This window comes from Tasmannia lanceolata, unplaced genomic scaffold, assembly GCF_043159265.1.
Source record: "Tasmannia lanceolata isolate RefF3 unplaced genomic scaffold, GAP_Taslan_0.1 ptg000002l, whole genome shotgun sequence".
In the NCBI taxonomy this organism is placed as follows: Eukaryota; Viridiplantae; Streptophyta; class Magnoliopsida; order Canellales; family Winteraceae; genus Tasmannia; species Tasmannia lanceolata.
Genome location: NW_027518679.1, coordinates 6,269,367 through 6,341,455, shown reverse-complemented (window position 1 = coordinate 6,341,455; position 72,089 = coordinate 6,269,367). Strand labels below are relative to the sequence as shown.

General features: G+C 39.6%; 1 protein-coding gene across 1 annotated transcript; it reads left to right on the top strand.

The window, feature by feature from the left end:
• The first annotated feature begins 42,696 nt into the window (after positions 1 to 42,696).
• Positions 42,697 to 59,282, top strand: LOC143882306 (acetyltransferase At1g77540-like). The gene is made up of 2 exons (XM_077385830.1): positions 42,697 to 43,222; positions 58,953 to 59,282. The coding sequence occupies exons 1-2, from the start codon at positions 42,971 to 42,973 to the stop codon at positions 59,022 to 59,024; spliced, it is 324 nt and encodes a 107-aa protein (XP_077241945.1). The 5' UTR covers positions 42,697 to 42,970; the 3' UTR covers positions 59,025 to 59,282.
• The last annotated feature ends 12,807 nt before the right edge of the window (positions 59,283 to 72,089 follow it).

The following is a 72,089-nucleotide window of genomic DNA, read 5'->3' as shown; positions in this document are numbered from 1 at the left end:
GTACTGTTAAAATACGGTATCTCATCACATTCAATCACCAGGTGCCACTTCGGCATTTCTGTTGTCAGTGTCCAACTATCTGGAAGTGACTTATTGACCCTCTGAAAGAAGGTTTTCAGTTCTCTATAAAAAGAGTTATCAACAATCTAGAGAGGGTTATCATCACAATAGATGGGGTTTTCAGTACTCTAGAAGGGGTTATTCAACTATCTATAAATGGGTTATCACCAATCTACAGGGAGTTATGAACACTATAGATGGGGGCTTGTCAACTATCAAAAGGGTTATCATTGCTATATTTTGGGGTTACCAACACTAATAATGGGGGTGATCAAGTCTCTCATGGAGGGGTATCAAGTATCACTCAGAGTGTTATCAGAGTGTTCATAACACTGTGAAAGGGGGTTCAAACACAACAATCTAAATGGGGTTATCACAACCATAAACATAACGAAGGGCTTATCAACTACCTAGAGAGGGTTACCATCACTGTAAGTGTGGCTTATCAACTACATAGAGGGAGTTATCATCACTGTAAGTGGGCCTTATCAACTACCTAGAGGGGTTCTCAACACTGGAAATGAGGGATTATCAATCTCCATAGGGGGTTCTCAACACTACGCTCCGTGAAATGTAATGGGTTCTCAATAGTGAAAATGAAACAGTAGATCTCAAAGGTTTCTCATCAAAGCCTTTTTAATAGAAAAAAAATGAAACCCTAGATGTAATGGCTTCTCAACAGTGAAAATGAAACAATAGATCTCAAAGATAACTTAATAGAAGGAAAATAAAAGAAAAAATAAAATAAAAAATGAAACCCTAGCATACCTGAGACAATGGGGAACACGCCAGAGAAAATGACGACCACGCCAGAGAAGGGTCCACGCCGGAGAAGATGGGTTGAGATTCACGCCGGACACCACCCCAGGCCGGAGAAGATGTATTGAGATTCACACCGGACACCGCCCCACGCCGGAGAAGATGGGTTGAGATTCACGTCGAAGAAGATGGGTTGCAGAGGTGGTTAAAAATGAAAAGGGAAAGTGAAAAAGAAAAGTTAAAAAAGAAACAAAGTTAAAATGATGGTCTTTTTGGGTTGAGGGGTATTTAGGTAAAAATCCATGTCAGAAAAAGGTTTTTGACCTCCTTTCACAAGGTTTCAAAAGGGTGTCACCCATCCACAATTCCGTCATTTTCGTGTCACCCATTGACAATTTTCCCCTCAGAATTTATACGAGGAAAACACCAAAGAAGGCAAGTTTATTGTCTGAACTTCCATAGGTGGTGAGTTTTCAACTTTTCGCCCTGACACACTCAAAGTACATGTGTCAGACCAAATTAAGACCATTTTGCCCTTCTCTGCAGGTTCTCGGTACAAGTCAATCATGCTTTCTTTCAGCAACCCATTTATAATATTTTATGTTTTAGAAGGTTTCTTTCGGCTTGCATTTAATAATTATCATGTCGACCATAAATGCAGTTCTACGATCGAGACACTCCAAACTCACACACTATACGTTTTACCCAGTTGTAGTAGATGAAGAATTTATGGTATTAACGTCCCCATTAGAGAAATTAATGTATTAAACTCCGATTAAATGAATTAGCGTACGTCGTAATCAGGAGTTGGTAATTGTGAGAATAATGAAAATAGGCATTTTCACCCCTTTTTTATTGTACACAATTTATTATTCCAAAATATTGAAAAATATAATTACTTCTGTGCCAAAGGTAGGTATTGTTCGTCGAAGTTAACAATTGTACGAGGATTGTAAACCTAGCGGTGCTAAAGATGCGGAAGACGAAGGAAAAGTAAGGGAGAAGATGCAGAAGACGAAAGAACAGCAAGGTGTGGACCCCGATCCGAGAGAGGCGGGGGGACGAGCCCCCACACAAGTCTCAGGATCATCCACGTGAATGGAGAGCTCTACCAAGGAACTCTCGAAAGAAGTGCCCCTCACAGCATGAGTGGCGATACAAAGGGAGATACCTCTCGATTCGGGGACTAGCTGAGATTCGAGGCGTACCTTAAACAAAGAAGAGTCGCCATCCAAGGAAGTAGGCCATGGATCCCATACTATGCTCTGTTGCAACGGATAACCAGAGATATAAAAAGAAGGTTTGTGCCTGGTTACGAATTTAAAAGATCCGAAGAGCACCTCGTCCGCCCAAGTGCAAGCACCTGATCTCTTATGCCATTTATTATTGATTTTTGAAGAGTTTTGAGCGAAAGTCATGTGAAATGGGAATATGTATCTCTAAGAAGACGTCTACCTAATCATGCATGTCTCGGAGACGATTAATGAACACACTTAAAAGAAATAAAATAAGTGTCACCTAAAAATAGCTAGGTTATGAATGTCATACCTAATTGGTGTCTAAGTTCTGATGTGAAAACACATGCATGCTATAGCTAAAGGTATAGGATCTATACATGAAAGTAAGAAAACACAGCCAAACATACAACACAAATCAATTCTATACACGACTCGACAAGACGAATCCTAAAACTCTAATGCAGGACTTCACTCAGACCAAGAAGGCCGTCCATCCCAACTGCTCTACGTATCCCAGCCTCGGGAAGAATCGGAGTCAACGTAGTTCGATGACCTATTCTAAACTACGATGCCTAACCATCTAGAACCGCTATCCTAGACTCGATCCACTAGACTCGACTGATTTTTAAAGTTTTTGCACGATTTACTTAAGTTCAAATGAATTGTAATTTTTAGGAATCTCTATATGCCCTAACTAATGCAAGTTGATTAGCCTTAAGCTAATGCAGGTGGGCCCAATATCCTATGTGTAACTAGGCTGTGCATCCTAAAGAAAAAACCATGGGTTGACTATATGCTTCCTAGTCTAGCCATCAGTTCGACTAAATGTCTAACTGACAAACTCGAGGCCTCCTAACTCTAAGGACACTCACACGACATGACACACCATATCAATACAAATCAGGACAGCCTCCTAACTCTAAAACACCCCAAACAGCTAGGACAGACTCCTAAGTCTAGGGAAAGATCTTTTTGAAAAGGTTTTCAAGATTTTTGTATTTTTGTAAGGTTTGAAATTTTTATTTTTAAAGGTTTGGCTGGACTTGGGATGTGGATCCCAAGCTGCACTATGTACCCCGTGGTAAGGGATCAAGCCAACGTAGTTCGGAACATATTTCCTAGTACGCTCCTAAGACTCGAGACTTTTGAGATTTTTAGTTTTTCAAGATGTTTTTAGTATTTTTATTGTTTTCCAGTGTTTTTGACTCAAGAGGACAAATCCCTATCATCATAAGGGTAGGTAAGGCTCCTGATATCCCGCAAAGGTTTGACAGCATCTTATGCTTTGCGGGAAAAAGAACAGAATCACGACTCTGCAAGGGTTGGACAACATCCTATACCTTGCAAGAGTGGATAAAAATCACATGATTTGATGAGAGGTTGGAAAGAATCTTAACCCCTATGATGATAGGACTGACTCCTGAAATTGAAGGACTGACTCTCTAGCTAAGGAGAGATTCCTATGCTAATGGGCTGGCTCTCAGACTAGTGACCCTAAGAGGGGGTGCTAATGAGACAAGGTATGTCTCCTAGAATAAAAGAAGATAAAGAGGGATGCTGGTGAGACTAGGCAAGTCTCCTAACAGAGAGGACAACTATGACCAATGAGACAAACCCTGTCTCCTATAGGGTTTGATTTTTCTGCTGAGACATAGCTTGTCTCCCTAAAGGGGCGGGTTCTCTAATGAGACACGGCCTGTCTCTCTAAAGGGTGTAGCATTTCTACACGAGACATAGCTTGTCTCCTAAAAGGGTTTGATCTTTCTGTTGAGACATAGCTTGTCTTCCTAAAAGGTATTGACTATTTGCTAAGACATAGCTTGTCTTCTTAAAGGGTGGGCTCAAGATATCTCTTTCATTGCCCTTGCAATGATAGAGGGAAAACTAATGTCTATGAGATACACATATAAAAGACTGGTCAAGTCTTTTGAAAAGAAGAGGGAAGTGCTACTTGGACTGACCAAGTCCCCTAATGATGGGCTTGGGCTAGCGCCTTCATCGCCCTTGCAATGAATAAAGGGCGACTGATGTTTATAGATACCTAAAAGGTTAAGAGATCCCTACTTTAAGAAGATGAAGGAAAATGGAATGAGGTACTACTATGACCTAGTGAGTTCCTCTAAAGATGGGCTTGGGCTAACGCCTTCATCGCCCTTTGCAATGATAAAAAGGAATATCCTATAAAATATAATAACTATTTTTGAACCTTAAATCTATTTAATGACAATAAATAGGGTAAGCGTTTAACATACACTAAGATTTCAAATTAAAGTCAATATGACAGTGACCATAAACAAGGTATCCATCACTTATGTCCATCGGATTATGGAATAAAAAGAGAATTATTCTAGGTTTAAAATGCTAATACTGAAATGATTCATAGCTTATACCCACTCTATTTATTCGTCAGAGCTCATTAAAAATAGGGGAGAATACTATATCATAGATATCCAAAATAAGCAAAAAGAAGAAAAATAAACATGCCAACTGCTAACCATTTTAACACATGGATTCATTAAAAATTATCATAAAAAATCCTCTCTATACCAAAAGACTTTAGTAGGCGAATGAGTAAGCCTATCAACAGATTGGGCAAATCTTGAATGATCATTTAACCTAGGAAAACACGTATTCTAAATTTTACTGATATTTGAGCTAAACCAAATAGACGAGAGTTGAGTCCACATATCTGTAAACCATGATATACCTCTTACAGTTTATAAACATGTACAACAAAAATTAAATTCTCTACACCTATAGGAACAAAAAATTAATTCATAAACATATATGATAAAGCCAAAACTTCTGAACCAATTGACATAGGAAAATTAATTCATAAATACAATGAAACCAAAACCTATACAGAAAAATATATTGAGAACACGACAGAATATAAAGAGACAAATACATGAACATTACAATTAACAGAAGCATTTCTAGGATTAATCAATGTTACCTCACAACTTACAGACCATCTAGATATTACTACATTAAAAAAACTGAATGAGGTAACATTGTTCACTAAACTGTTTAACACAAAGATGAACATAGTCCACTGAATTTTTATTTTTTTTTTTAGTTAAGCTAATCCATTCTAGTAGGCAAACATGTCATAATACTAAGAAGGAGGTCTAACATCACATCCCTGTTCAAACCTTAAGCTTTTGACCTTTTGAACAGAACAACATTAAGGCTAAAGGACACATTCATAGCAAGGAAAAATAAAATAAAATAAAATAAAAAACAACAGATTAATCAAAATCTAAAACTGTTCTTCAAACTTGGGAGGAGAGAATAGATGAAGAATACCTGCAAGATATGATCTCCCTCACCTTTTCCCCTTTCTCTTGTTCAATGCTCGGAATGAGTGTCCCTGGATGCCTTGCCACCGGAATTAAGTAGATCTGTCAAATTCCATAGACTCGAAAGTTGTAGATTTCGTCGGAGAAGACAGAGTCACATAGAGTTGCAGAAATTGTAACTTATGAAAAGGATCGTAATCTCCGGAGATAGATCTGGAGGAATTGAGGCGCTAAATGAAATTGAAGCCGGATTGCTAATTGGAGCTTCGCTGGAGGCTAGCCGGTGATCGATCAGAGAAGAAGAAGAAGGGAGTTAGGGTTTCTACACTTGTGCTACGGTTTTGAAACAATAAATCCAAGATCTCTTATTAGAGTATAGCAAAGAAAGCTAATAGAGGAAGAAGAAGAGGATCTGCTAGAATTTACGCTCGCCGGAGGAGGTGAATCGGCTGGAATCTAGTGGATTTCAATCGGAAAAATGACTGAAATTAGGGTTTGGGTTAGAGGCAACAGATCTAGGGTTTTGGTTTAGGGTTTAATGAAGAAAACGGTGGTATAAGGAGAAGGCAAGATCAATAAGGCTTGGAAGGAAGGAGAATAAAAGTGATCATCGGAGAAGAAGGCAGACCGGAGCTTTGGTCGGAGTTCCGGCAAGGATGATCGGAGAAGACAAAGATGAAGTTAGGACTTTAAAAATAGGGTTTGAGAAGAAGAATAATAGCACAGACAAAAATTAAAAAAAATTAAAAATAAAAATGATCGGAACTAAGCCGGAAACCCAGGCAAGTTTGCCGGAGAAGATGACCAGAGGAAACAAATCGATCGGAGTGAGGATTTGGTGATTATCTCTCGGCTTTTCTCTGAAAATTTTCTCCTTTTTTCTCTTTTTTTTTTTTACAAATGAGCTGAAATTCAGTATTTATACAAAAAAATAAAACTGATATTGGCACCTTAAGATTGATTGGCGCGCGGAAATTGATAAACGCGGGCGCAATCCGCGTCTTTTTAGGCCCAGATTCGTCAATTCCAGGATAAATTCGCCCCCCTCTCAGGATAATTTCACACCCCTTTTCTGGTTTACACTAGGGCTTTGCTTGACTCGTTCGCTAGGCAAACGCACTCGGATTTCGACGAAATTTTGCAGGGAGCTAGACGGGACCCTAACCTACCTTGAGATAAAATTTGGAGTTTTAAGACATTGGTTTGGTTAGGTTTTGCTCAAACATGGGAGGTTTAGGGTACGGTCAAAATGGGGTGTCTACAGATGCCCCTCTTTGGCAGAGCGTGCTTGTCACGCGAATGTCAAAGCTGAACAGACAACACATTTTGACTGGCCTAAGAAAGAAACAAATCAAATTTTGATTTTTGTTTTTGAAAATGATATTCACAAAGATAACACGGTGAAATAGCCTTTCACCAGACTCTGACTCTGCAAACGCTGGTGAGATAGCCTCTCTCCAACTCGTAACTCAACAATTGATATATGGGCGAGATAGCCTCTCTTGCAAAACATTAAATGATAGATTTGATTGTAAATGATCTTGAAATTTGGAGAAAAAATGGATTTGAATGGCGCGTAGAAACGGACTTAAATGTCGCGTGGAAACGGACTTTGAATGTCGTGAATGCCGTGTGGAAACGGGCTTTGAATGCCGTGTGAAAACGGACTTAGAATGCATGTGAAAATGGACTTGAAATGCCATGTGAAAATGGACTTGGAATGCCATGTGAAAATGGACTTGAATGCCGTGGGAAAACGGACTTGGAATGCCGTGTGAAAACGGACTCGAATGACTTGAATGCCGTGTGAAAACGAACTTGAATGACTTGAATGCCGTGTGAAAACGGACTTAGAGTGCCATGTGAAAATGGACTTAAATGACTTGAATGCCATGTGAAAACGGACTTAATGCCATGTGAAAATGGACTTGGAATGCCGTGTGAAAACGGACTTGAATGCCGTGTGAAAACGGACTTAAATGACTTGAATGCCGTGTGAAAACGGACTTAGAGTGCCGTGTGAAAATGGACTTGGAATGACTTGAATGTCGTGTAAAAATGGACTTAGAGTGCCATGTGAAAATGGACTTAAATGACTTGAATGCCATGTGAAAACAGACTTAGAATGCCATGTGAAAATGGACTTGGAATGCCGTGTGAAAACGGACTTGGAATGCCGTGTGAAAACGGACTTGAATGCCGTGTAAAAACGGATTTTGAATGCCGTGTGAAAACGGACTTTGAATGACTTGAATGCCGTGTGAAAACGGACTTTGAATGACATGTGAAAATGGACTTGGAATGCCATGTGAAAATGGACTTCGAATGCTGTGTGAAAACGGACTTAGAATGCCATGTGAAAATGGACTTGGAATGCCGTGTGAAAACGGACTTGAATGTCATGAATGCCGTGAAAGGCGAAGTGAGGACGGATGCTGTAGAAAGCAAAGGTTGAATGATTAAAGAAACCGAATTGGATTCAAAATCAGAAAAAGATTTTGACTGACTTAAAAGGGGGATTGATTGATCATCTCTTGCCGAGAGAAATTGGGAGTACGAGTTCCTTGCTGAGGATGAAACACAAATAACTTGACAGGGGTTTTCGAGTTTTGACCCTTTTTTAACAGGTAAAAAGCATTACGCTGAGGTTTGAAGATTGTGGGATCAAATTCTAGACTCCACTGGGGAAATTGATTTTCTTTTAAAATTGACTCTTTTAGAAAGAGTGCTCATTTGAGGAGTTTAGGGATTTGGCTTGAGATGTACTCGCATCTCTCTTATCTCAATTTGTTGTAAACATTGGTACTGATTGCCTTTGTGCGTTCGATATCTTTTACGACGCAAGTCATAAAAGATGCTAGTGTATTGTACTTCCATGACAAGAGTCCTAAGGAAAGTAGAACCAGGATAGGTAAGAAAATTTGGGTTTGCATGGGTTTTTTCTTTGGAATCAAGATAGGATGATGGCTGAGCTAGAAAAATTTCTTATTCCATTGACCATTATTTGAGGTTCACCCTTTCCACCACCTACTGCTTGAAATTTGTCATCTTCATCATGTCAGAACATGATATTTCTTGTCGTTCTCTGGTACCTAAACCAAGGTCTATTATGAGAGTTTGTTTTTTTTTTCACTTTGGAAGGTATACACCCATTCTCCCAGTGCCAGACAACTTTGGACCTTGAAAGGAAAATGGATAAGAATGAGGAACAGACTTTCAAGACTCTATCAAAGAAGATATACATTATTCAAGGGACTTGACTCACTTTTGATTCACCCTTAGACCTGATGTGTATTTTTAAATGGTAAGCCTAGCCGCTCTCAGAATAATTTCGAAAACCATGTCAAGAGGCACTAATTTCCTCCATCAGGATTTTTGTCATGGTTATTACCCCCTTTGGATTGCTCAGTTTCAATGCCCCTAGTTTAGAAAGGTGTCAAAGTAAATCTCACTGACACTACTTGGATTCCAAGATCCTGCCCTATGTAGTGATTGTTTCTCCATCTCTTCGAATTTCCTCTGGTGGGAACTCATGATTATTGCATTCCAGGTTTCTGGTCTAGCAAACCATTTGCCTCAGCTTTTGCCTGGAATTCTCATACTATTTAAACTTTAGAGTTCTCCATAATCGAGGAATTCCTTCCATGTCTTATCAGCTCACTTTTTTGGAAGTCTTCGCCCCTGACTGAATTGCCTCTTCAATTTTTCAATCCAGTAGATCGCTACCCTCATTTTGCATAAGCCATCTCATTTGGTCATCGACTTAGCAAATGCATGACTCTAGGCTGCCCTTTCGGGTTTTCAACCTAGCGGGTCTTCAGACTCTCGTTCTTTTCATTTCTTTCTGTTTTTGTTTTCAATTGCCTTGAACCTTTGCTCGTTTCACCAGAAGAACTTTATAGGTAGGCTCGGGTTCAAAAGGGTTAGATATCAAAAGTTCAAAAGATTTGGACCGAATCTGGTCTTGCTAGACTACCTACGTACCCCAAAAATGGAGGATCAGATCCGCGTAGTTCGCTTTGGGGTTTAACAAAGAATGGTTTAGCTTTTTAGCTTCAAAATTTTGAAAGGGGAATGATTTAGCTTTTATCCCAAAGGTTGACCGAACCTAAATTGATTAGGTTGCCTACGTACTCCCGAAGAGTTGGGGATCAGGTCCGCGTAGTTCGGGTGCATAAAATGCCCCTGGTTTATAATGTAGTTGAAAGAATTGTTTGGTTTTAAAATGTTGGCTCAAAGGGCTCACAAAAGAAATTTTTAAACGCTGAGATTTTGGCTATAAAGGCTCAAACGTCCAAGGATGGCCTCCTGGTGTTTTGATGTACAAGCTCTTGAGGAATACGGTTCAATGGCTTTGAATATTTTTGTCGAAGAGTCTGGCGATATTTGCAAGCAAGACTTCAACCACGGTGCTCCACTTAAACTTATGCGCTTCTCAAATATCTTGAATTTATGCTCAAGGTTATACAACTCTCGATAGTCTCTAAATGTTGAAGACAATTCCATATTCAGTTTATCTCATAGACTCCATCACTTGGGTCTTTGATATTCTTAAGAAGCTGTGTTAGGGACACATTCCCTTCCCCTTTTGTCTTTCTCATGCTCTTGTTTCTTTTAGATGTGCTCTTTCTTTTGGACATAAAAATTGTCCTTACTTTCTGAATACAATGACTTGAAATCCTACTAAGATGTACAAACCGAGTGCTCTTCTTGGGGATCAAGTTCTATGAATTCAACTTTGCATCTGAAAACCTTCTCTCAATGTTCTCATCAGCTTCACTTGATGTCCGATGCTTCACTCTCTTGAATTCTTTGCTTTTTGACTAAATGTCTAAAGCTGATGGAGTCTTGCTTTTCATCACAACAAGGCATTCACCCAGTTTATCCTTATAGGATCCAGCAAGACTACCTCAAACCCCTCTAAATAAGTTTATCAATTCCTCACTCTTCTCGGGAGATAAAGTTTTGCCAATCCATCTTTCCCGAGTTTAAGATTTCAATACCACTATCAACAGCTTTGATTTCTTCTTTGAGTGGCTATGCTCGACGTTCTTTCTCTCGTTTGATCATTTTTCAGATCTCGAGGGAAATTTCGTCTGCATTCTCATCTGAGAAGGGTGTGTTTAATTATTTAAACATTATATCTAAGAGTGAATCACAAGAATACTGATAATGTTAGAATCAAATCTTTATTTCAATAGAAATTTCAAGTACATTATGAATCTTTCTTTTTTTTTTTTTTTACGCACCTCAATAGGTTCTACATTGGATTTGACAAAAGACAGCACATTGACTTTGAATGAACAAGACTGACAAACATGACTCTTTTCTTTTCTTTTTTTTACATCGACACAATAAGACTTACCAACTTTGAGAGAAGAAAGTTGGTGTACACTCAACGAAAGACAAACAACACGTGACACTTCTTCGATGGTAAATGAACTGGCATTGAAAGGTTATGGGTGGCACTCCTTCCTCCATGTTGTCCATAACTAGGGGTTCAACCCTGGTATAGGTCCTGTTGACCTGGCTGGGTGAAATGAAAGGAAACTGGTTCAACAAATGGGTGAAGTCAGTTAGGTCTGACTCCTGTCATGGAAATGACAAACACTAACTTTAGTATGAGGCAATCTCGTTGAATATTATACACTAGTTGAAACAAGAGATAATACAAACACATCTCTCCCTTGGGTAAGAACCAATAGCATAACAATTGGAAGAAGGGTTATGGTAAGATAAACATATGACTCATCAACAATCCCAAAAGATGGCGATCACACTGAAAATGTGTTCGGTAAAATCGACAGCATGACAGCTGTATAAGGAGATCCCCATAATTCAACATAAGGGTAAATGAATTGAAACTCGGTAATATAAGACTCTCAGCAAGGATACTTGCACTCAAATGATGGTGGTAAGATGCAAGATAAGGTAACAATCGATAGAAAGAATATGGTCATCGAAGAGATGTGATCAAATGAAGGACTGACCATGAATGACGACACTTGGCCATGGGTCAGATTTGTGACAAAAAGACCGAAGGATAGATCATGACAATAAGAATGGTGATGAAAAGCCATCGATCTGATCATAATCTAAAAGAATGAATAGATAGGGATAATTGATTAGATTAGGAAGTAAAAACCTAACTAAGAGGTAAACCCTAATCTAACAATGAAAAACACGGATCAATTTTAAGACCAATAAATCAAGGAATAGATTATGGATAAAGAACCAATAATCTAATGATAATCCACAGAATGGATAAATAGAAAGAATTGGTTAGATTACACAGGAGAACCTAACTAAGAGGTAGGCCATAATCTAAATATCAATATATAGGATATAGATCAATGATACAAGATACGAGTCAAATGTATAGTAAAAATGAGTCAAAGGATAGACTATAGCCATAATGATGGCGAGTAAGAGCTATAGACTAGATTTATATCGGAAAGATGAATTGATATAATTTATTGGATTAGATAGGGAATCTCCACTAAATAAGATGCCCTAATCTAATAATCAATAAATATGTATATATACATATATACACCCTAACCAGGGGCACCAGCCCTAATTCTAATCTAGTGGAGTCGAGAGAGTCTCGACTCATGACAGACATGTGAGTGTACTAGGACTGCGTTGTAGCCACATAAGGTGAGCAACAATAATCTATGGATAGGACATGGCTCCTAAATCTAGGCTCCAACATGTGTAAGCAACACATGTTCGTCCCTATATGAATGCAATATATATATGAGCACATGCAGATCCTAATTAGATTTCACTAAGTCAGCAAATATATTCATATACATAATATATGTAAAATGAAAGTAGAGCTCCGGACTAATATATCGGGTACTATGCTTATGATCCATACTTAAAATGTATAACACAAGTACGCCTAGTGTTATACATAGTATGCTTCATTGCTCATCGGCTGCTGTAAACACAAGTACGCCTAGTGTTTACGGCTGCAGCACCGGCGCATAGCTTGGAAATAGACACAACAATCCCATCAGGGTAATGACATCCCTGCTGGCATGTACTGTATCTATCCCATGGAGCCAATAATAATAATAAAATCAATAAAAGAAAATAACGAACAAAATGATGTATGATGTGCAGTGTGTGAATCCTTTGTTTTAAACACCTATTTGGTGCCCCTGGATTCTAATCGATTAAATTTCCGTTTATAATGACTTTAGCCAAAATTTCTTCAAAATTAGTAAAAAATGGCATTTTAACAGAGTTAGGCAATATCTCGAAAGAGTTATCCCCAGCAGAGTCGCCAACCTGTGGACCCCGATCAGAGAGAGGCGGGGGGACGAGCCCCCACACGAGTCTCAGGATCATCCACGTGAATGGAGAGCTCTACCAAGGAACTCTCGAAAGAAGTGCTCCTCACAGCATGAGTGGCGATACAAAGGGAGATACCTCTCGATTCGGGGACTAGCCCAGATTCGAGGCGTACCTTAAACAAAGAAGAGTCGCCATCCAAGGAAGTAGGCCATGGATCTCATACTATGCTCTGTTGCAACGGATAACCAGAGATATAAAAAGAAGGTTCGTGCTTGGTTACGAATTTGGAAGATCCGAAGAGCACCTCGTCCGCCCAAGTGCAAGCACCTGGTCTCTTATGCCATTTATTATTGATTTTTGAAGAGTTTTGAGCGAAAGTCATGTGAAATGGGAATATGTATCTCCAAGAAGACGTCTACCTAATCATGCATGTCTCGGAGACGATTAATGAACACACTTAAAAGAAATAAAATAAGTGTCACCTAAAAATAGCTAGGTTATGAATGTTATACCTAATTGGTGTCTAAGTTCTGGTGTGAAAACACATGCATGTGTAGACCCTGATCCGAGAGGGGCGGGGGACGAGCCCCCACGCGCTAAGTCTCAGGATCATCCACGTGAATGGAGAGCTCTACCAAGGAACACTCGAAAGAAGTGCCCCTCACAGCATGAGTGGCGATAAAAGGTGAGATACCTCTCGATTCAGGGACTAGCCCAGATTCAAGGCGTACCTTAAATAAAGAAGAGTCGCCATCCAAGGAAGTGGGCCAAGGATCCCATACTATGCTCTGTTGCAACGGATAACCAGAGATATAAAAGAAGGTTCGTGCCTGGTTACAAATTTGGAAGGTCCAAAGAGCACCTCGTCCGCCCAAGTACAAGCACTTGGTCTCTTATGCCATTTACTTATTGATTTTGAAGAGTTTTGGGCAAAAGTCATATGAAATGGGAACGAATATCTCCGAGAAGACGTCTATCTAATCATGCATGTCTCGGAGGAATAATAAGCACACATAAAAGAAATAAAATAAGTGTCACCTGAGAATAGCTAGGTTATGAGTGTCATACCTAATTGATGTCTAAATTCTGGTGTGCAAACACATGCATGCTACAGCTAAAGGTATAGGATCTGTACATGAAAGTAAGAAAACACAGCAAAACACACAACACAATTCAATTCTATACATGACTGGACAAAATGAATCCTAAAACTCTAATGCGACTTGACTCGGACCAAGATGGCCGTCCATCCCAACTGCTTTACGTATCCCGGCCTCGGGAAGAATCGGAGTCAACGTAGTTCGATGACCTATTCTAAACTACGATGTTTAACCATCTAGAACCGCTATCCTTCACTCAATCCACTAGACTCGACTGATTTTTAAAGCTTTTTGTATAATATGCTTAAATTCATGTGAATTGTAATTTTTAAGACTCTCTATATGCCCTAACTAATGCAAGTTGCTTAGTCTTAAGCTAATGGAGGTGAGCTCTACATCCTATGTGTAACTAGGCTGTGCATCCTAAAGAAAACCATGGGCTCACTATATGCTTCCTAGTCTAGCCATCGGTTCGACTAAATATCCAACCGATCAACTCGAGGCCTCTTAACTCTAGGGACACTCACACGACAGGACACACCATATCAATACAAATCAGGACCGACTTCTAACTTTAAAACATCCCATATATCTAGGACAGAATCCTAACTCTAGAGGAAGATCTTTTTGAAAAAGGTTTTGAATATTTTTGTATTTTTGGAGTTTTTAAAATGCTTATTTTGAAATGTTTGGCTGGACCTGGGATGTGGATCCCAAGCTGCACTACATACCTCGTGGAAGAGGATCAAGCCAACGTAGTTCGGAAATGATTTTCTTAACTACTCTTAATGACTCAGATTTTGAGAATTTTGGTTTTTGAAATGTTTTTTGTTGTTTTGGCATAAGAGAACAGAATCCTATCATCATAAGGGTAGGATAGACTCCTGATATCCCGCAAAAGTTGGACAGCATCCTATACTTTGCGGGGAAAAAGGACAGAAACACGACTATGCAAGGGTTGGACAACATCCTATACCTTGCAAGGAACTGGATAAAAATCATATGACTTGACGAGAGGTTGCATAGAATCCTAACCCCTATGATGATAGGACAGACCTTTGAAACTGAAGGACTGACTCTCTAACTAAGGACAAATTCTTATGCATATGACTCTGAGAAGGGTTCTAATAAGACATGACATGTCTCCTAAAAAAAGATAAGTAGGGCCAATGAGACAAAGCCTGTCTCCAAAAGGTTTGAATTTTCCTACATGAGACATAGCCTGTCCCCCTGAGGGTAAGCTTTTCTACGAGACAAAGCATGTCTCTCTAAAAGGAAAGGGTGTGACTTTCTATGAGACAAAGCATGTCTCCTAATAAGATAAGACATTTCTACACGAGACATAGCTTGTCTCCTAATAGGGTAAGACATTCATGTTGAGACATAGCTTGTCTCCCTAAAAGGATTTGATCTTTCTGTTGAGACATAGCTTGTCTTTCTACATGGTGGGCTCTAGATGACTCTTTCATTGCCCTTGCAATGATAAGGCTCCTAAGGTTTAAAAAGGTATACATCTAAAAGACTAGGCAAGTCTTTTAAATGAAAGAGGGGAGTGCTACTTGGACTGAGCAAGTCCCCTAATAATGGGATACTAATGTCTTAATTTCATCACTAAAGACTTTGAATGCTCTCTAAAGAGGAAAAGAGGGGGAATGTTATATTAACGAGACTGAACAAATCTCAGAGAAGACAAGAAGAAATAAAGAATATTGATTTTTATATTATTTGTATATACCCTAAAATCAGGAAAGAAATAAATTTATTCCCATTAAGAAATATTATCATAAAGTTACTACATCCAAACAACACTAGTGATAAAAGATGGTCATTCAAGTAATGTTATCCAAGCAACCATTCATTTATAGCTATTCCATATGTGGTCCACCGAATCTTTTGAAATAACATAGGAAGAGTAAACCTTACACATAATGTAAAATGACTACTTGATTTATACAGGTATGAAGACACATATTATGTGAGCAAAATAGTATGAATATATCTAAGTTCTTTAAGGACATGTATAGGAATGTTCAGACCTAATATGAAAAATACCTAAGTTAAATGAGGGTAAGGGATAATAGATGCAGGATAAAATCTAAACAACCAGAGACTTATAATGGATTACCATAGGGCTCAAGATCCCACAACAGCCAATATCTTCATCATTTCCTTTAAGTACGCACCAAGCAGAAAATTAAAATAAACTACCAATAATATCATATATATATATATATATATATAACTCTACTACTTGCTTCTAAATTCAAATATACAAAATTGAGCCTCACAATCATTTTGAGTTTGCTATTTTAACATCATCTCAATTTCACTCAAACATTCTCAACTAAACGTCAAACCAGGGGAGATTGAACCAAAGTCCTCTTCTCTTTCATTTCCAATGGATTAAGAGAGGGGCAGAAATGTGCAGAAAATGAGCCAAATCAGTGCCAAAACAGTGCAGAAAATGAGCCAAACCAGCGCCAAAATAGGGCAGAAAATGAGCCAAACCAGTGCCAAAACTGTGAGAAATGTGCAGAAAATGAGCCAAACCAATGCCAAAACAGTGCAGAAAATTAGTCAAACCAGTGCCAAACCAGTGCCAAAACAGGGTAGAAATGTGCAGAAAATATGCTACACCAATACCAAAACAATGCAGAAAATGAGCCAAATCAGTGCCAAAACAGTGCAGAAAATGAGCCAAATCAGCGTCAATACAAGGCAGAAATGTGCAGAAAATGAGCCAAACATAACCTTCAAATAGATATGAATTGACACCAAAAAAATGCATAAACATGTGGTGACATAAACGACATAATATTTCTTTTTTAGACTCAAACATGATTGATTTAATCTTGAAACAAAGACATGTTTTGACAAAACATAACAAACCATTGTTAACACATTCTTAAATTCTACTTAAAATATTCTATAGTTCAAATGCTAAGATCAAACTAGAGTTAGATGAATGGTAGAACATGTATTTCAATGGAGGCCACACATTCAGAGCATAACTACAGATTTCCAAGATATTACCTCTCATTAAAGATTTATAATAACAAATTAATGTATTCAAGGTTTTGTCTGTTACATTTCTCAGCAAAGCATAAGCAATAAAATTATACTAATGGTATTAAAATCTGAATAATAACCATTACATAATAATATTGATAACCTTATGTGTAAAAATTATTGAGGTTACTACCATGAAAAACTGTTAAGCTTTCAAGCTCTATCACAGATAACTTGTAGGACAATGAAGACCATGAAATAAGAATATTACACTGATTTTCGTGTGATTTAGGATATTATCAATGGAAAAGAAAGCTGTTCAGGGTATAATTAAAATGACATGGGACTCGTAAATAGACAACAGTAATCTATAAAATAGACATGTGAAAGATAAATTTTTTATGGTCTAAAATAATGGCAGATCCATCACAGTTCACACTCAACAGACCTTGTTTCTTGAATTGTATTGACTCTATTCGACTTTTCACATTCAAAAAGTTATCTAATGATATTTGTTATTCTTAAAAGGATTCTTTATAAGCCATACTGAGAAAAATAGAGACATTATTGAGTTCCCAAACTCTTAAAGATAACAAACATGATAAGGTGTACCATTATCAAAGCATGACAAAAAAAAAATTGGTCAATTTCCCCCTGATAGTTTCGCCTCTTTCAAAAGCTTTAATGGGATATTTCATCCCCATTACTTTCAATATAACCCCTCATCTAACACCATTTATGTTTGCTCTTTAAGCTTTAAAGGGGTCTATGCAACATTAGAAGTGAATGAAAACGATTGTATATTCACTTATCTGCTCCTTCCAATGAACAGCCTTTATAATCACATAGATTTTTTTTTTTTAATTTTTTTTACCCCATCAATTCTACTTATATGATTTTAAAACAGAAATTGGTTTAAAAAAACATAACACTAACGAATTAATTCAGATGCATCAATTAATGGGGTCAAAATAACTTATAAATACCAATCACTCCTAATCAATTTATAATTACAAATTAATAAGATAAAAATCATGATTAAGACTAAAATTAGATCAGTGAACCAAACATCATTTTATGGAGACATTTAAACAAACCTTAAACAAGAGAGAGATGAACATCATTAAAATTATCACAATCTCATTCATTCTAAAAATCAAAACAAGATAAGCATGCTGACTATTGAATCAATATAAATCACACGTTCAAGGCTTACTTGAGAGGAAATGATGTTGAGAATCAAACTACTGGATCTGTTAGGAATTAAGATCACTCTCTCTTTCTTCAGTCTTCAAAGCAGATTCAGATATTGCCTAATGATCCTCACAAAAGAAAAATGATCAAAATCCACTGCTAAAATGCTTCGATCTAAACCGGTCGGAGATCTGCCGGAGAAGGTGGAATTGAATCGGAATATGACCGGAACCTTGCCGGATCTACCAGAGAAGATGATCGGGAAAAGAAAACCACGAAGGTTAGGGATTTCAAAACTCAGATCTATTCTCTCTCTCTCTCTCTCTCTCTCTCTCTCTCTCTCTCTCTCTGATGCTCTAATTTTCTTTTTTTCTTTTTTTCTTTTCTTTTTTACAGATCTGAGGCTTTGGATGAGCAGATCTATGGTTTTGATAGACAGATCTAAGTTTTTTGAAGAAACAGATCTAAGGTTTTGTGAAACTAGGGTTTCTAAAGGGAATACACAGAGAAAACACCTGATTCAAAGAGGAATAAGAATAAGAATGATAGAAATTTCTTGATCAGAACCTGGCCGGAGCTAGGCCGGAGGTCGATCGGAGCGCTGAGAGTTAGGGTTCTGATTGACAAAAATAAAAATGAATAAAATCGTGTTTCTTTCGGATCTAGTAAGGAAATGATCGGAGGCTGAAAGAGATGGACAACTTCTGGTAAAGATTCGCCGGAGAAGAACGGATTGATTGGAGAAGATCGGAAGAAATGGGTTTGCGTGAGATCGGCTTTCTCTCTCTATCTCTGCGAATTCTTTTCTTTTCTTTTTTTAAAAAAAGGAGATTAAAACGGCATTTATAAGCATTTTTGAAATTGATATCCGCACTCCATTGATGGGCGCACAAAAACATGATAAGGCGCGCCCGCAATTTTTGTCCCATTCGGCCCAGGTTCGACATCATTCAGGATAATTCGCCCCCCTTTTCTGAACTTGCACTACGACACTTACCTCGGCTCGTTCGCTAGGCAAACACGCTCGGATTTTGATGAAATTTTGCAGGGACCTTGCTGGGACCCTAACCTACCTTGGGGTGAACTTTGAAGTTTTAAAATATTGGTTTGGTTAGGTTTTTGTTCAAACACGGGAGGCTCAGGGTACGGTCAAAATGGTGTCTAGAGATGCTCCTCTTTGGCAGAGCGTGCTTGTCACGCGAATGTCAAAGCTGAACAGACAACACATTTTGACTGGCCCAAGAAAAAAAGCAAATCGAATTTTGATTTTTGTTCTTGAAAATGATATTCACAAAGATAATACGGTGAAATAGCCTTTCACCTGACTCTGACTCTGCAAACGCTGGTGAGATAGCCTCTCTCCAACTCGTAACTCAACAATTGATATATGGGCGAGATAGGCTCTTTTGCAAAACATTAAAAGATAGATTTGATTACGAATGATCTTGAAATTTGAAGACAAAATGAATCTGGATGCCGTGTGAAAGCGGATATGAATGCCGTGTGAAAACGGACTTGAATGCCGTGTAAAAACGGACTTTGAATGCCATGTGAAAATGGACTTTGAATGCCATGTGAAAATGGACTTAAAATATCATGTGAAAATGGACTTAAATGACTTGAATGCCGTGTGAGAACGGACTTTGAATGCCTTGAATGCCGTGTGAGAACGGACTTTGAATGCCATGTGAAAATGAACTTGAATGCCATGTGAAAATGGACTTGAATGCCGTGTGAAAACGGACTTAAAATGCCATGTGAAAATTTACTTGAATGCCATGTGAAAATGGACTTGAATGCCGTGTGAAAACGGACTTGAAATGCCTTGAATGCCGTGTGAGAACGGACTTTGAATGCCATGTGAAAATGGACTTGAATGCCATGTGAAAATGGACTTGAATGCCGTGTGAAAACGGACTTGAATGACTTGAATGCCATGTGAGAATAGACTTAAAATGCCATGTGAAAATGGACTTGAATGCCATGTGAAAATGGACTTGAATGACTTGAATGCCATGTGAGAACGGACTTAAAATGCCATGTGAAAATGGACTTGAATGCCATGTGAAAATGGACTTGAATGCCGTGTGAAAACGGACTTGAATGACTTGAATGCCGTGAAAGGCGAAGTGAGGACGGATGCTGTAGAAAGCAAAGGTTGAATGATTAAAGAAACCGAATTGGATTCAAAATCAGAAAAAGATTTTAACTAACTTAAATGAGGGATTGATTGATCATCTCTTGCCGAGAGAAATAAAGAGTTTTTGTTCTCTGTTGAGAACAAAACTTCAAAGACTTGAAAGGATTTTAGGTAAGCCCTCTTCCATTTTCAAAAATAGAACTGCAAATTAAAGATTATTTTGAAAATTGTTTCGAAGAAAACTAATTTTCGCATGTATTGACTTTACTGAAAAGCATTTGACTAAGAAGCCAGATTTAAAGAATGTTGAAGGTCCTCTTGTCTTTATTTGTTGAGAATAGCCATCTCAATCGCCATTGCTTGCTTGATATCTTTTATGACCTGATTGCTCAGGGCATAAAAGATGCCCCTAGTATGATTTTATTTCCATGACAGATTCATAAGAGAACAAACCACAGGGAAATGGTCAAAAATTTTCATTTCATTGAATACTTGAGTTTACAAAGCTTTCAGGTTTACAAAAAATTGTATCTGCCCGACAACCGCCTTTCATTTCCGATGATCTCTGCCATTTCATATGGGCTTGAAAACCTGCCATATGGACTTGAGAATCTATCATCATTTGAACTTCGCTCTGCTGTGTATTACCTTTGAGGAGACACAACCTTATCATCATTTTTTTTATCACCCCAGCCTTGGGAGGGATACTAACCACACAGGACTCTGGAGTTTGACCTTGACTCGTCATAGAAAAGACTTGGACAACCAGCAAACGAGGACTTCGACGGGCACAATGACTTAAACTCTAAGAGAGACTGAATCTGCTTCTTAGTCTGATAAGTATTTTTAAAATGGTACAGTCTACCACTCTTAAAATCTTTTGAAAACCGTATTTAAAGGTGTTTTATTCCTTTTTCGGTATTTCCATCATGGTTATTATTCCCTTGGATTGCTTAGTCTTAACCCCCTAGCTTAGAGAGTGTCAGAAGAATCTCTGTCGGCGCTTACTCAGACTTTGGAGTAGTGCCGCTGAAGAAATGAAAATCTTGCTGGCTTTCAGAGGGGTTTGTCCTTTATAAAGTCACTGCCATGACCAAATCGCCTTTTCAGGTTTTCGATTTGGCGGACCGCATGCCTTAATTTTTGCCTGGACTGTCTGCCCTTGCAGATTTTCTATCCAGCAGGCTTTGCACCCAAATTTTTGCCTAAGCCGCCCTTTCGGGTTTTCAGCTTAGCGGGTGAATGACCCTAACTTTTGCCTAGACCGCCCTTGCAGGTTTTCAGTCTAGCGGGTCTAAAACTCCATCGTTTTTTTTTCTCTAAAAACCTGGGCCTAAGTACACCAGAAGGACTTTTAGGTAAGCTTGGATTCAAACAGGTTAAACATTGGTGAGTTTTCATGTATTTGACCGAATCTGGCCCTCCAGACTGCCTACGTATCCCCAAAGAAATGGGAATCAGGTCCTCGTAGTTCGCCCTTTTGGGTTTCAAGGATGGTTTGTTTTGTTTCTTTTTTTTTTGAAGATTTGAAAGGTTTGAAGGATTTGACCGAACCTGAATTGATCAGGCTACCTACGTACCCTATAGAGAGGGATCAGGTCATGACGTAGTTCAGGCTCAATATCTTTTATGACGCAAGTCATAAAAGATGTCCCTGGTTGGAGTTTATCAAAGAAAGACTGTTTTTGTTTTTAGGCTCAAAGTGTTTGCAAATGATTTTTGACTTTGAGGTTATTGGCTTTTAAGCTCTAATCGACCAAAGATGACCTCCTGGTGTATCTAAGCATAGTACTTCTTTAGTTGGTCCAGGTTTGTAGGTTCTGTTAATTTTTCTCCCTTTTCATTGAGGAGTCTTACGGCTTTTCCAGGCAGGACTTCATCAACAATGTAAGGACCAGACCAGTTTGGTCTGAACTTTTCTCTGGGATCAAATATTGGTGCCCTGTAGGATTTCAGGACAAGATCTCCTGGTTTCAGGTCTCGGACCTTGACTTTCTTGTTGAATGCCCTTTCGATTCTTCTCTAATACCCTTGAATGTGATACGATGCTCTCAGCCTCTTTTCATCAATCATCTGTAATTCTTGATGTCTGGCTCTTGCCCACTCAGACTCTGGCAAATTTGCTTCCATCATGACTCTTAAAGACGGAATTTTCAGCTCAACAGGGAGGACTGCTTCCATTCCATACACTAGAGAATACGGAGTTACACCTGTAGAGGATCTGATCGATGTCCTGTAAGCCCACAAAGAAAGGAAGTTTGTTCGACCAGTCCTTATAAGTCTCTGTCATTTTGCTGATTATAACTTTGATATTCTTGTTAGCTGTCTCTACAGCCCCGTTGGTCTGCGGTCTGTAAAGAGATGACTTGTGATGCTTGATTTTGAATTCTTCGCACAGGTGCACTACCTCTTTCTTGAAGTGAGATCCATTGTCAGAAATCAGTTCATGAGGTACTCCATATCTGCAAATGATATTCGCACGGATGAACTTCGCAACTGTATTGGAAGTTATGGAAGCATATGAAGAAGCTTCTATCCATTTCGTGAAATAGTCAATGGCCACCAAGATGTACTCGTGTCCACTTGACGATTTAGGATAGACTTTGCCAATGATATCAATCCCCCATACTGAGAATGGCCATGGCGAGGTCATAGAATGCAGCTCTGATGGAAGCACATGAATGAGATTTCCATAGACTTGGCATTTATGACATTTCTTCACGAACGCGAAGCAATCTGCTTCCATTGTGGGCCAATAGAATCCAAGTCTAAGGATTTTCCTTGACAACATTTTACCGTTCATGTGAGGACCACAAACACCTTCATGTGTTTGCTCTATGAGCTCTGCAGCCTGATCTTCATCAACACACAGAAGTTGTATCCCGTCAAATGACCTTCTGTACAATTCTTCACCACAAATGATGAAGTTGGCAGCGAACCTCTGAAGAGTTTTCCTTTCTTTACTGGAAGCCTCAAGCGGATGTCCCTGGCCCGAAATGAAATTTCGAATGTCCGTATACCACGGTTTTTCGTCCGGACATCTAGCAGATATCTCGATTGCATTCACATGTGCGGGAGCAACTTATTAGAATCACTTTATCTTGCTGGTGCTTTAGTTGATCCCGGAGTGATAAAGGGTTCGTAGCCACCGGTTACAGGCCTGTGACCATAGGGTGAATAAGGCTCCATTTGGCCTTGCTTTATTGAACCGATAGCGCAATCCGGGGTTCATTCACGACTAGCAATAGAAAGGAAAGTCCTTCTTGAAAGAGACTTCCATGAAACTTTACTTTACAGTCGAGCTGATCTCATCCCCTCTACTTCAGGTATTGCAACCTCACAGCTAAAGGTTGAACCTCCATTGTAGCAGAAATATCCAACATTGACGCCAGAGTAGCCAGAGCGTCAGCAAAATGATTCCTTGTTCTCGGTAGATGAGTAAAGGTGACATTCCTAAATTTTTCGACCAGAGATGCAAGATAAGTGTGGTACGAAATCAACCTCCCCTCTTTTGTTTTCCAATCCCCATTTATTTGACAAATGATCAGGATTGAATCTCCGAATACATCTATGTCTTGAATTCGCAAATCCAAAGCTGCCTCAAGTCCTGCGAAGCATGCTTCATATTCGGCCATGTTATTGGTGCATTCGAATTGCAACTTGATGGATATCGGGATGTACTCCTTCTTTGGAGATACTAAAACTGCCCCTATTCCTTGACCATGATTATTGACAGCTCCGTCAAAGTACATAAGCCACTTGGAACTCGGAGTCTCTTCTTCAATGTCCATGATCTCTTCATCAGGAAAATCAGACTTCAGAAAGGCATTCTCCTCAATAGGAGCATCAGCCAACTGCTCAGCGATGACCCGTCCCTTAATTGATTTCTGAGTGACATAAGTGATGTCAAATTCAGACAACAATAGCAACCATCTAGCTGTTCTTCCTGTAAGAGCGGGTTTCTCGAACAAATACTTCAACGGATCCATCCGTGAGAGCAAAAATACTTTGTTCGACAGAAGATAATGTCTAAGCCTTTGAGTCGCCCAAACCAATGCTAGACAAGTCTTTTCCAAGACAGTGTACTTGATTTCATATTCTAGCATTTTCTTGCTAATGTAGTAAATGGCCTTTTCCTTCTTAGATCCTGCATCCTGTTGAGCAAGCATACAACCCATTGCTGTATCTGTGATAGACAAATACATCAACAATGGTTGACCAGGAATGACTGGGGATAGGACAGGAGGCAAAGACAACCACCGCTTGACTTTTTCAAATGCTTCCTGATATTCTTCATTCCATTTCTTGGATGAATTCTTTTTCAATAACTTGAAGATGGGTTCACAAGTCATAGTTAAATGAGATATGAATCTCCTCAAGTATTGCACTTTGCCAAGGAATCCACGAATCTGCCTTTCCATCTTTGGTGGTTGCATTTCTTGGATGGCCTTGATCTTCTGAGAGTCCACTTCGATTCCTCTGTCGCTGACCATGAATCCAAGCAACTTTCCTGAAGTGACCCCAAATACACATTTATTTGGGTTCAAGCGAAGTTGAAACTTTCGGATTCGCTCGAAGAACTTTCTCAAAGCGATTGTATGCTCTCGCCGAGTCTTGCCCTTGACAATCATGTCATCTACATAGACCTCGACCTCCTTATGAATCATATCGTGAAGAAGAGTAGTCGCAGCCCTCTGATAGGTGGCACCAGCATTCTTGAGTCCAAACGGCATAACTCTGTAGCAATATGTCCCCCACTGAGTAATAAATGCCGTCTTCATCATATCCTCAGGTGCCATTTTGATTTGGTTGTACCCTAAGAATCCATCCATAAAGGATAAGAGTGCATGTCCAGCGGTATTGTCAACCAAGAGATCAATGTTCGGAAGCGGAAAGTCATCTTTCGGACTTGGCTTGTTCAAATCTCTGAAATCGACACACATCCTGACTTTCCCGTCCTTCTTAGGCACCGGTACAATATTTGCAAGCCATTCTGGGTATTCAACTACTTCGATGAATTTCACTTCGAGTAGCTTCTTAACCTCATCATGAACTTTCAACTCCCATTCTGTTTTAAGTTTTCGGAGTTTTTGCTTCTTCGGCTTGATGCCCGGGATTAGAGGTAATCTGTGTTGGACAATGTCCTCACTCAATCCTGGCATGTCATCGTAAGACCAAGCAAAAACCTCCTTAAACTCTTTTAGTAAGGTGATTAATTCTTCGCGCTCCTCAGGAGATAAAATTTTGCCAATCCGTATCTCCCGAATTAAGGTTTCATCACCTATATTTACGGTTTCAATTTCCTCTTCGAGTGGTTTAGCTCGGCGACTCTCCTCTTGTTGAATCATATGTTTGATTTCAAGGGGAGTATCGTCGGCTTCCTCAATAGAGGGGGAGTCTTGATTGTTATTATTAGTTACTTGATCAGATTTAGAAGCAGAATCAGTAGAAGAGACATGTACAGGAATATAAGCAAAAGAGTCTTTTATTTCATCGGAATCAATGATTACATCAGATGACTCGCCCACATCAGGCGTTACAGACTCTAAAACAGGATGAAAAAATAAGTCGACATCAGTATCAACACAACTAGAAATATGTACAGACAAAGAATCAATGAATACGCCCTCAGACTTGGACTTGACGTCACCAGAGACAGACTCGTCACCCACTCCAGAGGTAGACCCGACCTCTACAGTACCTGCATCAAAAGAAAAGTAAGAAATGACAGACTCTGGGACAAACTCAGAAACTGACACTAATTTTGAAACGACTGACTCTTTTGAAGGGACTGGAATATACTGAAGGACTACTTGGGGTATAACCTGTGAGGTCCAATTATCCAGAGGTCCCTCGGCTGGGGTGATATAGTCCTGTGGGTTCACAAAGGGTGCGTCTCTTCCAATCATAGCAATGACTGGTACCTCAACCTGAAACAGGGAGTCTAGGAGCTCTGATTCAAGGTTCTCAACCCAGTCTGAGTCTGGTTCCTCTGCCACTGCTGTTACTGCAATCTGCTTACTATAAAAGTCTACTGGCAGCTCATCTGCAAAGAAAATCTCAAGACCTGGCAGCTTTGTCCCATTCTCATCATACCATGGCTCTGAGAAACCGTAATAAGGGCAATCAGCTCCCTCTTTTCAGAATCTGCCATTCATGATCATACTGAATGGTCCCATCGGAAATTCCAAACCCCTGCGGCGGCATTCAGCCCACTTCAGCATGTAAGCTCTCCTTTCTTGCATCTCCTTGCGAGTTGGCTTGTATCCCAACCCAAACAATCCGTCAGATGCTTTCAACTCGGGCCGCTCAGTCGGACCTTGCATATTCTTTCCCAGACCCGCCCCTGGGAGATATCCAAATCGGCGCATCATTTTGACTACCCGAGTATTGGTGCTAGAGAGAAACATAATTTCTTCACTCATAGCCTCTTTCATAGTGATAGCTGAAACCTCCACCGAAAATCCTGTCAGGCTAATATCTCTTGTGTTTTCAATAACAAATTCTTGAGATATTTGTCCAACTTCTGGTTCGGGATCTCCTCTAACTGTGATCACCCGGTTGTTTCGAATGAATTTCAGTTTTTGATGAAGCGTGGAGGGGATGACTCCAACTTTGTGCAACCAAGGTCGACCAAGCAAGAGACAAAAGGAAGTCTTGATATCCAACACTTGGAATTCAATGTCAAAGGTTTCTCCCCGATGACAATCTCAGTAGCCAGTGTTCCGATAACATCTCTTCGGGTCCCATCATACGCCAGTATACCTTGTTCAGATGGTATGAAATCCTCAGGTCCAAACCCCAAGGTAGTGGCAGTGCTCAAAGGACACACGTTTAGAGCTGATACATTGTCTACTAGCACCTCCGATACTTTCTTCTGGTTGCATAATAGAGTAATCTTGAGAGGACAAGTATGGTCTTTTCCTTCTGACGGCAAATCCTAGTCTGAGAAAGATAAAGCTTTTGAAGCTTTGGTCATGGCTACCAGACCGACCAACTCGTCTGGAGTAATCTCAACTGATACCTGGGATGAGTTCAGCTCACGAAGTACAACCTGTCTGTGCTTCGGCGATGCCATCAGTAAGCCCCAGATAGAAACATTAGCTTGTGTCTTCTTGAGCTGATTCAACAAGTTGTCTTCTTCTTCATCAAGCCTCTATTTCTGCTTCTGACTGTCAACTGCTCTTGCAACCTCAGCAGGATTATCAACTCTGAGCTCAGCTGGCTTGAAAACTCGTCCACCACGTGTGACGTGGCGGAGCTCATCGCATTGATCATTTAAGAGCAACAGATCTTCATCTTCTATCTTAAGGATGTATGGGGTTTGCATTTCTTCTTCCTCATCATCACTCACCCTTAAGATGTACAAAGCCTCGAATTTTTTCTTCTCATCCTCACACTGGAGAACGTATGACTGGTTTGATGGCCCAGCCACATCAGGGTCATTCCAGGAAAAGACATATGGCTCTTATGTTTCTGCCCACTGATCCTCCTCCTCAAATTTCCAAACATAATTTCCCTCAGATTCAATTGCGCATATGAAAGAAACAGGATCAATAATAGACGCTTCAGCGCAAATGACATTGACTGAGGGTGGAGGCGGCATTGCATGTGTCGGAAGGGGGTTTCTGGTTACATTTTGCGGTTCGATTTCCAGCTCCTTCCTATCGATCATATTTTGTATTTGGTGTTTCAAAGCTAAACACCTGTCAGTGATATGACCCGTATTGCGATGATAATCACAAAATTGATCCTCTCTCCAGGATCTCGGCAACGGGTTAGGCAAGGACTTAATGTCAGGTAGCTTGATCTTCCTGTCCTTTAACAGCTTCTTCAAAGCTACGAACAAAGAATATGGGAGAGGATCAAAGTGACGAGGAGGCTTCTGCTCCATCGGCGGCCTTCGCACTTCGGTGATTGTCCTGGGTGGAGGTCTGACATAATTGACATTATGTACTTCTTTCGGCGCCATCACAGGTCGCTTCCCCTCTCTGACATCAGATGATACTCTAGATCTCAGGCCTTTAGCCAATGCATTTTCTATTTGGGTCCCAGTCATAATGAGATGATTGAAATTGAGGAAATACTGGATAGCCATATGATGATAATATTGCGGCGACAGATTTTTCACCACAATTTTGATTTACTCCTCATCTGAAAGACGATGAGTCATCTGCGCAGCTTTCCTTCTCCATCTGCTGATGAAGGAAGTAAAGGTTTCATTATGGCCCTGCTTTAAAGCTTTGAGATCCCTCTTGGTTACGTCGATCCCCTCCTCCATAGAGAACTGCTAGACAAACCTATTTGCAATATTTTCTAGAGTTCTGATCTCTTCAGACTTTAGGCTCAGGAACCACTTCTTAGTTGTTCCGACTAATGATCGAGGAAAAGGAGAGCAACCTGCTCCGGAGATAAACCATGCTGCTGTAAAAGCGGAAGAACTGACATTAGATGGCTTCTAGGACATCCTGTCCCATCGTATTTATCCATGTCCGGAACTTTGAATCTAGGAGGCAATGTGACTCCTGGATACAACAAAAAATCAGCCATGTTCAACTTTTTCGGGCCTTGAAATTTTATGTTTTCCATCTCTGGCCAACATATCCATTCTGTCCGTTATCGCTTTGTCCTCATTGGCTCTCTTCAAATGAGGGAGACAATTATCTTCTGCATACTGCCCGAAAACAGCAGGCCGGGCCATTGCAAGAGGGGGAGGAGGTAAAACTGAAGGGTGCTGAGCCACATGCTCTTTGGAGGTAGACTCTCTGTCATTTTTTAGACGGGCTATCTCCTCATTCATATTATTCATTTGCTGGAGCATAGCCTTCATCATCTCACTCATCTCTGCCGAAGCAACTCCAGATTCAGCCATCTGTTCAGGACTAAATTGGACGGGCAAAGGGATTTCCTGGAGATTGGAAAAAGGTAATGCAGGGGAGGTAAAAGAAATTGGTGAGGAAGAAAATCGACTCAGCCCGGAATCAGCGGACTGACGGGACCAGGTTGATTTTGAAACGAGGATTTTCTTAGGAGCAATGGCTGTTCAATCAAGAATCCTGTTATGGAAATATAAACACTAGATTAAAAATTTAATAATCAAGATAAACTATTCTGATCAAATAGTGACAAAAGAAACAGAAACACACTTTCATTAATAAAATTCAAATTGCGATTACAACGGATGAAAAATATTAATCTCCAATCACAACTGGATAAACAGATTGACAAAAATGGGAAATGCAGAAATCAGAATAACAAAAACATGATATGATCTTCAAGGCTCCTCAATTCGAGCTCTTCTGCTTGCGGGCTCTTCCGATATTTCTCCACGTCGGACTTTGCGAGATAAACCGAACCTCCTTTCCATATTTTTGTTTCCCCAAGCAGTCACAATGGATCGGACGAGATCAGGAGTGAGATCTTCACAAAGAGGAGGGACTATGATTCCGGGAGGACATGGAATTCCCGTAATCTGAAGGAGAAATCGCATGGGTGCATAAAAGGAAGATTTCTCGGTACCCATGAGATAAACAAACGGATGTGGGTAAGTGCTAGTAAAAACTTGAAAGCATGAATGACTTACACAACGAAACTGGCTTTCCTCTACATGCTGCAACCAATTGCGCCATTCATCGATGGACTGAGGTCGATTAGCTATTGGTTTCCATGTATGGAAATTCTTCAGGGTATACGGATTTGGTTTTATCGCTGAAGAATTTGAAATTTTTCACCAAGCCAGACATACAACAACTTGACACACCCACAGAAATTGTCTTTGATCTCTTGGGAAGTAATAAGATCTAGTCCCAAGAAGGTCTCTGCTAACATGGTGGGGATTGGATTCCTCCCTTCGTTAATTTGGTCTAGCACGGTTAACAAGGTTAACGGAGCAACACGAGGGTTTTTCCGAATGACATATCGCGCAAAGACACTAAAAATCAAAGCATTGCGTCGACAACTCTGAAAACGGGAGTTAGTAGGATCGACGTTTTCGGAAAAAAGTGTAATGAGGTTTTGAACTTGCACACATGAATCCGTTAAGCATGGAAGAGCATCAACGGTTTGATTTTTGAATAGCTTGCAAAAGAGAGAATGAGGGGAATCTATATTCGAAGATCGTATCCAAAATTCCTCTGTTGGAAGCTCTAATAAAGCACACCAATCTTCGAATATAGGACAAAGCTCGAAGGATCCAAATCGAAAAACATGCAGATTAGGATCCTAAAATCCAGCGGCTGCTTGGAGAAACTTCCAATTTATATCAGATACACTCAAATGATTGAAGGTACAGATGAACCTATCAGCCATATTCCTTTCCGAAGTTTCTCGCTGAAGAGTCCTAATAGTCTCGCTTATCCAGCCTTTCAGCACATTATTCGCCATGATTTGACCTAAATACAAAGAATAGAATGGGATAATTAGGGAATGGAGAATAACTTGGAATAGACAATGAATAAGGATGAACTTAACCATTAATCACAAGAAGGATATAATTGGCGACATCAAATGTTCCATTGATGATCAAAGATGATCAGAAACTCAGGGAAGAGACCACGGTCATAAAATGACAAAAGTAGATCATAGACCGGATCTAAATCTGGAAGATGGACGACAAAAATGTACGATCAAGAAGATCAATAATGATAGACTATGGTCATAGAGACAGCAGACAAGCTATCGACCATATCTAAGACAAAGCAAACAACAATTTGACTAATACATATACAATATGAATCTACAACAAAAGAATGGATGAATGAAGTTTAAACTTGAAGGATAATAACAGGTAAAATTTATCATCACCAAGTCAAGGAATAAACCATAGCTATGAGTGTGACAAGTAGAAGCCACTAGCCGGGTTTAGATCTGAGAGATGAATATACACGATGAATTGATTCAAGCCAGGAATCACTACTAGAAAGTAGGTCCTGATCTTATAATCAAGAGATATATAGACAAGAATCTCAATGAATAGATCAAAGGATAGGCCACGACCATGAGAGGGGCAAGTAAAAGCCACTGGTCGGGTCTAGATCCGAAGAACGGACTGATATGACTGATTTGATTAGATAATGAAGCCTCACTAATGAGTAGGCTCTAATCTAATAATCAAAATATAGATATATACATATATATCCTAACCAGGGGCACCAGCCCTAAATATAATCCCGCAGAGTCAAGACACTTGACTCAAGACAGACATGTGGGTGTACTAGGACTGCGTTGTAGCCACATACAGTGAGCTACAATAATCTAAGGATAGGACATGGTTCTTAAATCTAGGCTCCAACATGTATAAACAACATATGTTCGTCCTTATATGAATGCAATATATATATATAAGCATATGCAAATCCTAATTGGGTTTTACTAAATCAACAAATATATCCATGTACATAATATATGTAAAATGAAAGTAGAGCTCCGGACACAATATATCGGGTACTATGCATATGATCCATACTTTAAGTTTATAACACAAGTACACCGAGTGTTATATACAGTATGCTTCATTGCTCACCGGCTGCTGTAAACACAAGTACACCGAGTGTTTACGACTGCAGCACTGCCGCATAGCTTGGAAATAAATACAACAGCACCATCAGGGTAATGACATCCCATGTGGCACCCATTGTATCTATCCCATGGAGCCAATAATAATAAAATCAATAAAATAAAAAAATAAAAAACAAAATGATGTATGATGTGCAGTGTGTGAATCCCTTGTTTTAAACACCTATTTGGTGCCCCTGGATTCTAAGCGATTAAATTCCCATTTATAATGACTTCGCCCAAAACTCTTCAAAATTATTAAGTAAATGGCATTTTAACAGAGTTAGGCAAAATCTCGAAAGAGTTTCCCCAGCAGAGTCGCCAGCCTGTGGACCCCGATCCGAGAGGGGCGGGGGACGAGCCCCCACGCGCTAAGTCTCAGGATCATCCACGTGAATGGAGAGCTCTACCAAGGAACACTCGAAAGAAGTGCCCCTCACAGCATGAGTGGCGATAAAAGGTGAGATACCTCTCGATTCGGGGACTAGCCCAGATTCGAGGCGTACCTTAAATAAAGAAGAGTCGCCATCCAAGGAAGTGGGCCAAGGATCCCATACTATGCTATGTTGCAACGGATAACCAGAGATATAAAATAAGGTTCGTGCCTGGTTACGAATTTAGAAGGTCCAAAGAGCACCTCGTCCGCCCAAGTGCAAGCACTTGGTCTCTTATGCCATTTACTTATTGATTTTGAAGAGTTTTGGATGAAAGTCATATGAAATGGGAACGAATATCTCCGAGAAGACGTCTATCTAATCATGCATGTCTCGGAGGAATAATAAGCACACATAAAAGAAATAAAATAAGTGTCACCTGAGAATAGCTAGGTTAAGAGTGTCATACCTAATTGATGTCAAAATTCTGGTGTGCAAACACATGCATGCTACAGCTAAAGGTATAGGATCTGTACATGAAAGTAAGAAAACACAGCAAAATACACAACACAATTCAATTATATACATGACTGGACAAAATGAATCATAAAACTCTAATGCGACTTGACTCGGACCAAGATGGCCGTCCATCCCAGCTGCTCTACGTATCCCGGCCTCGGAAAGAATCGGAGTCAACGTAGTTCGATTACCTATTCTAAACTACGATGCCTAACCATCTAGAACCGCTATCCTAGACTCAATCCACTAGACTCGACTGATTTTTAAAGCTTTTTGTATAATTTGCTTAAATTCATGTGAATTGTAATTTTTAAGACTCTCTATATGCCCTAACTGATGCAAGTTGCTTAGTCTTAAGCTAATGCAGGTGGGCCCTACATCCTATGTGTAACTAGGTTGTGCATCCTAAAGAAAACCATGGGCTGACTATATGCTTCTTAGTCTAGCCATCGGTTCGACTAAATGTCCAACCGATCAACTTGAGGCCTCTCAACTCTAGGGACACTCACACGACAGGACACACCATATCAATACAAATCAGGACCGACTCCTAACTTTAAAACATCCCATATATCTAGGACAGAATCCTAACTCTAGAGGAAGATCTTTTTGAAAAAGGTTTTGAATATTTTTTGTATTTTTGAAGTTTTTAAAATGCTTATTTTGAAATGTTTGGCTGGACCTGGGATGTGGATCCCAAGCTGCACTACATACCTCGTGGAAGAGGATCAAGCCAACGTAGTTCGGAAATGATTTTCTTAACTACTCTTAATGACTCAGATTTTGAGAATTTTAGTTTTTGAAATGTTTTTTGTTGTTTTGGCATAAGAGGACAGAATCCTATCATCATAAGGGTAGGATAGACTCCTGATATCCCTCAAAAGTTGGACAGCATCCTATACTTTGCGGGGAAAAATGACAGAAACACGACTCTGCAAGGGTTGGACATCATCCTATACCTTGCAAGGAACTGGATAAAAATCATATGACTTGACGAGAGGTTGGATAGAATCCTAACCCCTATGATGATAGGACAGACCTTTGAAACTGAAGGACTGACTCTCTAACTAAGGACAGATTCTTATGCTAATGACTCTGAGAAGGGTTCTAATAAGACATGACATGTCTCCTAAAAAAAGATAAGTAGGGCCAATGAGACAAAGCCTGTCTCCAAAAGGTTTGAATTTTCCTACATGAGACATAGCCTGTCCCCCTGAGGGTAAGCTTTTCTACGAGACAAAGCATGTCTCTCTAAAAGAAAAAGGGTGTGACTTTCTATGAAACAAAGCATGTCTCCTAATAAGATAAGACATTTCTACATGAGACATAGCTTGTCTCCTAATAGGGTAAGACATTGATGTTGAGACATAGCTTGTCTCTCTAAAAGGGTTTGATCTTTCTGTTGAGACATAGCTTGTCTTTCTAGATGGTGGGCTCTAGATGACTCTTTCATTGCCCTTGCAATGATAAGGCTCCTAAGGTTTAAAAAGGTATACATCTAAAAGACTAGGCAAGTCTTTTAAATGAAAGAGGGGAGTACTACTTGGACTGAGCAAGTCCCCTAATAATGGGCTACTAATGTCTTAGTTTCATAACTAAAGACTTTGAATGCTCTCTAAAGAGGAAAAGTGGGGGAATGTTATATTAACGAGACTGAACAAATCTCAGAGAAGACAAGAAGAAATAAAGAATATTGATTTTTATATTATTTGTATATACCCTAAAATCAGGAAAGAAATAAATTTATTCCCATTAAGAAATATTATCATAAAGTTACTACATCCAAACAACACTAGTGATAAAAGATGGTAATTCAAGTAATGTTATCCAAGCAGCCATTCATTTATAGCTATTCCATATGTGGTCCACCGAATCTTTTGAAATAACATAGGAAGAGTAAACCTTACACATAATGTAAAATGACTACTTGATTTATACAGGTATGAAGACACGTATTATGTGAGCAAAATAGTATGAATATATCTAAGTTCTTTAAGGACATGTATAGGTATGTTCAGACCTAATATGAAAAAATACCTAAGTTAAATGAGGGTAAGGGATAATAGATGCAGGATAAAATCTAAACAACCAGAGACTTATAATTGATTACCATAGGGCTCAAGATCCCACAACAGCCAATATCTTCATCATTTCCTTTAAGTACGCACCAAGTAGAAAATTAAAATAAACTACCAATAATATCATATATATATATATATATATGTATAAAACTCTACTACTTGCTTAAATTCAAATATAGAAAAATTGAGCCTCACAATCATTTTGAGTTTGCTATTTTAACATCATCTCAATTTCACTCAAACATTCTCAACTAAACGTCAAACCAGGGGAGATTGAACCGAAGTCCTTTTCTCTTTCATTTCCAATGGATTAAGAGAGGGGCAGAAATGTGGAGAAAATGAGCCAAACCAATGCCAAAAGAGTACAGAAATGTGCAAAAAATGAGCCAAATCAGTGCCAAAACAGTGCAGAAAATGAGCCAAACCAGCGCCAAAATAGGGCAGAAAATGAGCCAAACCAGTGCCAAAACTGTGAGAAATGTGCAGAAAATGAGCCAAACCAATGCCAAAATAGTGCAGAAAATTAGTCAAACCAGTGCCAAACCAGTGCCAAAACAGGGTAGAAATGTGCAGAAAATATGCTACACCAATACCAAAACAATGCAGAAAATGAGCCAAATCAGTGCCAAAACAGTGCAGAAAATGAGCCAAATCAGCGTCAATACAGGGCAGAAATGTGCAGAAAATGAGCCAAACATAACCTTCAAATAGATATGAACTGATACCAAAAAAATGCATAAACATGTGGTGACATAAACGACATAATATTTCTTTTTTAGACTCAAACATGATTGATTTAATCTTGAAACAAAGACATGTTTTGACAAAACATAACAAACAATTGTTAACACATTCTTAAATTCTACTTAAAATATTCTATAGTTCAAATGCTAAGATCAAACTAGAGTTAGATGAATGGTAGAACATGTATTTCAATGGAGGCCACACATTCAGAGCATAACTACAGATTTCCAAGACATTACCTCTCATTAAAGATTTATAATAACAAATTAATGTATTCAAGGTTTTGTCTGTTACATTTCTCAGCAAAGCATAAGCAATAAAATTATACTAATGGTATTAAAATCTGAATAATAACCATGACATAATAATATTGATAACCTTATGTGTAAAAATTATTGAGGTTACTACCATGAAAAACTGTTAAGCTTTCAAGCTCTATCACAGATAACTTGTAGGACAATGAAGACCATGAAATAAGAATATTACACTGATTTTCGTGTGATTTAGGATATTATCAATGGAAAAGAAAGCTGTTCAGGGTATAATTAAAATGACATGGGACTCGTAAATAGACAACAGTAATCTATAAAATAGACATGCGAAAGATAAATTTTTTATGGTCTAAAATAATGGCAGATCCATCACAGTTCACACTCAACAGACCTTGTTTCCTGAATTGTATTGACTCTATTCGACTTTTCACATTCAAAAAGTTATCTAATGATATTTGTTATTCTTAAAAGGTTTCTTTATAAGCCATACTCAGAAAAACAGAGACATCATTGAGTTCCCAAACTCTTAAAGATAACAAACATGATAAGGTGTACCATTATCAAAGCATGACAAAAAAAAAAAATTTGGTCAAGCTCCCCCTGATAGTTTCGCCTCTTTCAAAAGCTTTAATGGGATATTTCATCCCCATTACTTTCAATATAACCCCTCATTTAACACATTTATGTTTGCTCTTTAAGCTTTAAAGGGGTCTATGCAACATCAGAAGTGAATGGAAACGATTGTATATTCACTTCTCTTCTCCTTCCAATGAACAGCCTTTTTAATCACACAGATTTTTTATTTTTTTTTACCCCATCAATTCTACTTATATGATTTTAAAACAGAAATTGGTTTAAAAAAACATAACACTAACGAATTAATTCAGATGCATCAATTAATGGGGTCAAAATAACTTATAAATACCAATCACTCCTAATCAATTTATAATTACAAATTAATAAGATAAAAATCATGATTAAGACTAAAATTAGATCAGTGAACCAAACATCATTTTATGGAGACATTTAAACAGACCTTAAACAAGAGAGAGATGATCATTAAAATTATCACAATCTCATTCATTCTAAAAATCAAAACAAGATAAGCATGCTGACTATTGAATCAATATAAATCACACGTTCAAGGCTTACTTGAGAGGAAATGATGTTGAGAATCAAACTACTGGATCTGTTAGGAATTAAGATCACTCTCTCTTTCTTCAGTCTTCAAAGCAGATTCAGATATTGCCTAATGATCCTCACAAAAGAAAAATGATCAAAATCCACTGCTAAAATGCTTCGATCTAAACCGGTCGGAGATCTGCCGGAGAAGAAGGTGGAATTGAATCGGAATATGACCAGAACCTTGCCGGATCTACCAGAGAAGATGATCGGGAAAAGAAAACCACGAAGGTTAGGGATTTCAAAACTCAGATCTATTCTCTCTCTCTCTCTCTCTCTCTCTGATGCTCTAATTTTCTTTTTTTCTTTTCTTTTTTACAGATCTGAGGCTTTGGATGAGCAGATCTATGGTTTTGATAGACAGATCTAAGTTTTTTGAAGGGACAGATCTAAGGTTTTGTGAAACTAGGGTTTCTAAAGGGAATACACAGAGAAAACACCTGATTCAAAGAGGAATAAGAATAAGAATGATAGAAATTTCTTGATCAGAACCTGGCCGGAGCTAGGCCGGAGATCGATCGGAGCGCTGAGAGTTAGGGTTCTGATTGAGAAAAACAAAAATGAATAAAATCGTGTTTCTTTCGGATCTAGTAAGGAAATGATCGAAGGCTGAAAGAGATGGACGACTTCTGGTAAAGATTCGCCGGAGAAGAACGGATTGATCGGAGAAGATCGGAAGAAATGGGTTTGGGTGAGATCGGCTTTCTCTCTCTCTTTGTGCGAATTCTTTTCTTTTTTTAAAAAAATGAGATTAAAACGGCATTTATAAGCATTTTTTGAAATTGATATCCGCACTCCATTGATGGGCGCACAAAAACATGATAAGGCGCGCCCGCAATTTTTGTCCCATTCGGCCCAGGTTCGACACCATTCAGGATAATTTGCCCCCCTTTTCTGAACTTGCACTACGACACTTACCTCGGCTCATTCGCTAGGCAAACACGCTCGGATTTTGATGAAATTTTGCAAGGACCTTGCTGGGACCCTAACCTACCTTGGGGTGAAATTTGGAGTTTTAAAACATTGGTTTGGTTAGGTTTTTGTTCAAACACGGGAGGCTCAGGGTACGGTCAAAATGGGGTGTCTACAGCATGCTGCAGCTAAAGGTATAGGATCTATACATGAAAGTAAGAAAACACAGCAAAACACACAACACAAATAAATTCTATACACGACTCGACAAGACGAATCCTAAAACTCTAATGCAGGACTTGACTCGGACCAAGATGGCCATCCATCCCAGCTGCTCTACGTATCTCAGCCTCGAGAAGAATCGGAGTCAACTTAGTTCGATGACCTATTCTAAACTACGATGCCTAACCATCTAGAACCGCTATTCTAGACTCGATCCACTAGACTCGGCTTATTTTTAAAGTTTTTGCACGATTTACTTAAGTTCAAATGAATTATAATTTTCAGGAATCTCTATATGCCCTAACTAATGCAAGTTGATTAAGCTTAAGCTAATGCAGGTGGGCCCTATATCATATGTGTAACTAGGCTGTGCATCCTAAAGAAAAAATCATGGGCTGACTATATGCTTCCTAGTCTAGCCATCGGTTCGACTAAATGTCTAACCGACCAACTCGAGGCCTCCTAACTCTAGGGACACTCACACGACAGGACACACCATATCAATACAAATCAGGACAGCCTCCTAACTCTAAAACACATCAAACAGCTAGGACAGACTCCTAAGTCTAGGGAAAGATCTTTTTGAAAATGTTTTGAAGATTTTTGTATTTTTGTAAGGTTTGAAATTTTTATTTTTAAAGATTTGGCTGGACTTGGGATGTGGATCCCAAGCTGCACTACGTACCCCATGGTAAGGGATCAAGCCAACGTAGTTCGGAACAGATTTCCTAGTACGCTCCTAAGACTTGAGACTTTTGAGATTTTTGGTTTTCCAAGATGTTTTTAGTATTTTTGTTGTTTTCAAGTGTTTTTTACTCAAGAGGACAAATCCCTATTATCATAAGGGTAGGAAAGGCTCTTGATATCCCGTAAAGGTTGGACAGCATCCTATGCTTTGCGGAAAAAAGAACAGAATCACGACTCTGCAAGGGTTGGACAGCATCCTATACCTTGCAAGAGTGGATAAAAATCATATGATTTGATGAGAGGTTGGAAAGAATCTTAACCCCTATGATGATAGAACTGACTCCTGAAATTGAAGGACTGACTCTCTAGCTAAGGAGAGATTCCTATGCTAATGGGCTGGCTCTCAGACTAGTGACCCTAAGAGGGGGTGCTAATGAGACAAGGTATGTCTCCTAGAATAAAAGAAGATAAAGAGGGATGCTGGTGAGATTAGGCAAGTCTCCTAACAGAGAGGACAACTATGACCAATGAGACAAAGCCTGTCTCCTATAGGGTTTGATTTTTCTGCTGAGACATAGCTTGTCTCCCTAAAGGGGCGGGTTCTCTAATAAGACACAGCCTGTCTCTCTAAAGGGTGTAGCATTTCTACACGAGACATAGCTTGTCTCCTAAAAGGGTTTGATCTTTATGTTGAGACATAGCTTGTCTTCCTAAAAGGTATTGACTATTTGCTGAGACATAGCTTGTCTTCTTAAAGGGTGGGCTCAAGATATCTCTTTCATTGCCCTTGCAATGATAGAGGGAAAACTAATGTCTAAAAGATACACATATAAAAGACTGGTCAAGTCTTTTGAAAAGAAGAGGGGAGTGCTACTTGGACTGAGCAAGTCCCTTAATGATGGGCTTGGACTAGCGCCTTCATCGCCCTTGCAATGAATAAAGGGCTACTGATGTTTATAGATACCTAAAAGGTTAAGAGATACCTACTTTAAGAAGAGGAAGGAAAATGGAATGAGGTACTACTATGACCTAGTGAGTTCCTCTAAAGATGGGCTTGGGCTAACGCCTTCATCGCCCTTTGCAATGATAAAAAGGAATATCCTATAAAATATAATAACTATTTTTGAACCTTAAATCTATTTAATGACAATAAATAGGGTAAGCGTTTAACATGCACTAAGATTTCAAATTAAAGTCAATATGACACTGACCATAAACAAGGTATCCATCACTTATGTCCATCGGATTATGGAATAAAAAGAGAATTATTCGAGGGTTTAAAATGCTAATACTGAAATGATTCATAGCTTATACCCACTCTATTTATTCGTCAAAGCTCATTAAAAATAGGGGAGAATACTATATCATAGATATCCAAAATAAGCAAAAAGAAGAAAAATAAACATGCCAACTGCTAACCATTTTAACACATGGATTCATTAAAAATTATCATAAAAAATCCCATCTATACCAAAAGACTTTAGTAGGCGAATGAGTAAGCCTATCAACAGATTGGGCAAATCCCGAATGATCATTTATACTAGGAAAACACGTATTCTAAATTTTACTGATATTTGAGCTAAACCAAATAGACAAGAGTTCAGTCCCCATATCTGTAAACCATGATATACCTCTTACAGTTTATAAGCATGTACAACAAAAATTAAATTCTCTACACCTACAGGAACAAAAAATTAATTCATAAACATATATGATAAAGCCAAAACTTCAGAACCAATTGACATAGGAAAATTAATTCATAAATACAATGAAACCAAAACCTATACAGAAAAATATATTGAGAACACGACAAAATATAAAGAGACAAATACATGAACATTACAATTAACAGAAGCATTTCTAATATTAATCAATGTTACCTCACAACTTACAGACCATCTAGATATTACTACATTAAAAAAACTGAATGAGGTAACATTGTTCACTAAACTGTTTAACACAAAGATGCACATAGTCCACTGAACTGTTTTTTTTTTTTTAGTTAAGCTAATCCATTCTGGTAGGCAAACATGTCATAATACTAAGAAGGAGGTCTAACATCACATCCCTGTTCAAACCTTAAGCTTTTGACCTTTTGAACAGAACAACATTAAGGCTAAAGGACACATTCATAGCAAGGAAAAATAAAATAAAATAAAATAAAAAACAACAGATTAATCAAAATCTAAAACTGTTCTTCAAACTTGGGAGGAGAGAATAGATGAAGAATACCTGCAAGATGTGATCTCCCTCACCTTTTCCCCTTTCTCTTTTTCAATGCTCGGAATGAGTGTCCCTCGATGCCTCGCCACCGGAATTAAGTAGATTTGTCAAATTCCATAGACTGGAAAGTTGCAGATTTCGTCGGAGAAGACAGAGTCACACAGAGTTGTAGAAATTGTAACTTATGAAAAGGATCGTAATCTCCGAAGATAGATCTGGAGGAATTGAAGCACTAAATGAAATTGAAGCTGGATCATTGATCGGAGCTTCGCCGGAGGCTAGCCGGTGATCGATCAGAGAAGAAGAAGGGAGTTAGGGTTTCTACACTTGTGCTAGGGTTTTGAAACAATAAATCCAAGATCTCTTGTTAGAGTATAGCAAAGAAAGCTAATAGAGGAAGAAGAAGACGATCTGCCGGAATTTTCGCTCGCCGGAGGAGGTGAATCGGCTGGAATCTAGTGGATTTCGATTGGAAAAATGACCGAAATTAGGGTTTGGGTTAGAGGCAATAGATTTAGGGTTTTGGTTTAGGGTTTAATGAAGAAGACAGTGGTATAAGGAGAAGGCAAGATCAATAAGGCTTAGAAGGAAGGAGAATAAAAGTGATCATCGGAGAAGAAGGAAGACCGGAGCTTTGGTCGGAGTTCCAGCAAGGATGATCGGAGAAGACAAAGATGAAGTTAGGACTTTAAAAATAGGGTTTGAGAAGAAAAATAATAGCATTGACAAAAATAAAAAAAAATAAAAAATAAAAATGATCGGAACTAAGCCGGAAACCCAGGCAAGTTTGCCGGAGAAGATGACCAGAGGAAACAAATCGATCGGAGTGAGGATTTGGGGATTTTCTCTCGGCTTTTCATTGAAAATTTTCTCCTCCTTTTTTTCTCTTTTTTTTTACAAATGAGCTGAAATCCAGTATTTATACAAAAAAATAAAACTGATATTGGCACCTTAAGATTGATTGGCGCGCGGAAATTGATAAACGTGCGCGCAATCCGCGTCTTTTTAGGCCCAGATTCGTCAATTCCAAGATAAATTCGCCCACTCCCAGGATAAATTCACACCACTTTTCCGGTTTACACTACGGCTTTGCTTGACTCGTTCGCTAGGCAAACGCACTCGGATTCCGACGAAATTTTGCAGGGAGCTAGACGGGACCCTAACCTACCTTGAGGTGAAATTTGGAGTTTTAAAACATTGGTTTGGTTAGGTTTTGCTCAAACATGGGAGGTTTAGGGTACGGTCAAAATGGGGTGTCTACACAAGGGAGAGGCAGAGAAAAAAGAGGATTCTCAGGAAGATGGAGGGAGAAGCTAGTGGCTACGGCGGCATTGAGAAATGAACCTTTCGAAACTATATCGAACCACAGTTAATTCTAAACGAACCCTATCATTCAACAGCGTAAATTAAAACTTTCCTTTCCCAATTTCGAAGGCGTGAGCCTCGAGATTACAAAATATTAATTGGATTCCTTTAATGCACTCGCACCCATGTATTTTCCGATCGCACCCATCTGCATTCCAATCACACCTTACCTTGCTTGTAGCCGTCGACTTCCGCCTCTACGACAAAGATTATAGTTCACATGAAATAATTTCTATTTTGTGGATGTTGAGGTATATTTAATGTAAGCAGAAAAAGAAACGCAATCAGCAGGAAAATGTTAATTGTGATGTGTATCACTTGTAGAACAAGGAAGGGCAAAATAGTCTTATTTTGATCTGACACATCTACTTTGAGTGTGTCAGGACGTAAAGTTGAAAACTCGCAAAAAAAATAAAATAAAATTTCGATTGTTTCTTCCTAGCTTAGTGTTAGTGTGAGATAGAGATAATAGGCATATCTCATCTTAAGGATGTGCGAATCATTGAGTGAAAAAAAACTTGAAATCTCTCTTATGATTCAAAATCGTGGTGTAACTTATATCCCCTTTGTTCCTGTCATGGAATACATGAAATAAATCAAAAAATGGATTTTTGTTGAAGAATGAAATCTTATTGTTAGAGTTGAAAACTCCCCCCCCCCCCCCCCCCCTCCGGCCTTTGGTGTTTTCCTCAATTTATACCCAATTGCTTGGTGGGGAGAGGGAGAGAGATGGCAGGGTCTGGAGCAGGAGCTAGTCCTTTGATCGTATGGAACGAGAGAGAGAAACGGTTCGAGACGGAAGACAAGAAAGCTTTCATAGAATACCAACTGAGAAAGGGAGGAAAAGTGATGGATATCGTTCACACCTTCGTTCCTTCAAGCAAGAGAGGTCAAGGCCTCGCCTCTCTTCTCTGCGTCTCTGCCTTCAATCACGCTAAGAACCACTCCATGGCCGTAATACCCACCTGCTCTTATGTCTCCGTGAGCCTCCCCTTCCTTCATCTTTTTCTTTAACGTACTCAAAGTAGGGTTTTTTTTATGGGTCTTTGTCGGCTCTCGACTTAGGTGCATATCAATTGAACGTCCTCTTAAATTTACATTTTTTCTTTTTGGGTTTTCATTTTTGTGTCTTAATCAATGAAAATTGCTGTAGAATTTTGATTCGAGCTTGGCTTGAGATTTCTAATATCATAGAAAATTGCCCATTTCCTCTTTCAATGAACCATGATCATATATCAATTAACACCATAATGAATTTTCCTTAGGGTGGTGGGGATTTTTCTTTCCATTCATAATAGCATAGGTAAGAAATGGTTCAAAAGAATTGCCGGGGTCATTTGGGAGGATTCGATTTCAAGTCATCTTATTGTTTAGATTTTGCTTACTGGCCTAAGGTTATTTCTGGCACACATCGAGTTCTCATTTGCGAAATTAATTGATCAATTTTAGTCTCAGGGTTTTCTTAGATTTATAGCATCTAAACTTTCCAATTTCAGCTGAACTACCTTAGTGATGAAGTGATGTTTGTTGTTTGTTTTTCTTTTCTGTTCATCTATAATGGAATATGCAGAAAAAATTGGCTAAAAAGTTTGTCTACAGGGTTGTTAATTTGGATGGATTTCAATTGCAAGTCATCTGAGTTCTGCATCTTGCGTTCTGAGTTTTGGTTTATGGTTTACATCTGTTTCAAGCTCCATCTGTGAAATTCAATGATGATTTTTTTAACTGTTTGTCTAGGCTTTTCTAGTTTTATTTAGGCTGACCATTTTTTGTTGTTGTTGTTAAACCTTGATCGTGATGAATAAGTATAACTGTGGATGAATAAATATGGTTGGACAATTTTTTATTCAGCAAGAATTGCATAGCTAAGAAATTGATTGTCAATTTGGATGGATTTTAGTAGCAGACCCTCGTAATTTTGCATTATGTGGTTTTGGGTTTTGATATTTTGTCACTGGGGCTTGCTGGAGAATTTTGTCAGCACTTTCAATCATTTTTTTTATCTGAACTTTTATTATTTTATCTTCCTTTTTTTCTTCTTCTTCTTCTTTATTTGAATGGTAACAGCTACTTCATTGTAAGAATTCTGTGAAAATTATGGATAACGACAGCAATTATAGCAGAAATCAGAATCAGAATAGAACAGGAAAAAAAACTCAAGGGGACGAGCTGTCCCAAATAGTCTCTAATACCTAATAAACCCTCCTATATCTCTAATACCATTAAAATGCATGCCATAGGCCACCAAAAAGTTTCATGGGCCACTCCTATAATGGAAATGAATTACTGATGACTAACTCTTCTCTGTCTACATTTTCCTTTTCTAGTTTTTCTGCCATCTTATTAACTTATCTAAGTTTATGCTGTAGCAATAGGTTAATCTTCATGCAAAGGTCAAGACTTTCCGTGATGATACTAGCTAATCTCCATGAGTCCATTGATTTTTTTACTTGTCCATGCAATTACATTTGTTGAATCTCCTTCTATGATAAGGTGACTACTTAAAGATGTGACAATGATCTTGAGTCCACAAAGTAGTGCCCTTGGGTCTGGTTCATTGGAACCACAAACTCAGCTGCCCCTGAATGCACCATTAGTGCATTTTTATTTGAAAAACGGAACTCTATCCCTACACCGGCTTGGCCTGGTTTTCCTTTGGATCTACCATCAAAGTTCGAGTTTGATCCATACACTAGGAGGGGCTGCTGATGCAGGAGTGTCCCCTTGAGCTAAGTCTACATCGGCCTTAACAACTCATGAGTATAGTAGTATACTATGATTTGTGGACACAGACACGGAATGACGGACATGGCAAACCCCCAAAATTTAGAAATAGGGACACGCCTAAATCAGAATGTAAATGTAATCATGATTTGTGGGCACGGACTCGTTTGTCGAGTTTTGATATGGATATGAGGTGTCTACTATAAGAACTCCTAAAAATCTAGAAATAGTGGCACGTCCATACACTTACATATAAAATTACTGATTACTATAATAATTTGCAACAATATAAACATGCTATTTATTTACCTATAAAAAATACGGTATTCACTTAACAAACTAATAAATCTTAGGTGGAATACGGTCGTGGAATTCTATCGTAATCTATATTCTCAAAAACATAACTGGAGGCCGAAGTTTGATGGATTGGATTTCAAACATATTTCTCTGGATATGGCTCAATGGCTGGAATGACCGTTCTCCGTGGAGGAGATTGAGTGTGCCATGGAGTCTATGCAAAAAGATAAGGCCCCGGGACGTGATGGATTTCTGCCAGGTTTCTTTAGAAATATTGGGATTTAGTGAAATCTGATGTTCTTGCTTTCATCAGGAGTTCCATGAGCGTGGCATCATCAGCAAGGAAATGAATTCCACATTTATTACACTTATTCCGAAGAAGGAAGGGGCTGTTACAATTCAGGATTATCGTCCGATCAGCCTTATCCATGGTATTTATAAATTATTATCAAAGGTTCTGGCTAGACGGTTATGCAGGGTTATGAAGGAAGTAATATCAAAATATCAAGGGGCTTTCGTCTGCAATAGGCAAATTCTGGACGGTATCCTTATTGCCAATGAGTCAGTTCGCTCCTTTTTTCGTCAATTGAATGGAGTTGCTGAGCCGGCATCTCCCCAATCACGTATTTGGTGTAAAATTCCCCCGCCCCGAGTCTCAGCCTTTGCCTGGACGGTGGGGCATAGGTGTATTAACACCTGTGATCGACTCAAACGCCGGGGAATGCATCTTGCTAGCTGGTGTGTGATGTGCTATTCTTCCGAGGAATCATTGAACCATCTATTCGTCATATGTTCCTTTGCGCATCGGATTTGGATGGCTATGTTTAAGGCGTTCGGTTTTGAATGGGTTCTGCAGGAAAACATCTCTGAGATATTATTAAACTGGAAAGGCGCTTTTAACAGGTGTATGGGTCAATCTATGTGGAGGGTGTTTCCTTTCTCAGTTATCTGGCACCTATGGGCTGAACGCAATCGTCGTATTTTCCAGAGTAAGCGCAAATCTCTGATGCATTTACTCCTGGACATCTGTATCTCATTAATTTCTTGGTGCCGCGCTAAAGCTGGTATCCCAGACACTGTGGAGATGACCCTGCGCCATTGGGGTACGGTTGCAACCGAAAGAAGGAGAGTCAATTCTATCTTACCTAGATGGGAACCTCCTCCCGAGGGTTGGTTTAAATTGAATTTTGATGGTAGTTCGTTTGGGAACCCGGGAAGAGCAGGTATTGGAGGAATCATCAGAAACGCCTCTGGCAACAATGTCATGTCATATTCTGGTTTGTGTGGCATTTGCGATGCAAACGAAGTGGAGGCTAGGGCTCTCTTGTTTGGCCTTAAATGGCTTGTCCAAAATTTTGTGAGGCCTATTATCATCGAAGGTGACTCGAGCAATGCAATTGCGTGGGCTACTTGGCGCAAATCAGGACCTTGGCATCTGCAGAGTGTGCTCGATGAGAGTCGCGACCTCATCAGGGAGATCAAACCCTGTTTCGAGCATAGGCGGAGATCGGCTAACGACGTGGCAGATTCTTTAGCCAAGGAGGGTGTTAATCTCCCTGAAGCTCGGATCCTTTCTTTTGTGGAGATGTAATTTCTTTGTTTGGGGGACCTCTTGTCCCCTGTTTTTGTACATATCTTCTTATTAATAAAGTTTGGTTACCTTTCAAAAAAAAAAAATGAGCTACTTGATACCATGAAGCAGAAGAATGAGTGTGGTGTCTTGATTCGTGTCGATTTTGAGAAAGCCTACGACCAAGTGGATTTGAGGGTATTGGACTATATAATGTCACGAATGGGATTTGGCCTGAAATGGCGTGCCTGGATGTCAGCCGGTTTGAAATCTGCTATGTTCTCAATTCTAATTAATGGCACCCCGGAAGGATATTTCGGCTGTACTCGTGGCTTGCGTCAAGGGGACCCTTTGGCTCCGTATCTTTTCATCATTGTTGCGGAGTCTTTACACTCCCTCATTGATAAAGCTGACATTTGTGGCTACATTCGTGGTATTGCACCTTGTCGTTCATCAGCATCAACCATCTCACACCTCCAGTTTGCCGACGACACTATTCTTTTCTTGGAGGACAATGTCGATTCGGTGCACAGTGCGAAACACATCTTTCGATGGTTTGAGATTATTTCAGGGCTTAAAATCAATCTCAAAGAGCACGGTTGCTGGCATAAATATGGAATCTGATACTCTGGACAATTATGCTCGTATTCTTGGCTGCCAGGTTGATACGCTACCTATTAAATATCTCGGCTTACCATTGGGTTTCAGTTTCCCCAAAGCTGCGCAATGGGACCCGGTTATTGAGAGGATTGGAAGAAAGTTAGCATCATGGAAGAAGAACTATTTATCATTTGGGGGTCAAATAACCCTTATTAAAGCCGCATTGGCGAATATGCCTGTCTATTTCATGTCCGTCTTTAAGATCCCTGCCGCTATTGCCAAGAGAATTGAAAGAATGTAGAGAGATTTTCTCTGGGAAGGGAAGGACAATGGGAAGAGGCTTAAAAGTCTGATTGGCTGGAAAAAGGTTTGTCTGTCCAAAAGAAATGGAGGGTTGGGTATCGGGAAAATTAGGCTCCGAAATGAGGCACTATTAGGGAAGTGGTTTTGGAGATTTGGTACTGAAAAGGAGGCCTTGTGGCAAAATGTTATACGTGAAAAATATGGTAGTAGATGGGGTGACTGGATCTGCAATGGCGTCTCAAATCGAAAAGGCTCTGGGGTATGGAAATCTATTTCATCTGCTCTGGAAGCATTCTTACTTACTATTGGTACGTTTTGAACCCGGAATCGGTAATTCTGTTCATTTTTGGGTGGACGTCTGGATTGGTAATTGCTCATTGGCTGAGGTGTATCCAGACCTATTTCGATTGGCAAGGGACCCATCCTCCACAATCTCTCAATATCTTGCCAGAATCCCGGGTCGCAGAAACCATGTATGGGATATCTGTCTACTGAGGGATCTTAAAGATACTGAGTTTGTTAACTTCAGTTCTCTCCTGGAAAAGCTATCTGCTGTGTATTTATCATCGTCCCTCGATGGGTTTGGACACCTCACTCTCAGGGTGAGTTTTTGGTTAAATCTTTCTTTAAGAAGATTAATGATGATTGCGATCCCCCTTCCTCACTGGCCAATATTTGGAGTAGCATCGCCCCACCTTATGTTACTGCGTTCCTGTGGTCGCTGCTACATAAGGGAGTTAATACTTGTGACAGATTAAAGGCACGTGGTTTTCATATGGCAAGTTGGTGCGTCCTCTGCAAGAACGCGGATGAGAACCCTGATCACTTATTCCTCCATTGTCCTTTCTCTTATCTGATTCGGATGGGAATTTTTAGGCACTTCGGTTACTCTTGGGTGCTACAGAGGAGTATTTGCAGCACCATTAATGATTGGTGCGGCACTTTTTTTGGGTGTCGTGGCGAGTCTATGAGGATAGCAATTCCATTTGCGATTGTTTGGCATATCTGGAATGAGAGAAATTACCGGATTTTTGGGGGGAAGGAGAAGAGCTGGTTCAGTATCATTCTTGATATAAAGCTAACTATCATCAAGTGGAGCAAGGCCAAAGGCGGGATTTCTTATTCAGTTGGGGATCTCCTCTGAAATTGGTTAGCAGTGGTACGGGAAAAAAAGTCTGAAATCAGAGTAGCTCCAGTTTGGAACCCCTCATCAGAGGGTTGGGTTAAATTTAATTTTGATGGGAGCTCCAGGGGTAATCCGGGTAGGGCGAGTATTGTTGGTGTGATTCGGGACCATAATGGAGTCATTCGCATGAGTTTCTCTGGGCCTGTGGGTGTCTGTGATGCGAATGAGGCGGCAACACATTCATCAATTTAATCTAGTTCTCTTCACTTTCCAATATGCAACGAGAAAGGGAGACCAATAGGATACAATGAATATCATATTAAACTAAGAGTTTATTTAGGGGAGGGGATATAACATCAAATATTAGATAAAAAAGAGTTTGTAATAAATGAAGAGTTAATAATAAAAGAGGTAAGCACAATATTCACTAATAAAATAGAATGTCACACTTGACACGGTACAAAACTTATCAACACTCTCACATTATTAGAAATGTCTAAAGGAGTGTCGACACGTGTGGACACGCTTGTCGTATCGGACACGACAGGACACATGTGTCGGCAATAAATTCAAAGTGTCGGCTAAATCATCGTGAGTATAGGACTTTGTCTTTGTTTCATTGCATTTAGCTACTACTACTACGGGGGTAGTTAGCCATTTTGTTCTTTTTCATGTCCGTTTTATGTATTTCCACTAGGTAAGGGCAATTAGGTCATTTCATTTTGTAATTGGCTATTTAAACCCCTATTTTCATTTTTGTAGTGTACTTTTGATGATTTCATTTGAAACTTAGGGTTTGGAGGTTTTTGTAAGACGTCTCTTCTAATTTGGGAGAAATGCCTTTACGATTGAATTTGTGCAAGCGAGAGGATTTACAAGCTTGAGCTACAAGCTTGCCTCTCTTGTTTCCTATCAACTTTCTCCATTTGAATCAAAGAGTTTTTACATCGAAATCTCTGATCTAGCGTCCCTTTTCTTGATCAATCAATGATTGTTGCAAGTATCTTCAAGAAGAAGCATAGGAACTCAAGTTTTGTCCCGGAGTTATCTCTGCTGCCAATGGCTGTTGAAAGAAGCATCCTTGTGAATTTTCTTAGCGGGAAAACCTCATTTCTGTAAGTAAATATCACTCAGGGATCCAACAACTTGTTTGTGTAGAAATTTCATCAGAAATTGGAGTTTTCTTACAAGAAATGAATGAACCAGGGCAGCACAGTTCACTAACTGTTTGCTACCACGATCCATGTTCTTGGCTGGTTTTGACCTAATTTCATGGACGAGTGTGAGTCGTTGTTTAGCCAATTTCAGACCCTCCCTTGCTGGTAATCCATCCCTAAATCATCTCCTCAACTAGATCTATTAGTTTAGGCCAATCACATGGAGATCAGTCTACTCTATGGCCAAATCCGAACTTCACTTCTTACATAAAAGTTCAGGTGGTTGCCATGACGATTGAAATTCAGCATTCTTAGTGGCATCTCAGCTCTAATCTCCCATGTTTTGGGGGAATGACCTTTAAGCTTTTGGAAAGATTGCCTTGAAATCCCTATTTGATAGTCATGTGGTTCTCATTTAGCTTTGGGTGAAATAGTCTTGTCTTTTTACTATTAAGCCAGAAAACATGCAATTTGCGGCTGAATTTTTGGAAGTTTTGCAAATCCTTTGTGGCTAAAATTTAAAGGGTTCTCAGTTGGAATTTTGGTTGTGTTTAAGAGCTGAAATCAAAGTGTTGTTGGGAACAATCGGTTGAGATTTTTGCAAAAGGCTGGTCGACTAACATGAAAGGGTTGGATGGCTGAGAGTTGGTTGCAATGGGCTGGAATATAAATTGCAAGAGGAGGTTTGGATGGAATAAAAGAAGGAAGGGTAAGGGGTGACGTTTCTGGGTTTGTCTTCGTGCAAACCTAGTTGTTGGAATCCGCACGGAAAGGTCAGTCTTATGCATGCAAGAGGGGTGCATCCTTCCTTCTACGGCAAACCAGTGCTTCGATCAAAAGGTTGGGGCTGTTGGGACTTTTCTCAAGAGATCCTGGTATGATAGAGATGGCTTCTGGTGAACGGGGCTTGATGATAAATAAAGCTTGCACTTAGACAAGCTATGGAGGACAAACTAGATTGCACTGCGACTAAGCTTAAAGAGATGAGAGTGCAGCCGCAGGATCAACCCAGAAATTGGGCTCTGTTGCCACAAACAAGAGGGATAGAGAAAGCTCACGGTTTTAGAGCAACCCAGAGATCTCAACAGAAACATTTATTCAAAACTCATCCCCTTTCATTGATATGACTGGTCCTTTTTATAGAGGTGGAACCTCTTTTCATCATGGAAAGTCGTCTATGCATATTTGGCTTCATGCCAAATTTGCCAATTACAAACTTTTGAAATAAAAGAAAGAAAGAAAAGAAACAGAAGCTAGAAAAAAATTAGGCGTCACCTAATATCTAATTGAAGCAACTAACTTAGATGCTAACACAAATTTCCTTAGTGACCTACTTTCTATGTGAGATAATAGAAATAGGAATGTTGCTTTTTTTTTTTTGAATGGTATTAAAGTCATCATTCCTAATTGGTCAAAGCATGGCTAACGAATTTGGCTACGTGCTAATGTGTGTGTGTGTGGTGTGCATGTGTGTGCGTGCGTGTGTGACACACACATGTGCACACACACACACACGTACACACACACACATGTGCACACACACACACATGCACACACAACACGTGCACACACACACACATGTGCGCATGCACACACATATGCGCACGCACACACACAAACAGCACACACACATATGCGCACTCACACACATATGCACACACACAAACACACACCTAAAAAAAATCTCTCTGGCAAACCGCAATTCGTCGATTTCAATCCAAAGTGCCCCTTGCCTTTTTTCAGGTAGCTTTGTTACGCCTATTCATAAGTGGGGCATTGGTCATAGCCAAGAAACGGAAGTTTTGTCTTTCTTTCTTTTAATCCAAATAACAGAACAAAGAGACCACTAAAAAAAGTGAGAAAAATCAGTTTAAGTAAGAACTAGCACTAGAAATGCGAAAACTGTAAATGGAAATAGGGTATTAAAGGCACGTCTAAGTGGTTAATAGAAATAACTATGTTTTGGTATTTTTCAAATTAGGAAATTCCTAAATTTGACACTTGCTAAAATGGAAACTTCCAAACCTGGAACCCAAAGCCTAAATTTAAAAAAGGTGGTTTCTAAATCCCAAATTTGCTAAATTTGAAAACTACCAAAAACAGAAATTAGAAACTGCAAAAAATTGGAAACGGCCAAAATTAGCAGGGTCAATGATGTCATCTCACCGAACCAATCGCCGATCTAAAGGCCATTAGGGGGCGCATCATCGAGCTGAGAAATTTCGACGTCCCTATCGTAGATCTACAGTTTTTGGTCATCGATTTGCTTGGGCTGATGAGTTGCACCTGTATCAAGATGCCAGCTCAATGCAAACATATAAGTACTTGGTGCTTCCTTTCTGCTGAAATACCTGAGTCCCCAAAAGTTTCACTTCAGAACCGAATTAGTGTTCAATCAAGTGATCTGATGCAAACCTGCCAGAAATCACAAATTATGAGCTGAGTATTTCAAGACATGTACTCATTTTCTAGATCTACATGAACTTCAAACAGACCGTTTGACATTCCGCCACATATGGGCGAGTTACCAAAGACAGTTTCCATTTACTGTTGGGACCTTTATTACCATTACCTTCACAGCCATTTGCATACACCCTTCAAGACTTACGTAGAATCATTTTTAATTGCTGCATTTGAGTTAGTTTTGCCTTCGGAAATCTTTCGACCAACAGCTGAACACACCTTAAAAGTGTAGACATTTTCACTTCCCTCCAAGCATCACCCCCGCCAACCTACACTGCATCAGCCTCCCACTTGGTAGATGCTATAGCTTTATAACCTTTCTACCAAATGATGATTCTCCAATTTCTAAGAATTTCTTGAGTTGAGTCGGATGGCATTTTCTTGCTATTTGGTGCCCATTAAATGAGATACAATCTCTTTATCTATTATCACCTTTCCCATCATCCTACTATTTTCCTTGAATTTTTTTTTATTCTTCTCCTTCCATACTATCCAAACCATGACGAAGGGAATACGTAGTCCCTAAACGATATTCCCGGAACTTCCAAATAAAAAAAATCCCATTCCAATTAACGATTATCTCCTTAATTGACAATGGAAAGACCCATGAAACTCCAAAGCTATGAAGAATGGTGCACCAAAGATGCCGTAAGAATGGTGTCTTATAGGAGGTTTGGCCGTCTCTTCGTGTACGCTATCTTGGCTGGTCTGGTATTTCTACTCTTGTATTGGTTTGGGACTTTTGGGGATTTGTGTTTTCCTTTGTAGCCGTGTATCTACGTTTTGGCTTGCTTTTCGGTTGGGGGCTGTTTTCCTCCCTTTTGCTGTAAATCCCTTGTTTGCATTGGAACGATAAAAAAAAGATGCCGCAAGAATGAGCATTTGACCTTTAGACGATCTAACGAATCATTAGCTTCATTACAAAGAATGCACTTTCTAGCAAGTTAAAATTGCCTTCTTTTGAGCCTATCACACGTGTTGTTTTTTTCCCAACTGTCCATGAGAAAGGTACCACTCCCAATTGAGCAAGAGGAGTTTTGGATAGAATAAAAGAAGGAAGGGTAAGGGGTGACGTTTCTGATTTTTGTCTTCGTGCAAACCTACTTATTGGAATCTGCGCGGAAAGGTGAGTTTTCTGCATACAAGAGTGGTGCATCCTTCCTTCTACAGCAAATCAGTGATGCGATCAAAAGTCTGGGGCTGTTGGGAGTTTTCTCAACAGATCCTGGTATGATAGAGATGGCTTCTGGTGAATGGGGCTTGAAGATGAATTAAGCTTGCACTTAGACAAGCTATGGAGGACAAACTAGCTTGCACTGCGACTAGCTTAAAGAGACAGGAGTGCAGCCGCAGGATCAACCCAGAAATTGGGCTCTCTTTCTACAAACAAGAGGGATAGAAAAAGCTAACGGTTTTAGAGCAACCCAGAGATCTCAATAAATTTTTTTATTCAAAGTCATCCCCTTTCATTGATATGATTAGTCCTTTTTATAGATGTGGAATAATCAAGCTGCAAAATTTCGATGGCCCGATCGTAGATCTGTAGTTTTTTGTTGTCGATTTGCTTTGGTTGATGAGTTGCACCTGTATCAAGATGCCAGCTCAGTGCAAACAAATAAGGACTTGGTGATTCCTTTCTGCAGTGAAACTGTGAAATACCTGAATCACCAAAAGTTTCACTGCAGAACCGAAATAGTGTTCAATCAAGTGATCTGATTCAAACCTGCCAGAAATCACAAATTATGAGCGGAGTATTTCAAGACATGTACTCGTTTTCTAGATCTACATGAACTTCAAACAGACCGTGTGACATTCCGCCACATATGGTCGAGTTACCAAAGACAGTTTCCATTTACTGTTGGGACCTTTATTACCATTACCTTCACAGCCATTTGCATACACCCTTCAAGACTATGTAGAATCATTTTTAATTGCTGCATTTGAGTTAGTTTTGGCTTCAGAAATCTTTCGACCAACAACTGAACACGCCTTAAAAGTGTCTAGACATTTCCACTCCCATCCGAGCATCACCTCCGCCAACCTACCCTGCATCAGCCGCCCACTTGGTTGATGCTATAGCTTTATAACCTTTCTTCCAAATGATGGTTCTCCAATTTCTAAGAATTTCTTGAGTTGAGTTGGACGGCATTTTCTTGCTATTTCGTGCCCATTAAATGAGATACAATCTCTTAATCAATTATCACCTTTCCCAACATCCTAATCTTTTCCTTGAATATTTGTTTATTCTTCTCCTTCCATGTTATCCAAACCCTAACAAAGTTTATAAGTAGTCCCCGAAGGATATTCCCGGAACTTCCAAATAAAAAAAAATCCCACTCCAATTAAGGATTATCTCCTTAATTGACAATGGAAAGATCCATGAAACTCCAAAGCTATGAAAAATGGTGCACCAAAGATGCCGCAAGAATGGTGTCTTGTAGGAGGTTTGGCTGTCTCGATTGGTCCCTTATAGGTGGTTTGGCCGTCTCTTTGCGTACGCTATCTTGGCGGGTCCGGTAATTCTACTCTTGTATTGGTTGGGGACTTTGGAGATTTGTTTTTTCCTTTGTAGCCGTGAATCTACGTTTCGGCTTGCTTTTTGGTTGGGGGCTGTTTTCCTCCCTTTTGTTGCAAATCCCTTGTTTACATTGGAATGATAATTGCTACCTTTCACGAAAAAAAAAGATGCCGCAAGAATGAGCATTGGACCTTTAGACGATCTAACGAATCATTAGCTTCATTACAAAGAATGCACTTTATAAGAAGGCAATTTTAACAGTTGGTCTTTTTTTCCTAACTATGCATGAGAAAGGCCCACTCCCAATTGAGCAATAGCTTTCCTAATTCTTGCACTAGGCAATTTTCTCCCTTTCAATTCTAACAAGCTATGTAGTAAAGATTGAACTCCTTGGATGACCAGAATCCATATCCTTGAATTGGGTTCTTGGAAAGATATGTAGCGCTTCCTAATCAACCCTAAAAGAGTAGAGAAATTATCAATTTCACTATCTTTAAGGTCTTTCCTAAGTCTAATATCCGAAGTCACTGTCCTATCCCCCATTTTCTCAACAGTCACAAACTATCACCCCTTTATCGATCGTTAAAAGATATAGGTCCAGATATGCTTGGTACAACAAGGACTCGCCAAACCATAAATCCACAAATAGACTGTCACGCACCCAAAACTTTACCTAATAATAGACTCTTACTTTCCTAATCCCCTTAGACCTTCCCATATTTGTCCCCAATGATTTTGTGCCATAATGTTTTTTTCCTTACCATATCAATAACTGTTTACCAAGGAGTGTCTTATTTTTTAATATTACCTTATGTCAATTCCCCCTCTATTTTTTGATTGACACACCTTCCATTTCATAAGATGCCTGATTCTTTGTTTGGACTCCTCCTTCCTGAAGGAAATCTATTTGAAGCTTCTACATTTTACTTGCAACTTTTGCATGTATCTCGAAGAGACATAAAGGCCACCGGAAAATTTATCCAAAGCCGTTGTATAACGATAATTCTTCCACCTAAAGATTGGTAATTTTTTTCCAATAAGTTGTTTTTCTTTGTATTCTTTGCATATTTGGATCTCAAAGAGATGTCGCCGGTATACCAAACCCTAGCGCTCCATGAGGTGACGGATCACCTTGCTAAATCTGGAGTCTCCATGGAATCCTTAGTGCTCTATGATTCTCTTCCCCCTTGATTAGATTTATTATTGTTTTTATTTGCCTTGTGATTATATTTATACTAACCATCTCGGTCTTCATTGCTTCTTAATAATATTGGCTACCTTCTTCAAAAAAAAAAAAAAAAAAACAAACCCTAGGGTAAGTCCAAGGCATTGGCAATTCTTATTTTCTACATCTCATGATGTTTGCTAAACAATTAACTTCTTGTTGCATATTGATATAGCAAATATATTTTTTTTCAAAAATTAATTTCCAAACGTAAGACCCCTTTTTCTTCTTTCTTAATAAATTCTTGTTACTACTCAAAAAAATTTAAACTTGAGACCACGTCAAGCCATCTAAATATTTTTTTTAGATTTTTAACTTCTGATTCCTCTTTGTTTAAGAAAATAAGAATATCATCCATACTCAAATTGGAGTGATTGATGGTGAAGCAAACCTACTCTCTTTGAATCTCTCAATAAACCTCATCTCCTCCACTCTTATAATCAGTATGCTAAAGGCTTCCAGTACCAGTATCAATAAATACGGAGATAGTGATGACTGCTTCTAGTGTTGCCAAAAGAGCCGACTGGTGATCCATTCATTATGATTGCGAATCTTGCCAATGACGTGCATACCATCATCCATTTTTGCTATCACTTTCCGAGGTCCATTGTATCTTGAATAAAATCCGATCATATGCTCTCTTTTTTTCAATACTAATTTTGTACCCTAGTTTCCTTCTTTCTCGAGTCAAGGCATTCATTTGTCGTAAGTAACACCATTTAGGATTTGTTTTCCTTTCACAAAAGCACCTTGATATTGAGAGATCACATGTTTGACAACTTCTTTTATTCTTCTAGCTAAAACTTTAGCCAAAATTATGTTAACTCCATGCACCAGAACTCATGGGATAAAAAATCTTTAAGCTCAACTGTTCCTTCAATCTTTCGTAGTTATTAATGTGATTGAAGTAGTATTGTTTTCATTCCCCAATCTAACCTCTCTCATGAAATCCTTGAAGAAAGCCAGAATGTCTCCTTTTATATCCTCCCAATATCTTTGATAAAAAGCTATTTGCTTTGTTTGGTTGCTCATTTTGGGGGGATTCTAGGAGTTTCAAATGCTTGAGATCTTCCAAAGATCTCCCCAAAGCATGTTTGGTTGTCATTTAGACCTTTGACCACTAGACGACTTCTAGACATCATTATTGCTTTTTATCTTAGGTGGCGCCTATGTGGCGGAGATGTTTCCCCCATAATCTTCTCTCCAAATTTCACCATTTTGGTGAAATTTGAGGAGAAGATCTCAAGAAGTTCTTGTCTTATTCTCCTTTCTCCCTCTCTCTCTTCCACTCCCCATTTTGGTAATGGCACCCCTACATCTCCCACTAATCTTCTCGTGGTTGCCGCGCAACCAAACACACTGGGTCAATCTTTCCCTATTCTTCTCCCAATCTAATCTTCTTGTCTTCTCCCCTCTGACTTCTTCTCCTAATCCCCCACCCAACTTCCAACAACCAAACAGAGCAATTTGTGAAGCCATTCGAGCTGGGTGCTTTGTTTCTTTTCATACTAAAAAATTGTCTCTCCGACTTCTTCTTCATCTTTCCTTTCCATCCATTTTTTTTTTTTTTGCTTGATGTGTTTATATTCCGCTGCTCCAAGCTTTGTTCTCCAATTGTGTTCCTTAGAATACAGCTTGAGAAAGTTTGTATGATTAGATTCTTAATTGCTTCCTTTTTCTTGACAATTTCTTCTCCATTTACCAAGCAATTAATTGTGTTAATTCAAATTCTAACGTTTGCTGTTCTATGAAAAATAACCTGGTGTTCTTATCACCTTCTTTTAATCAAATGGCCTTTGATTTTTGTCCTTGACTAATTTCCTCTCTTCTTAGAATATCTTCATATTCCATCTTTAGGATTCTTCTTTCCTCCAAAGCTCCATCTAGATTGATTTCTTTCGATTGAACAATATTCTCAATTTTGGATAACACTTCCTCTCTGAATTTTTTACTCAAAGACTTTCTTTCATTCCTTAATTCAATGTTCTAACATCATCAATTTCCTTCATAATATGAAACCTTTCCAAGCAACATTTATTTCATTCCATTCTTTAATTTTCTCATGAAACCCCGATATTTCAGTAGTGCTAGATCCAATTTGATTGGACTTGGATCATTCTCCCAATTCCTCATTTTTAAAAGAATCGGATTGTGATCCGAAATTGATCTTGGTAAGACTCTCTGGATGATGTGAGGATCCTGTTTTTACTAATCTTCGGAGTGTAGCATCCTATCAAGTTTACTCATGATGAAATTGGGATGTTTGTTTGTCCAAGTATAGGTTGCACCCTCTAAAGGGAAGTAAATCAATTCACACCCAGTTTCTTTGTCTTTTATCCTTTTCTGTTTTCAATCATGGTGTTTTCTCAGTACACCTGCCATTCTTTTTCCAATCCCGATTTGGGGGAGAACCGACGAACTTTCTGAAATTGATCCAAGTTCTCCCACTCTTGCCAATTTTTTGTCTTTACAATTTCTAGAAAACCTTACCTGAAAATGGTAATGAAATGAAATACTGATCTGGATACAGATATGTGAATGTATGCACAAAAGTATATCCATATTTCGTGAACGTGAATTTGGGTGTGCCCTGTTTCTTCTTCTTCTTCCTTTTTTTTTGTGAACGTAAGAAAGTTCTGCTAAAAGTGCCACTTTTCTCTCTGGTATGCCACTCTTTTGCATGTTGACTGACCTAGGGACTGAACTAAGCTAATCTTTTTTGTGGCAGGACACATTTCTTCCTCGGAATCCATCTTGGAATTTAGTCCTACATATGGAGGATCTAAAATCATGTATTTGATCTACAGAAATACAGTGTCAATGTTGTAAACTTACAAAAACTTTGACTGCTCTGTTCTCGACAGAAGACTCTATTCTTGATGATAAAAAAGGTATCATAGCCTGCACAAGTAAATAAAATTCTGATCATATTCTAGCAAAACCACCTAGTTCAATGAGGAGCTTAATTCTCAAACATGTCTGTTTTTTCATATATGTAAATGCGTGTGATTTTTTTAAAAATGGAAATGCATGTGATGTTTGTACACCTTATGAGGCATTTCATAGAATTTACAGCAGATAACATGTTGGAAGAGCCGTGTCTTTGTCTGAAGTATGAACTTAAACAAAGTAGTTTGGTGATTTTTGTGTCACGCTATTGTATTATTCTGCACTTACAACTCGGAACAGCTTCTCATGCCAAGATTTTGGGCATGTGAGCTACAAAACCACAGGGATGGGCCTAGGAAAAAAATACTTTACCGTCAAAGTGAAAATAAATATGCATCATTTAATTGCAACTTTTTCCCTGGTCATGGTGAGGAATATCCTTAACCCTTCTAGGGCTGCAAGCCTTACTTAGACAAGCTTCTTGGATAAACTCCCCTTGTAGGGGTCAAAGTCTTGGACAAGCTTCTTGGATAAACTCCCACGGGCAATTTTAATCACCTTTTTTTGTTCCCTAATAGGGCTGTTCTCCATGGGGATTGAAATCCTTAGATACATTGTTCTTGGGACTGGCTACTATTGGATAATTTTATCTTGAATAAATCCCTGAGATTGGCTACCTTGCTTGTATAGTATTCCCTACCTATTTGGGCTATGGCTGTTCTCAACTGAACAGAGGATAGCTAGCCTCTCCAACAATATAATTTTTTTTTGAAAGATGACGTCTTTCATTGATATTAGAAAAGCAATAGGGACTAGTAGTCCCGTCCTGCACTACAAGATATCAATAAAACTGGACCGGGCATACCTGGAACCAGGGAGGGGTAGAACCTAACAAAACAAATTAAGCTACAATAACATTTTCCTTTCTTCCTTTAGCATGCCATTAGCAGACTTTACCTTGGGGCCCCAAAAGCATCTCTCTATATCATCAGTCCTTTTTACATGCCAAATCCCATTAATCTTGTTAGCACCAACATTAACAAAGCATCAAATGTTTGTAAACCAAAGACAAATACGCCCAAAAAGCTCCTTTTCCATCTATCCGAGCAATCCGACAAAAAACCATCAAAGAAAACAACCCTAACCTGAACCTTTCTCCAACTCGACAAGAAGAGATTTGATTTCGTCAAAAAAAGTTTCTTCTTCCAACACTTCATCTTCTTTATTTAAAGTCCTACTCTCGAAAGCCTTTACACTTGGGATCTTTTCTTCCAGTTTCCGACAAGGTTTTAAATTTTTGTTTCGGAGAGCATTTCGGTCTTCACCGAAACCGAAATTTTCGGCCGAAATCCACGAAACAAAATAAAGGCTTTTTTTATTGCGCAGAAAATTTCGCCTGAAAACCTCGAAATTTCGATAATTTTGGCTGAAATTTTGGGATAATATTTAATAAAGAATAAAAATCAGATTTTTTGGTTATATCCCTTAAATTTCGGTCCGAAATTTCAGGGAAAACGAAAATTCCAGTAACGTTTCGATTTCACCTGATTTCCATTTCGTTCTCGACCGAAACTCGAAATTTCGTCGGTCCGAAATTTCAGATTTTGGTCGAAATTTAAAACCTTGGTTTCTGAATCCCTGCCTCTTTCTTTGCTTCCCAATCCTACCACCTTTCTCTTCTTTCGTCCATCATGAACTTGACGAAGAAATGGAGTTGTGTTTATGCATTGGCTTATGGGATTCCTTCACGTTATAAGTCCCAGTCAGGCTGAAAAAGACTTCCCTTCTCCTATTGGCTTGTCTCTTAAATAGAGTCCATTGCCTTTTTTATGAATTCACCCATTTTCTCCCTAAGAGTTGGAGATGACTTTGATGCTTGTACTTCATTGTAGTCCATTACCCTAATCCTTTGCAAAAACTCCTCCAGGTCCAACTGATCCGAAGGACGCTTCCTTTTCTGATTCAGACCTACCAGGGGAGAGGAAGGGGAGGCAGATGGTTGTTTCTGATGTTCCATTTTCTAAGATAAGAAACCACTTACTAAAACCGATAACCACCCCCATATAACACGAGGTAGGGGCCCCGAGCTTGATTTGAAAGCATTTATGGAGCCCGATACACTCCTGACCAAGATATCACATTTTCGACCTCCAGGGGTAATAAGACAAAAATTCCTATATTAATGTAAGCATCGGTAAAAAGGCCCTAGCAAGGATTCTGACATGCTTCTAATCATCCCCTTCAGATATCCCAAGGCACTATAAATGATCTACTATAAGTAATGATAGCTTTAGCCACCTTTAAAAGGAACGCCTCGCTTCCTATTTGTCCTTTCCGATGAACACAATTTAATATTTTGATTTTGAGTTCCCAAGCGTACACGACTGACTTACTTTTTGAATTCCCGAAAAATCTAATTCATCTAGAATTCATAAGATATTGCCTAAAGGCTCTAGCCCGAGTGTTCGTCTGTGTGTTCGTCTTGCAGATGCAGAATGAAACATAGACTATTGTCTTGCAGATGGAGCTTGAAATATATCTAATCCTCCTTGTGTTCGTCTTGCAGATGCAGATGTAGACACCCAATTTTTTCAAGAATGTATTAGTGATAGGTGACGTGAGGAAGAACCATATGATGAGTTCCGGAGCACCAGTCGTGTTTCTCTCAATCTCTCTTTAGGGTACCTATCGATATTTTCAACCACCGAAAGCTTGTTTTAACACAGCACCCGCCCTTTTCGGCAAACCAAAAGCCTGTCTGCACGACACCCATCTTTTACGACATAAACCAATAAGTCCGTCTGCAGACGCGACTCCCAATCGGTAGGCTAACCTAGGGTCCGAAATTCTCTTTTTAGCACCCAAAGGACACCCTCTCTCTCGAAAGAGCCCGCTGTCAGATTCATTGGAAAGCCTTGAACACAAGGAATCCAACGGACATGACCGCGTACGAATCAGAGTCCAATCAGAAGAGATATGGACGACCGGATGCTTTAGCAAGAGACGAAACCACCACCACCCAGAAGCCTGTTTAAACACAGCAAACGCTTGAAATCATACAGGGCACCAGTATTTTATCCCAAAGGGAAGTTTAGGCCAAATTGGTCTGGACCTTACATTGTTGATGAAGTCCTGCCTGGAAAAGCCGTAAGACTCCTTGATGAAAATGGAGAAAAATTAACAGAACCTACAAACCTGGACCAACTAAAGAAGTACTATGCTTAGATACACCAGGAGGTCGTCCTTGGTCGATCAGAGCTTAAAAGGCAACAACCTCAAAGTCAAAAACCGTTTAAAAACCCTTTGGGCCTAAAAAAAACCTTCTTTCTTTGATAGACTCAAACTAGGGGCATCTTTATGACTTGCGTCATAAAAGATATTGAACCTGAACTACGTCATGACCTGAGCCTTTTCTACAGGGTACGTAGGCAACCTGATCAATTCGATTTCGGTCACGTTATTTTCAATCTTTCAAACAAAAAGAATGAAACCAAACGGAAAACAAATAAACCTTGAAACCCAAATGGGCGAACTACGCGGACCTGATTCCCATTCCTCTGGGGATACGTAGGCAGTCTGGAGGGCCAGATTCGGTCAAAATACAAGAAACTTACCAAAGTCAAAACCTGTTTGAACCCAAGCCTACCTAAATGTCCTTCTGGTGTACTTAGGCCCAGCTTTGTAGAGAAACAGAAATAAAGAAAAACTGATGGAGTCTTAGACCCGCTAGACTGAAAACCCGAAAAGGCGGTTTAGGCAAAAGTTAGGGTCATTCACCCGCTAAGCTGAAAACCTGAAAGGGCGGCTTAGGCAAAAATCAGGGTGCTGAGCCTAATCGATGAAAAACCTGCAAGGGCAGGCAGTCTAGGCAAAATATAAGGCATGCGGTCCGCCGAATCGAAAACCTGAAAAGGTGATTTGGTTATGGCAGTGACTTCATAAAGGACAAGAACTTCTGAAAGCCAACAAGACTTTCGTTTCTTCTGAGGCATTATCCTAAAGTCTGGGTAAGTGCCATCAGAGCTTCCTTTGACACTCTTAAGGCTAAGGGGGTTAAGACTAAGCAAACCAAAGGGATAACCATGACTGAAATCATGAACAGATGAATGAAATACTTCTAATACGGTTTTCAAAAAATTCTAAGAGTGGTAGACTGTACCATCCTAAAACATTTATCAGGCTAAGAAGCAGATTCAGTCTCTCTTTGAGTTTAAGAGATTGTGTCCGTCAAAGTCCTTGTTTGTTGATAGGCAGAATCCTTTCTCTGTCGAGTCAAGGTCAAGTTTCAAAGTCTTGTGTGTGGGGAGGTCTTGTGGGGTCAGTATCATTCCCAAAGCTAGGGATGAGGTTAAAAAATTGATGAAGTATGTCTCCTCGAAGGTGATACAAAACAGAACAGAGTTCAAAAGGTAACAGGCTCCCAAGCCCATCCGACAGACTCATCCGGCAGGCTCTCAAACCCATGAGAAATGGCAGTGATTAGCAGAAATGAAAGAAAGTTATTAGTCTGATTCAGTCTGTTGTACATGTGAAAAATCTTGTAACTTCAAACATTCATGAAATGAAAGCCATTTGACATCTCCCTGTGTTTTGCTCTCTCATGAATTTGTCATGGATGTAAAATCATACTAGGGGCATCTTTTGCTCAGGTCATAAAAGATGTCAAGCGAACAATGATAATTGAGATGGCTATTCTCAACAAATGAAGATAAGAGGAGCTTGAACACATTCTTTGAATTTAACTCCTCAATCAAATTCCTCTGAAAGTCTGTCTCACTATTCCTATGAGAGTCTGTCTCACCATCCATTGAGAGTCTGTCTCACCATTCTTCTGAGAATCTATCTCACCATTTCATTGAGAGTCTGTCTCATAATCCCAGCGGAGTTTTTACCCACGAACAAAGTTTGTAATCAAACCAAGCATTCAAACCCAGCCGAAGTCTCCCTGTGAGCATACGCCTCTGAGAGAAAAACCAATTTTTCCCTGAGACCATCTGCCTCCGTGCATAAATCATCTACCTCAGTGCATAAACCATCTGCCTCAGTGCATAAACCATCTGCCTCTGTGTATAAACCATCTGCCTCCGTGCATAAACCAACTGCCTCAGTGCATAAACCATCTGCCTCCGTGCATAAACCATTTGCCTCTGCCTCCGTGCATAAACCATTTGCCTCTGTGCTTAAACCATTTGCCTCCTTGCATAAACCATTTCCCTCTGTGCATAAACCGTCTGCCTCCGTGCATAAACCATTTGCCTCCGTGCAAAAGCCACCTGCCTCTGAGCATAAATCAGCCGCTTCCATGCAAAAACCTCTGCCTCTGAGCATAAACCTATAAAACCTATGCCTCTGAGCAAAAACCCATGCCTCCGAATAGAAACCCATGCCTCTTATGCCTCCGAGCGTAAACCCCTGCTTCTGGGCCTCTGAGCAAAAACCACCCGCCTCTTAGCACAAACCAATCCTTCCAATAATGCAACCTTCACAAAATTATTTTCTTTATTCTTCTTTCTCTCCAATCAATTTTGGGCCAGTCAAAATGTGTTGTTCGTTCAGCTTTGGCATTCGTGCGACAAGCACATCTGTAGACACCCCATTTTGACCGGCCCTAAACCCTCCATGTTTATGCTAAACCTCTTCAAATCAGTGTTTTGGAACCCTAAATTCCACCCTAAGCTAGATTAAGGTCCCATCTAGCTCTCTGCAAAATTTCGTTGAAATCCGAGCTGATTTGCCTAGTGAACGAGCCGAGAGAGAACCGTAGTGTAAACCAGAAAGGGGGTGAATTATCCTGGAGAGGGTCGACCCAGATCCATATGGGGACACGATTGTGTCGTGCGCCCATCAAATATTCTCATCAACCGCGCTCCCATCAAGTCTGGTAGTGCCAATATCAACACCCAAAAATGCTTATAAATAGAAGATCAAGCTTCTTTTAGAGGGTAATTAAGTTTCTCATCTTGTTTAGAAAAATCCCAATGAAAGAGGGGGAAATCGCTGAAACCCTAACCTCGTGTCTTCTTCTCCGATCATTCCTCCGGTAAGATCGCCGGAGTTCTGGCCGAAATCTTCTACCTCCTTGCTTGATCCGAAGTGTTTTACCTTGAAAAAAGTTTTTAAATCTGCGGTGGAGCAAATCGAAGCAGAGAGAACATCTTAGTTGACATCAAATCGGAGTCTTCATTCCTCTACTTTGCTAAAATTCAGGTACTTTATAATATGTTTTGCATGAATTAGAGGTAATTATGAGTAGAAATAGTGTTTTTATGTTTAAGCTCTCACTGATTAGGATGATTTTTGTGATCTAGTCATTTTTTTTTATTCCAGATTTGAATATGTTCTTCCTTGTATTTCATTTAACATGTTTTTTACAAAAATATGAAGCTAGGTTTCATTTATATTTTTATAACTGAAAGATAAGCCTTTTAAGAAAAGAACCTGGAATAGTTGAACAATACAAAAATATTTTGATCAATTCCGATATGAATGTGTAGTTTGTCTTTTTCACATTGAAGTGTTATCAAAATTTTCATGTATCTTCCTTTGACATAAAGAATATACTCGGTATTTAATTAGATAGCTACAGGAAAATAAAGAATAATGCCTTAGATATAAGTGAATTATATGGAAATGGGTGATATGTTGTGCTAAAGTAGGTCATTTTAGAAAATTAGTGGATGCCATCACAGATTCAGAGTTTGTGCTATGATCTATAAATCCTTTGTGATTTCATGATGCTGCTAGGTAAATTTTGATTTTATCAAAGGTTTTCCATTAAATAAATCTAAATTAGTTCATCTAAAAACTTGCATTGAGTTTGCTCATTGAATGGTCTGCAACATAGTTTTAATGTGTTGTTGAATGATTTTGATTTTACCGATTGATTTTATTTAGAACTTTGAGTTTATCGATTTGGATGTTTATGTTGAGTTCATCTGTTGAAGGTTTTGTATCATAATTCTTGTTGAGCACTTTAAGCCTGCTTTATTTTATTTTGGTCCTATCATATCTTAGTTAATGCTTTGGATGAAATGATGCTATTGCCTTATGGTGGTGTACCTACCATTTTACATGATTGATTCTCATAAGATGAGACACACTCAAATTCTATCTCTTGTACGCTTTTAGCTTGATTCCACTTGCTTTGCTTGTGGTAGTTATGGTCAAGATGCTCTTGTAATTCATTACCAGACTATATAAGTTTTAATTTCCAGTTTGATTCATATATTATTTCTTTACAGAGCATTAAGCCTGGAATAAAATAATTTCTTCTAATTTTGTTTGGAAAGGACCAACTGCTTTGAAATTATTATCTCAAAATAGCATAATTGAATGACTATTATGTATATTAGCGCCCTGGTTAGCTTTAGATGCCAAAGTTTCATGGTTCTCCTTTGAATCCACTTTCCAAAGCTTTGGTATGCTTAGTTACAGGTCATAGCTCTTATTGCTCCTATGGATTAGGCCTCTAGAAAACCCACGAAAGTTGAGCCCTTTTCATCTTGAGTGAACTGTTGTTGGTATGAGCATGTGATTAGCTGTGTCACTTTGGTTAATCGTTGACTCGTTTAATGAATTATGACAGAATTGGAAATTATCATTGCTATAGTTAAATTTAAACCCTTTGGTGGCCATCAGTTCCTATACATTTGAATTCACTTCTTGGTTATAGGTAGTTTAATCTCATGTGTGTTTGAATTATAATTCATCTTTAAGTGTGAATTGCTATTTGTTAGTGGATGTTTAAAATCAACCCTATACATGTATGTCGGTATTATTGCATGCCAAATATTTTCATATTTTTCTTATTCCTTAAGGTGGGGGCTGTCTATTTGTTTTCCTGCATTCTCTTGAGCTACTTAGAATTTTATAATAAACTGAACATAAATGGCATTTGTATGATGGAATTGCTTTTAGGAGGTTTGTCTGTATATGCAAATAGCAACAGGTTTTGGTCTTTAAAGTTTTTGGCATATTCAAATAGTTCAGGCAAGGGGAAAAATCTTCAACATTTCTTTTGTACTAGCATGCAACCTTTGGTTCTCTGTTTAGATTTCTCTGAAATTCAGCTTCTGGTGAGTCATTATGATGAGTCTTACCACATGATTTTCTATAATTTTCAAGATAACAAATTGATTAAGAGGTAAACGAGTATATTTTTAGCATTTAAATCTGAATTATAAGATTCCCTTGTGTAATTTGCACTGAACTAGATATTATATCTGAAACTAGATGTCACATAACCTGAAACTGTTTGAATATGATCTGAAAAGAAATTCATATATATGTGAAGCATAGGGGATCTTAATTTCAGTATTTGGATCCCGTCCCGGAGGGGGTGGCCCACGAGGGTGTTTTTTTATGATGATGGGCCTTTGCCCATTGGATTTGAATATGGTTGCTTTTTTCATAAATTTAGGATAAAAGTCCTAACTTCACGAAAGAAGCAACTGACCAGAGTCGCCACCTAGATTAGGGATCTAGGACCCATGATTAACTCTGTTAATTTGGTCTACGTTTTGAGTTCTGGGTAAGTTACCTGGTTACGAAGTCGGAAGGTGTACCGCACGAACTGTACATCACCGACCTTGCCTGACTTTTAAAAGCTTTAATTATTTAGTTTTAACAAAGGGGGTGAATGTGAACTTTATTAACCTAAATGCATTCTAATTTTTTTTAGCCGTTCACAGTTTAGACTCATGCGGGCCAGGAGTGCATCCTACATGTAACTACATGCCTATGTGCCTATGTGATTGTTTTGAGATTGAGGAGATTTGATTTGAGTTGAATTTGATTAATTGATTTGAGGTGAAGTGACCTATGCTATATGGACCTAGATCTAATGCAATGGACCTAAGTTGTATTTTTAGTATTTTTGTGAAGTTTGGGCCCTAAAAGTTCTATTGTGAAACCTAGAGTACAATTTCTAAGTTTTAGAACCTAAGGTATTTATGTTCTTTAAAATTTTGGAATATTGACTTTCCAATGAATGTGAGTTCTTAGGTTCTTTTAGATTTTTGAATTCTTTTAGAGTTCCAATAGCACAAATAACTAAGCATACAAACAATTATTCTAACAGAAACAAACAACCTAGCATGCGAATTCTAAGCATGACAAGCAAGCAACATATTATTTCTAGCATAGGATGAGAACAATTATCAAACAAATAAATCTAAACATGCAATTACTCATGCGACTAGAATATAAAAAGAAACATCTAACATGCAAAAAGGTTTAGGGAAAAGGAAAGGGTGAAAAGGGGAATGAAAGAGATGAGGAAGGGTGTAAGGGAACGAGAAGGATGGAGAAGGGTGCGGAAAGGTGCGGCTGAACTTGGGAGTGTCAAGTTGCCTACGTACCCCATGGTGGGGATCAAGCCACACGTAGTTCCATTATACTTGAGATTGAAATTCAATTGGATTTTGGGATTTGGATTTGAAATTAGGAATGGGATCTTGAAAGCTATGATTAAAAAATGGAAATTCGAATTGGGAATTGTAATTTGGATTGGAAACTCGGACATGGAAATTGGAGTTTTGAAATGGGTTTCAAGGAATCATCCGCCTTCAAGGAATTGATTCTTAGGATTCAACGGATGGGCTTATGGAATTTAGCCGAGTGAATGGCGTTTGGGCCGTGGTGAGGTGCAACTTGATGGGAGTGTAACTCGGGTTGCGTCAAAGAGGGGGACTCGGTTGAAGGGCTGGAACCCATTAGGTGTAAGGGGTTTAACTTCGTTGGGTAAGGGTGGGGTCCACTTGGTTCGATCGGGGCTGCGAGTTATGGTTCAGATTAGACTCGGGTTACGGTTTGGGTTGGGCTTGGGTTGGGACGCGACTAAGGCTACATTTGACGGTTGGGGTGCAACTAGGGCTAGGTTAGGGTATGGGTTGGATTAGGGTGCAACCTTGGGTTGGGTAGTGTTGTGTCCAATCTCGGATGGGTGGTTGACTCGGGCTTGGTTCTGTTCAACTCGGGTTTGGGTCTGAAATATGCCATCTTAGGCATCTAATTTGAGCTAAGTGCATATCGGGTGCATACCCTATTAGGCATGGGGTGCACCTCTTAGGCATTGGGTACATGAGATTTAGGCACTGGATGTACACCTTAAGCACTAGTGCCTGTGATTTAGGCACTGGATGAACGTCTGAGTCACTAGGTGCCTGCAATTTAGGCACTGAGTACCTGCGTCTTAGGCACTAGATGAACGTCCTGGGCACTGGGTGCCTGCAGTTTAGGCACTGAGTGCCTGCGTCTTAGGCATTGGGTGTGCGGCTTAGGGTGTGGGTTGAGGCCGAATAGGCCATAGGCCATGGGGGTTGGATCGAATGGGCGCAGGCCACGACATGGCCGAATGATGCTTGGGGTCAAGGCCGAGTTAGGGTTGGGGTCAAAGCTAAGAGAGCCATCGGGTGTGGGTCAAAACCGGATGGGCCGGGGTTTTGGTCAAGGCCAAGTTGGCCATGGGTTTGGGTTGGGTTGGGCTGTGTTGGGCCGAGTTGGATAGGGTCAGTCGTTTGGGTTGGACATTGGTTCCAGCCTATAAAGTTAAGGTTGGGTTTTAAGTTGAATTAGTTTAAGAGTGGGTCCATTTGGGTTAGACTAGGTTGAGTAGGGATGAGTTAGGTTGGGTCTGGGTGATACGGTTCGGCTAGACAGAACGGGTCTGATCAAGTGAAAGGGGACTTAGAAAGGTGCACTCAACAGATGTGAACAACACATAGTGCACAAAGGAACGGCCTTACACAGTGCATGTATTGCACACATATGCGTGCACATATTAGATTCATAAGCAATGAGGTTTTAAGTGTGGCTCGGGTTGGACTTGGGGTGCGGGTTGGGGTGGGGCTTATGATGTGGGGGTTGCTTGGGGTTGGGAGCGGCTTGGGTTTGGGTGGGGTGAGGTGAGGTGGGGTGAGGTGGGACTTTTGATGTGGGGTGTGGCTTGGGATTGGGAGTGTTAGGGCTAGGCCGAGTAGGCCCATGGGGTTGGATTGGGTTTGGTGGGACTAAGTGAGTGGGTTAGACCGGGTTAGACCCGTGTTGGCTCGGGTTGTAATTCGGATTGAGCTCGGGTTACATCAGTTTAGGTCCAGGTTGCAGGTTTTGTTCCAAGTTAGACTCGGGGTTCGGGTTAGCGGTTCGGGGTCATCGTCGGTGTTTGTGACCGGGGTTTGGAATTTGGGTTGAAAAGAATGGGTGTGACCGGTTGGTGCAATTGATGAGTGGAGCTGATGTTTATTGGACAAATGGGTGGGGTCTGATGGTGTAAGATGGATGGGGCTTGCTATGGGCGGTTGAATATGAAGATGGGATGTACGGGACATGGAGAATAGCTTATGATTATGGATAGGTATGTATGGCTTGGGTCAAGGGATGTGGGGCATGACATATGGTGATATGGTGTAATGGCCAAATGCCATAAGGTATGAGTTAGTATAGTAGAATTAAATGGGAAGGGTTCTGTTGGTTATGGGATGATGGGGGGTATGATGGTTATAGCTATGAATGTATAGGCTATGGGGATATAGCTATGGGCTATGGAATATGTGAATATGTGAATAGGGGATGAGATCTATGGGAGATGAGGTGTCATATATATAGCCTACTGCTAGTGGGGGTTGGGTTAGCCGAACACTAATGGGGTTTAGGTTAATGCTAGTAGGGTTTGGGGATTGCCGAGTGAGGCATGAGTAGGGGAAGGGATTTAGTTGGAGTGAACCGGTTGGATGAGGCTCGGGTTAAGGCTAGGCTGGGTGGGGGCTAGAGGTTGGCTTAGGGGTGCGTCTTAGGGTGGGGTTTATGGTGCAGGTTAGGGTGTGAGTTGCGAGGTTGATACGGCATCGGGTTGCGGGCGAGTTGTGAGTTTGAATTGGTCCGGACTTGACTCGGGTTAGGGCTGGGTTGGAGTTGTTTTCAAATTCGGGTTGGGAATCAAGTTGGGATTTGGACTTGGGTTCGATCTAGGTAAGGCTCGGGTGGGGTTTGGGTTATGTTCGGGTTCGGGGTTGGGGTCGGGTTAGGGGTCGGGATCGGGACTCGGGTTAGGGGTCGATTGGGTTAGATTTGGTTGGGTTCGCCTTGGGTTGGACTCAGGTTATGGTTCGGGTTGCGGTTCAGGTCCGAGTACAGGTTCTTGTTTCGGGTTCGGAGTCGGGGTCGGGGTCGGGGTCGGGGTGGCCCAAGTGGTGTAAGGTGGGGTTCGGATAGGAATCCTATTGATGGGGGTATGGGATTATGCCGAATCATGTTTGGGCACATGACCTGGACATGGATATGGATGTATGGTGTGGTGATGTGAGGCTTTGGGTCAATGGCCAAAGAGGGTAGCCAAACAATGTACGGTATCTGGAGTGGTGTATGGGATGGGTTGTTGGATTATAATAACGGATGGTATGCACTGGTGGCTAGTGGATATAGGAAAGGTTAACAGATGTGGAGAATAGATTAATGGATGGGCAGATGTAATCGGTTGGATGGGGCATGACTATGGGCGTTGATTGGGTAAGGCTAGGAGAGTTGTGTTGGGTGAGCCGAGTGGGGTGTGGCTTGAGCCAAGGCCGAATGAACCAGGGGTTCGGGTCAAGGCCAAGTAGGCCATGGGATTGAGTTAAGGTTGAGTTGAGGTGAGTTGGGGTTGAGTCCATGTAGGACCGGGATGAGTTGGGGTAGTGCCCATATGGGTTTGCGTAATTGATTTAGGGTGAGGTGCAGTTTAGGTAGAGCATGGCTTGGATGGGATTGGATCCAAGTAAATTGCATGTGTACTGCACATGGACTAGGTCATTCAAAAGATGTACACAGTACATTAAATGTATGGCATGGGTTTTGGGATTTAGGTTTAGGTTATAAATCCTTAGGATGATCCTACAGGGCTGGGTGTTAACTGGGTTCTTAACACAAGAGATTTAAGCGGATGGTGGCCATGGTTTTTGGGCTGACAAGTCGCACAATAGAGAGATATTAGGTTTGGGAT

Bases quoted from the DNA above. Each gene is read 5' to 3' on its own strand.
- LOC143882306 (XM_077385830.1), top strand. From the start codon at position 42,971: ATGGCAGGGTCTGGAGCAGGAGCTAGTCCTTTGATCGTATGGAACGAG. The intron at 43,223-58,952 runs GTGAGCCTCCCC...TTTTTGTGGCAG, and splicing joins CCACCTGCTCTTATGTCTCC to GACACATTTCTTCCTCGGAA.